This window comes from Passer domesticus, chromosome 8 (genome assembly GCF_036417665.1).
Source record: "Passer domesticus isolate bPasDom1 chromosome 8, bPasDom1.hap1, whole genome shotgun sequence".
Lineage (NCBI taxonomy): Eukaryota > Metazoa > Chordata > Aves > Passeriformes > Passeridae > Passer > Passer domesticus.
In genome coordinates, this window is record NC_087481.1 from 22,699,154 (window position 1) to 22,770,895 (window position 71,742).

Genomic DNA, 71,742 nt, shown 5'->3' on the forward strand with positions numbered 1-71,742 from the left:
GCTGGATTTCTCCAAAACTCAAGTGGCCAGAATCTAGGCCAATGCAAGTCCTTAGACACCCTAATGTTAGCTTTCATCTGATGCCCAGACCCTGGGCAAATGACTTCTTCTTCCCTGAAAAATGGCCTCTCTTGGCGGCCACTCACCCTGGCTGATCATGGTCATCCAAGCTAGAAATTTCCAAATTTTGCAGGATTTGTCCAAAACTCAAGTGGTCCAAAACTAGGCCAATGCAAGTCCTTTCAGCCCTAAATGCTAGCTTTTATCTCATGCCCAGACTCTGGGCAAATGTTTTCTTTGTCCCCGGTAAAATGGCCTCTCTTTGCGGCCACTCGCCCTGCCGTAACATGGTCACCCAAGCTAGAAATTTCCAAATTTAGCTGGATTTCTGCAAAACTCAAGTGGCCAGAAACCTGGCCAATGCAAGTCCTTACAGCCCCATACGCCACCTTTCATCTGATGCCCAGATTGTGGGCAAATGACTTCTTTCTCCCCTGAAAAATGGCCTCTCTTTGTGGCCACTCGCCCTGCCGAAACATGACCACCCAAGCTAGAAGTTTCCAAATTTTGCTGGATTTCTCACAAACTAGGCCAATGCAAGTCCTTAAAATGCGAAAGGCCAGCTTTTATCTCATGCCTAGACTCTGGGCAAATGTTCTCTTTGTCTCCGGTAAAATGGCCTCTCTTTGCGGCCACTCACCCTGCCCCAACATGGTCACCCAAGCTAGAAATTTCCAAATTTTGCTGGATTTCTCCAAAACTCAAGTGGTCCAAAACTAGGCCAAGGCAAGTCCTTACAGCCCCAAAGGCCAGCTTTCATCTGATGCCCAGACTCTGGGCAAATGACTTCTTCTTCCCCTGAAAAATGGCCTCTCTTTGCGGCCACTCGCCATGGCTGATCATGGTCACCCAAGCAAGAAATATCCAAATTTAGCTGGATTTCTCCAAAACTCAAGTGGTCACAAACTAGGCCAATGCAAGTCCTTACAGCCCCAAACGGCAGCTTTCATCTGATGCCCAGACTCTGGGCAAATGACTTATTTTTCCTTTCAAAATGGCCTCTCTTTTTCGCCCACTCGCCCTGGCCGATCATAGTCACCCATGCTAGAAATTTCCAAATTTTGCTGGATTTCTCCAAAACTCAAGTGGCCAGAATCTAGGCCAATGCAAGTCCTTAGACACCCTAATGTTAGCTTTCATCTGATGCCCAGACCCTGGGCAAATGACTTCTTCTTCCCTGAAAAATGGCCTCTCTTGGCGGCCACTCACCCTGGCTGATCATGGTCATCCAAGCTAGAAATTTCCAAATTTTGCAGGATTTGTCCAAAACTCAAGTGGTCCAAAACTAGGCCAATGCAAGTCCTTTCAGCCCTAAATGCTAGCTTTTATCTCATGCCCAGACTCTGGGCAAATGTTTTCTTTGTCCCCGGTAAAATGGCCTCTCTTTGCGGCCACTCGCCCTGCCGTAACATGGTCACCCAAGCTAGAAATTTCCAAATTTAGCTGGATTTCTGCAAAACTCAAGTGGCCAGAAACCTGGCCAATGCAAGTCCTTACAGCCCCATACGCCACCTTTCATCTGATGCCCAGATTGTGGGCAAATGACTTCTTTCTCCCCTGAAAAATGGCCTCTCTTTGTGGCCACTCGCCCTGCCGAAACATGACCACCCAAGCTAGAAGTTTCCAAATTTTGCTGGATTTCTCACAAACTAGGCCAATGCAAGTCCTTAAAATGCGAAAGGCCAGCTTTTATCTCATGCCTAGACTCTGGGCAAATGTTCTCTTTGTCTCCGGTAAAATGGCCTCTCTTTGCGGCCACTCACCCTGCCCCAACATGGTCACCCAAGCTAGAAATTTCCAAATTTTGCTGGATTTCTCCAAAACTCAAGTGGTCCAAAACTAGGCCAAGGCAAGTCCTTACAGCCCCAAAGGCCAGCTTTCATCTGATGCCCAGACTCTGGGCAAATGACTTCTTCTTCCCCTGAAAAATGGCCTCTCTTTGCGGCCACTCGCCATGGCTGATCATGGTCACCCAAGCAAGAAATATCCAAATTTAGCTGGATTTCTCCAAAACTCAAGTGGTCACAAACTAGGCCAATGCAAGTCCTTACAGCCCCAAACGCCAGCTTTCATCTGATGCCCAGACTCTGGGCAAATGACTTATTTTTCCTTTCAAAATGGCCTCTCTTTTTCGCCCACTCGCCCTGGCCGATCATAGTCACCCATGCTAGAAATTTCCAAATTTTGCTGGATTTCTCCAAAACTCAAGTGGCCAGAATCTAGGCCAATGCAAGTCCTTAGACACCCTAATGTTAGCTTTCATCTGATGCCCAGACCCTGGGCAAATGACTTCTTCTTCCCTGAAAAATGGCCTCTCTTGGCGGCCACTCACCCTGGCTGATCATGGTCATCCAAGCTAGAAATTTCCAAATTTTGCAGGATTTGTCCAAAACTGAAGTGGTCCAAAACTAGGCCAATGCAAGTCCTTTCAGCCCTAAATGCTAGCTTTTATCTCATGCCCAGACTCTGGGCAAATGTTTTCTTTGTCCCCGGTAAAATGGCCTCTCTTTGCGGCCACTCGCCCTGCCGTAACATGGTCACCCAAGCTAGAAATTTCCAAATTTAGCTGGATTTCTGCAAAACTCAAGTGGCCAGAAACCTGGCCAATGCAAGTCCTTACAGCCCCATATGCCACCTTTCATCTGATGCCCAGATTGTGGGCAAATGACTTCTTTCTCCCCTGAAAAATGGCCTCTCTTTGTGGCCACTCGCCCTGCCGAAACATGACCACCCAAGCTAGAAGTTTCCAAATTTTGCTGGATTTCTCACAAACTAGGCCAATGCAAGTCCTTAAAATGCGAAAGGCCAGCTTTTATCTCATGCCTAGACTCTGGGCAAATGTTCTATTTGTCTCCGGTAAAATGGCCTCTCTTTGCGGCCACTCACCCTGCCCCAACATGGTCACCCAAGCTAGAAATTTCCAAATTTCGCTGGATTTCTCCAAAACTCAAGTGGCCAGAATCTAGGCCATTGCAAGTCCGTAGACACCCTAATGTTAGCTTTCATCTGATGCCCAGACACTGACACAACCTGGACACTCAAGCTAGAAATATCCAAATTTTGCAGGATTTCTTCAGGGCAAATGACTTCTTTTTCCCCTGCAAAATGGCCTCTCTTTGCCGCCACTCGCCTTGGCCGATCCTGGACACCCATGCTAGAAATTTCCAAATTTTGCAGGATTTCTCCAAAACTCAAGTGGCCGGAAACTAGGCCAATGCAAGTCCTTACAGCCCCAAAGGCCAGCCTTCATCTGATGCCCAGACCCTGGGCAAATGACTTCTTCTTCCCCTGAAAAATGGCCTCTCTTTGCAGCCACTCGCCCTGACCCAACCTGGCCTCTCAAGCTAGAAATATCCAAATTTTGCAGGATTTCTCCAAAACTCAAGTGGTCCAAAACTAGGCCATTGCAAGTCCTTACAGCCCCTAATGTCAGCTTTCATCTGATGCCCAGACCCTGGGCAAATGACTTCTTTTTCCCCGGCAAAATGACCTCTCTTTGCGGCCACTCGCCCTGACCCACCCTGGCCAACCAAGCTAGAAATTTCCAAATTTTGCAGGATTTCTCCAAAACTCAAGTGGCCAGAAACTAGGCCAAGGCAAGTCCTTACAGCCCCATACGCCAGCTTTCATCTGATGCCCAGACCCTGGGCAAATGACTTCTTTGTCCCCTGAAAAATGGCCTCTCTTTGCAGCCATTCGCCTTGGCCAACCCTGGCCAACCAAGCTATAAATTTCCAAATTTTGCAGGATTTCTCCAAAACTCATGTGGTCCAAAACTAGGCCAAGGCAAGTCCTTACAGCCCCTAATGCCAGCCATCATCTGATGCCCAGACCCTGGGCAAATGACTTCTTCTTCCCCGGATAAATGGCCTCTCTTTGCAGCCACTCACCATGGCTGATCATGGTTACCCCAGCCAGAAATTTCCAAATTTAGCTGGATTTCTCCAAAACTCAAGTGGTCCAAAACTAGGCCAATGCAAGTCCTTACACCCCCAAACGCCAGCTTTCATCGGATGCCCAGACTCTGGGCAAATGACTTCTTTGTCCCCGGCAAAATGGCCTCTCTTGGCGGCCACTTGCCCTCCCCCACCCTGGCCACCCAAGCTAGAAATATCCAAATTTTGCTGGATTTCTCCAAAACTCAAGTGGTCCAAAACTAGGCCAATGCAAGTCCTTACAGCCCTAAATGCTAGCTTTTATCTGATGCCCAGACCCTGGGCAAATGTTTTCTTTGTCCCCGGTAAAATGGCCTCTTTTCCGGCCGCTCAAGCTGCCCCACCTGGGCCACCCAAGCTAGAAATTTCCAAATTTTGCTGGATTTCGCCAAAACTCAAGTGGTCCAGAACTGGGCCAAGGCAAGTCCTTACAGTCCCAAATGCCAGCTTTCATCTCATGCCCAGACTCTGGGCAAATGACTTCTTCTTCCCCGGAAAAATGGCCTCTCTTTGCGGGCACCCTGCCTGTCCCACCCTGGCCACTCAAGCTAGAAATTTCCAAATTTTGCAGGATTTCTCCAAAACTCAAGTGGCCAGAAACTAGGGCAATGCAAGTCCTTACAGCCCATAATGTCAGCTTTCATCTGATGCCCAGACCCTGGGCAAATGACTTCTTTCTCCCCTGCAAAATGGCCTCTCTTTGTGGCCACTCGCCCTGCCGAAACATGACCACCCAAGCTAGAAATTTCCAAATTTTGCAGGATTTCTCCAAAATTCAAGTGGCCAGAAACTTGGCCAATGCAAGTCCTTAGACACCCAAAGGCCAGTTTTCATCTAATGCCCAGACCCTGGGCAAATGACTTCTTTTTCCCCTGCAAAATGGCCTCTCTTTGCGGCCACTCGCCCTGACCCACCCTGGCCACTCAAGCTAGAAATTTCCAAATTTTGCAGGATTTCTCCAAAACTCAAGTGGTCCAAAACTAGGCCAATGCAAGTCCTTACAACACGAAAGGCCAGCTTTCATCTGATGCCCAGACCCTGGGCAAATGACTTCTTTTTCCCCTGCAAAATGGCCTCTCTTTGCGGCCACTCGCCCTGACCCACCCTGGCCACTCAAGCTAGAAATTTCCAAATTTTGCTGGATTTCTCCAAAACTCAAGTGGCCAGAATCTAGGCCAATGCATGTCCTTAGACACCCTAATGTTAGCTTTCATCTGATGCCCAGACCCTGGGCAAATGACTTCTTTTTCCCCTGCAAAATGGCGTCTCTTTGCGGCCACTCGCCTTGGCCGATCCTGGCCACCCAAGCTAGAAATTTCCAAATTTTGCAGGATTTCTCCAAAACTCAAGTGGTCACAAACTAGGCCAATGCAAGTCCTTACGGACCCAAACGCCAGCTTTCATCTGATGCCCAGACCCTGGGCAAATGACTTCTTCTTCCCCTGAAAAATGGCCTCTCTTTGCGGCCACTCGCCCTGACCCACCCTGGCCACCCAAGCTAGAAATTTCCAAATTTTGCAGGATTTCTCCAAAACTCAAGTGGTCACAAACTAGGTCAATGCAAGTCCTTAGAGCCCAAAAGGCCAGTTTTCATCTAATGCCCACACCCTGGGCAAATGACTTCGTTGTCCCCGGCAAAATGGCCTCTCTTTGCGGCCACTCGCCTCGGCCGATCATAGTCACCCAAGCTAGAAATTTCCAAATTTTGCAGGATTTCTCCAAAACTCAAGTGGCCAGAAACTAGGCCAATGCAAGTCCTTATAGCCCCTAATGTCAGCTTTCATCTGATGCCCAGACCCTGGGGAAAAGACTTCTTTTTCCCCTGCAAAATGACCTCTCTTTGCAGCCACTCGCCCTGACCCACCCTGGCCCTCCAAGGTAGAAATTTCCAAATTTTGCAGGATTTCTCCAAAACTCAAGTGGCCAGAAACTAGGCCAATGCAAGTCCTTACAGCCCATAATGTCAGCTTTCATCTGATGCCCAGACCCTGGCCAAATGACTTCTTTCTCCCCTGCAAAATGGCCTCTCTTTGTGGCCACTCGCCCTGCCGCACCATGACCACCCAAGCTAGAAATTTCCAAATTTTGCAGGATTTCTCCAAAACTCAAGTGGCCAGAATCTAGGCCAATGCAAGTCCTTACAGCCCCTAATGTCAGCTTTCATCTGATGGCCAGACCCTGGGCAAATGACTTCTTTTTCCCCTGCAAAATGGCCTCTCTTTGCGGCCATTCGCCCTGCTTGATCATGGTCACCCAAGCTAGAAATTTCCAAATTTTGCAGGATTTCTCCAAAACTCAAGTGGCTAGAAACTTGGCCAATGCAAGTCATTACAACACGAAAGGCCAGCTTTCATCTAATGCCCAGACCCTGGGCAAATGACTTCTTCTTCCCCTGCAAAATGGCCTCTCATTGTGGCCATTCGCCCTGCTTGATCATGGTCACCCAAGCTAGAAATTTCCAAATTTTGCAGGATTTCTCCAAAACTCAAGAGGCCAGAATCTAGGCCAAAGCATGTCCTTAGACACCCTAATGTTAGCTTTCATCTGATGCCCAGACCCTGGGGAAATAAATTCTTTTTCCCCTGCAAAATGGCCTCTCTTTGCGACCACTTGCCTTGGCCGGTCCTGGCCACCCATGCTAGAAATTTCCAAATTTTGCAGGATTTCTCCAAAACTCAAGTGGCCAGAAACTAGGCCAATGCATGTCCTTACAACACGAAAGGCCAGCTTTCATCTAATGCCCAGACCCTAAGCAAATGACTTCTTCTTCCCCTGAAATATGGCCTCTCTATGCAGCCACTCGCCTTGGCCGATCATAGTCACCCCAGCTAGAAATTTCCAAATTTTGCAGGATTTCTCCAAAACTCAAGTGGCCAGAAATTAGGCCAATGCAAGTCCTTACAGCCCCTAATGTCAGCTTTCATCTGATGCCCAGACCCTGGGCAAATGACTTCTTTTTCCCCTGAAAAATGACCTCTCTTTGTAACCACTCGCCCTGACCCACCCTGGCCCACCAAGTTAGTAATTTCCAAATTTTGCTGGATTTCTCCAAAACTCAAGTGGCCAGAAACTAGGCCAATGCAAGTCATTACAACACGAAAGGCCAGCTTTCATCTGATGCCGAGACCCTGGGCAAATGACTTCTTTCTCCCCTGCAAAATGGCCTCTCATTGTGGCCACTTGCCCTGCCGCACCATGACCACCCAAGCTAGAAATTTCCAAATTTTGCAGGATTTCTCCAAAACTCAAGTGGCCAGAATCTAGGCCAATGCAAGTCCTTACAGCCCCTAATGTCAGCTTTCATCTGATGCCCAGACCGTAGGCAAATGACTTCTTTTTCCCCTGCAAAATGGCCTCTCTTTGCGGCCACTCGCCTTGGCCGATCCTGGCCACCCATGCTAGAAATTTCCAAATTTTGCAGGATTTCTCCAAAACTCAAGTGGCCAGAAACTAGGCCAATGCAAGTCCTTACAGCCCCTAATGTCAGCTTTCATCTGATGGCCAGACCCTGGGCAAATGACTTCTTTCTCCCCTGCAAAATGGCCTCTCTTTGTGGCCACTCGCCCTGCCGAAGCATGACCACCCAAGCTAGAAATTTCCAAATTTTGCTGGATTTCTCCAAAATTCAAGTGGCCAGAAACTAGGCCAATTCAAGTCCTTACAGCCCCTAATGTCAGCTTTCATCTGATGCCCAGACCCTGGGCAAATGACTTCTTTGTCCCCTGCAAAATGACCTCTCTTTGCAGCCACTTGCCTTGGCCGATCATAGTCACCCCAGCTAGAAATTTCCAAATTTTGCAAGATTTCTCCAAAACTCAAGTGGCCAGAAACTAGGCCAATGCAAGTCCTTACAGCCCCTAATGTCAGCTTTCATCTGATGCCCAGACCCTGGGCAAATGACTTCTTTTTCCCCTGCAAAATGGCCTCTCTTTGTGGCCACTCGCCCTGCCGAAGCATGACCACCCAAGCTAGAAATTTCCAAATTTTGCTGGATTTCTCCAAAATTCAAGTGGCCAGAATCTAGGCCAATGCAAGTCCTTACAGCCCCTAATGTCAGCTTTCATCTGATGCCCAGACCCTGGGCAAATGACTTCTTTGTCCCCTGCAAAATGACCTCTCTTTGCAGCCACTTGCCTTGGCCGATCATAGTCACCCCAGCTAGAAATTTCCAAATTTTGCAAGATTTCTCCAAAACTCAAGTGGCCAGAAACTAGGCCAATGCAAGTCCTTACAGCCCCTAATGTCAGCTTTCATCTGATGCCCAGACCCTGGGCAAATGACTTCTTTTTCCCCTGCAAAATGGCCTCTCTTTGCAGCCACTCGCCTTGGCCGATCATAGTCACCCCAGCTAGAAATTTCCAAATTTTGCAGGATTTCTCCAAAACTCAAGTGGCCAGAAACTAGGCCAATGCAAGTCCTTACAGCCCCTAATGTCAGCCTTCATCTGATGCCCAGACCCTGGGCAAATGACTTCTTTTTCCCCTGCAAAATGGCCTCTCTTTGCAACCACTCGCCCTGACCCACCCTGGCCCACCAAGGTAGAAATTTCCAAATTTTGCTGGATTTCTCCAAAACTCAAGTGGCCAGAAACTTGGACAATGCAAGTCATTACAACACGAAAGGCCAGCTTTCATCTGATGCCCAGACCCTGGCCAAATGACTTCTTTCTCCCCTGCAAAATGGCCTCTCATTGTGGCCACTCGCCCTGCCGCACCATGACCACCCAAGCTAGAAATTTCCAAATTTTGCAGGATTTCTCCAAAACTCAAGTGGCCAGAATCTAGGCCAATGCAAGTCCTTACAGCCCCTAATGTCAGCTTTCATCTGATGCCCAGACCCTAGGCAAATGACTTCTTTTTCCCCTGCAAAATGGCCTCTCTTTGCGGCCACTCGCCTTGGCCGATCCTGGCCACCCATGCTAGAAATTTCCAAATTTTGCAGGATTTCTCCAAAATCCAAGTGGCCAGAAACTTTGACAATGCAAGTCATTACAATGCGAAAGGCCAGCTTTCATCTAATGCAAAGATCCTGGGCAAATGACTTCTTCTTCCCCTGAAAAATGGCCTCTCTTTGCGGCCACTCGCCTTGGCCGATCCTGGCCACCCATGCTAGAAATTTCCAAATTTTGCAGGATTTCTCCAAAACTCAAGTGGCCAGAAACTAGGCCAATGCAAGTCCTTAGACACCCTAATGTTAGCTTTCATCTGATGGCCAGACCCTGGGCAAATGACTTCTTTTTCCCCTGCAAAATGGCCTCTCTTTGCGGCCACTCGCCCTGACCCACCCTGGCCACCCATGCTAGAAATTTCCAAATTTTGCAGGATTTCTCCAAAACTCAAGTGGCCAGAATCTTGGCAAATGCAAGTCCTTACAGCCCCAAAGGCCAGCTTTCATGTAATGCCCAGACCCTGGGCAAATGACTTCTTTTTCCCCTGCAAAATGGCGTCTCTTTGCGGCCACTCGCCTTGGCTGATCCTGGCCACCCAAGCTAGAAATTTCCAAATTTTGCAGGATTTCTCCAAAACTGAAGTGGCCAGAAACTAGGCCAATGCAAGTCCTTAGACACCCTAATATTAGCTTTCATCTGATGCCCAGACCCTGGGCAAATGACTTCTTCTTCCCCTGAAAAATGACCTCTCTTTGCAACCACTCGCCCTGACCCACCCTGGCCCACCAAGGTAGAAATTTCCAAATTTTGCTGGATTTCTCCAAAACTCAAGTGGCCAGAAACTTGGCCAATGCAAGTCATTACAACACGAAAGGCCAGCTTTCATCTAATGCCCAGACCCTGGGCAAATGACTTCTTCTTCCCCTGCAAAATGGCCTCTCTTTGCGGCCATTCGCCCTGCTTGATCATGGTCACCCAAGCTAGAAATTTCCAAATTTTGCAGGATTTCTCCAAAACTCAAGAGGCCAGAATCTAGGCCAGTGCAAGTCCTTACAGCCCATAATGTCAGCTTTCATCTGATGCCCAGACCCTGGGCAAATAACTTCTTTTTCCCCTGCATAATGGCCTCTCTTTGCAGCCACTCGCCTTGGCCGATCCTGGCCAACCCAGCTAGAAATTTCCAAATTTTGCTGGATTTCTCCAAAACCCAAGTGGCCAGAATCTAGGCCAATACAAGTCCTTACAGCCCCTAATGTCAGCTTTCATCTGATGCCGAGACCCTGGGCAAATGACTTCTTTCTCCCCTGCAAAATGGCCTCTCTTTGTGGCCACTCGCCCTGCCGCACCATGACCACCCAAGCTAGAAATTTCCAAATTTTGCAGGATTTCTCCAAAACTCAAGTGGCCAGAATCTAGGCCAATGCAAGTCCTTACAGCCCATAATGTCAGCTTTCATCTGATGCCCAGACCCTAGGCAAATGACTTCTTTTTCCCCTGCAAAATGGCCTCTCTTTGCGGCCACTCGCCTTGGCCGATCCTGGCCACCCATGCTAGAAATTTCCAAATTTTGCAGGATTTCTCCAAAACTCAAGTGGCCAGAAACTAGGCCAATGCAAGTCCTTACAGCCCCTAATGTCAGCTTTCATCTGATGGCCAGACCCTGGGCAAATGACTTCTTTCTCCCCTGCAAAATGGCCTCTCTTTGTGGCCACTCGCCCTGCCGAAACATGACCACCCAAGCTAGAAATTTCCAAATTTTGCTGGATTTCTCCAAAATTCAAGTGGCCAGAAACTAGGCCAATTCAAGTCCTTACAGCCCCTAATGTCAGCTTTCATCTGATGCCCAGACCCTGGGCAAATGACTTCTTTGTCCCCTGCAAAATGACCTCTCTTTGCAGCCACTTGCCTTGGCCGATCATAGTCACCCCAGCTAGAAATTTCCAAATTTTGCAAGATTTCTCCAAAACTCAAGTGGCCAGAAACTAGGCCAATGCAAGTCCTTACAGCCCCTAATGTCAGCTTTCATCTGATGCCCAGACCCTGGGCAAATGACTTCTTTTTCCCCTGCAAAATGGCCTCTCTTTGCAGCCACTCGCCTTGGCCGATCATAGTCACCCCAGCTAGAAATTTCCAAATTTTGCAGGATTTCTCCAAAACTCAAGTGGCCAGAAACTAGGCCAATGCAAGTCCTTACAGCCCCTAATGTCAGCCTTCATCTGATGCCCAGACCCTGGGCAAATGACTTCTTTTTCCCCTGCAAAATGGCCTCTCTTTGCAACCACTCGCCCTGACCCACCCTGGCCCACCAAGGTAGAAATTTCCAAATTTTGCTGGATTTCTCCAAAACTCAAGTGGCCAGAAACTTGGACAATGCAAGTCATTACAACACGAAAGGCCAGCTTTCATCTGATGCCCAGACCCTGGCCAAATGACTTCTTTCTCCCCTGCAAAATGGCCTCTCATTGTGGCCACTCGCCCTGCCGCACCATGACCACCCAAGCTAGAAATTTCCAAATTTTGCAGGATTTCTCCAAAACTCAAGTGGCCAGAATCTAGGCCAATGCAAGTCCTTACAGCCCCTAATGTCAGCTTTCATCTGATGCCCAGACCCTAGGCAAATGACTTCTTTTTCCCCTGCAAAATGGCCTCTCTTTGCGGCCACTCGCCTTGGCCGATCCTGGCCACCCATGCTAGAAATTTCCAAATTTTGCAGGATTTCTCCAAAATCCAAGTGGCCAGAATCTAGGCCAATGCAAGTCATTACAATGCGAAAGGCCAGCTTTCATCTAATGCAAAGATCCTGGGCAAATGACTTCTTCTTCCCCTGAAAAATGGCCTCTCTTTGCGGCCACTCGCCTTGGCCGATCCTGGCCACCCATGCTAGAAATTTCCAAATTTTGCAGGATTTCTCCAAAACTCAAGTGGCCAGAAACTAGGCCAATGCAAGTCCTTAGACACCCTAATGTTAGCTTTCATCTGATGGCCAGACCCTGGGCAAATGACTTCTTTTTCCCCTGCAAAATGGCCTCTCTTTGCGGCCACTCGCCCTGACCCACCCTGGCCACCCATGCTAGAAATTTCCAAATTTTGCAGGATTTCTCCAAAACTCAAGTGGCCAGAATCTTGGCAAATGCAAGTCCTTACAGCCCCAAAGGCCAGCTTTCATGTAATGCCCAGACCCTGGGCAAATGACTTCTTTTTCCCCTGCAAAATGGCGTCTCTTTGCGGCCACTCGCCTTGGCTGATCCTGGCCACCCAAGCTAGAAATTTCCAAATTTTGCAGGATTTCTCCAAAACTGAAGTGGCCAGAAACTAGGCCAATGCAAGTCCTTAGACACCCTAATATTAGCTTTCATCTGATGCCCAGACCCTGGGCAAATGACTTCTTCTTCCCCTGAAAAATGACCTCTCTTTGCAACCACTCGCCCTGACCCACCCTGGCCCACCAAGGTAGAAATTTCCAAATTTTGCAGGATTTCTCCAAAACTCAAGTGGCCAGAAACTTGGCCAATGCAAGTCATTACAACACGAAAGGCCAGCTTTCATCTAATGCCCAGACCCTGGGCAAATGACTTCTTCTTCCCGTGCAAAATGGCCTCTCTTTGCGGCCATTCGCCCTGCTTGATCATGGTCACCCAAGCTAGAAATTTCCAAATTTTGCAGGATTTCTCCAAAACTCAAGAGGCCAGAATCTAGGCCAGTGCAAGTCCTTACAGCCCATAATGTCAGCTTTCATCTGATGCCCAGACCCTGGGCAAATAACTTCTTTTTCCCCTGCATAATGGCCTCTCTTTGCAGCCACTCGCCTTGGCCGATCCTGGCCAACCCAGCTAGAAATTTCCAAATTTTGCTGGATTTCTCCAAAACCCAAGTGGCCAGAATCTAGGCCAATACAAGTCCTTACAGCCCCTAATGTCAGCTTTCATCTGATGCCGAGACCCTGGGCAAATGACTTCTTTCTCCCCTGCAAAATGGCCTCTCTTTGTGGCCACTCGCCCTGCCGAAACATGACCACCCAAGCTAGAAATTTCCAAATTTTGCAGGATTTCTCCAAAACTCAAGTGGCCAGAATCTAGGCCAATGCAAGTCCTTACAGCCCCTAATGTCAGCTTTCATCTGATGCCCAGACCCTAGGCAAATGACTTCTTTTTCCCCTGCAAAATGGCCTCTCTTTGCGGCCACTCGCCTTGGCCGATCCTGGCCACCCATGCTAGAAATTTCCAAATTTTGCAGGATTTCTCCAAAACTCAAGTGGCCAGAAACTAGGCCAATGCAAGTCCTTACAGCCCCTAATGTCAGCTTTCATCTGATGGCCAGACCCTGGGCAAATGACTTCTTTCTCCCCTGCAAAATGGCCTCTCTTTGTGGCCACTCGCCCTGCCGAAACATGACCACCCAAGCTAGAAATTTCCAAATTTTGCTGGATTTCTCCAAAATTCAAGTGGCCAGAAACTAGGCCAATTCAAGTCCTTACAGCCCCTAATGTCAGCTTTCATCTGATGCCCAGACCCTGGGCAAATGACTTCTTTGTCCCCTGCAAAATGACCTCTCTTTGCAGCCACTTGCCTTGGCCGATCATAGTCACCCCAGCTAGAAATTTCCAAATTTTGCAAGATTTCTCCAAAACTCAAGTGGCCAGAAACTAGGCCAATGCAAGTCCTTACAGCCCCTAATGTCAGCTTTCATCTGATGCCCAGACCCTGGGCAAATGACTTCTTTTTCCCCTGCAAAATGGCCTCTCTTTGCAGCCACTCGCCTTGGCCGATCATAGTCACCCCAGCTAGAAATTTCCAAATTTTGCAGGATTTCTCCAAAACTCAAGTGGCCAGAAACTAGGCCAATGCAAGTCCTTACAGCCCCTAATGTCAGCCTTCATCTGATGCCCAGACCCTGGGCAAATGACTTCTTTTTCCCCTGCAAAATGGCCTCTCTTTGCAACCACTCGCCCTGACCCACCCTGGCCCACCAAGGTAGAAATTTCCAAATTTTGCTGGATTTCTCCAAAACTCAAGTGGCCAGAAACTTGGACAATGCAAGTCATTACAACACGAAAGGCCAGCTTTCATCTGATGCCCAGACCCTGGCCAAATGACTTCTTTCTCCCCTGCAAAATGGCCTCTCATTGTGGCCACTCGCCCTGCCGCACCATGACCACCCAAGCTAGAAATTTCCAAATTTTGCAGGATTTCTCCAAAACTCAAGTGGCCAGAATCTAGGCCAATGCAAGTCCTTACAGCCCCTAATGTCAGCTTTCATCTGATGCCCAGACCCTAGGCAAATGACTTCTTTTTCCCCTGCAAAATGGCCTCTCTTTGCGGCCACTCGCCTTGGCCGATCCTGGCCACCCATGCTAGAAATTTCCAAATTTTGCAGGATTTCTCCAAAATCCAAGTGGCCAGAAACTTTGACAATGCAAGTCATTACAATGCGAAAGGCCAGCTTTCATCTAATGCAAAGATCCTGGGCAAATGACTTCTTCTTCCCCTGAAAAATGGCCTCTCTTTGCGGCCACTCGCCTTGGCCGATCCTGGCCACCCATGCTAGAAATTTCCAAATTTTGCAGGATTTCTCCAAAACTCAAGTGGCCAGAAACTAGGCCAATGCAAGTCCTTAGACACCCTAATGTTAGCTTTCATCTGATGGCCAGACCCTGGGCAAATGACTTCTTTTTCCCCTGCAAAATGGCCTCTCTTTGCGGCCACTCGCCCTGACCCACCCTGGCCACCCATGCTAGAAATTTCCAAATTTTGCAGGATTTCTCCAAAACTCAAGTGGCCAGAATCTTGGCAAATGCAAGTCCTTACAGCCCCAAAGGCCAGCTTTCATGTAATGCCCAGACCCTGGGCAAATGACTTCTTTTTCCCCTGCAAAATGGCGTCTCTTTGCGGCCACTCGCCTTGGCTGATCCTGGCCACCCAAGCTAGAAATTTCCAAATTTTGCAGGATTTCTCCAAAACTGAAGTGGCCAGAAACTAGGCCAATGCAAGTCCTTAGACACCCTAATATTAGCTTTCATCTGATGCCCAGACCCTGGGCAAATGACTTCTTCTTCCCCTGAAAAATGACCTCTCTTTGCAACCACTCGCCCTGACCCACCCTGGCCCACCAAGGTAGAAATTTCCAAATTTTGCAGGATTTCTCCAAAACTCAAGTGGCCAGAAACTTGGCCAATGCAAGTCATTACAACACGAAAGGCCAGCTTTCATCTAATGCCCAGACCCTGGGCAAATGACTTCTTCTTCCCCTGCAAAATGGCCTCTCTTTGCGGCCATTCGCCCTGCTTGATCATGGTCACCCAAGCTAGAAATTTCCAAATTTTGCAGGATTTCTCCAAAACTCAAGAGGCCAGAATCTAGGCCAGTGCAAGTCCTTACAGCCCATAATGTCAGCTTTCATCTGATGCCCAGACCCTGGGCAAATAACTTCTTTTTCCCCTGCATAATGGCCTCTCTTTGCAGCCACTCGCCTTGGCCGATCCTGGCCAACCCAGCTAGAAATTTCCAAATTTTGCTGGATTTCTCCAAAACCCAAGTGGCCAGAATCTAGGCCAATACAAGTCCTTACAGCCCCTAATGTCAGCTTTCATCTGATGCCGAGACCCTGGGCAAATGACTTCTTTCTCCCCTGCAAAATGGCCTCTCTTTGTGGCCACTCGCCCTGCCGAAACATGACCACCCAAGCTAGAAATTTCCAAATTTTGCAGGATTTCTCCAAAACTCAAGTGGCCAGAATCTAGGCCAATGCAAGTCCTTACAGCCCCTAATGTCAGCTTTCATCTGATGCCCAGACCCTAGGCAAATGACTTCTTTTTCCCCTGCAAAATGGCCTCTCTTTGCGGCCACTCGCCTTGGCCGATCCTGGCCACCCATGCTAGAAATTTCCAAATTTTGCAGGATTTCTCCAAAACTCAAGTGGCCAGAAACTAGGCCAATGCAAGTCCTTACAGCCCCTAATGTCAGCTTTCATCTGATGGCCAGACCCTGGGCAAATGACTTCTTTCTCCCCTGCAAAATGGCCTCTCTTTGTGGCCACTCGCCCTGCCGAAACATGACCACCCAAGCTAGAAATTTCCAAATTTTGCTGGATTTCTCCAAAATTCAAGTGGCCAGAAACTAGGCCAATTCAAGTCCTTACAGCCCCTAATGTCAGCTTTCATCTGATGCCCAGACCCTGGGCAAATGACTTCTTTGTCCCCTGCAAAATGACCTCTCTTTGCAGCCACTTGCCTTGGCCGATCATAGTCACCCCAGCTAGAAATTTCCAAATTTTGCAAGATTTCTCCAAAACTCAAGTGGCCAGAAACTAGGCCAATGCAAGTCCTTACAGCCCCTAATGTCAGCTTTCATCTGATGCCCAGACCCTGGGCAAATGACTTCTTTTTCCCCTGCAAAATGGCCTCTCTTTGCAGCCACTCGCCTTGGCCGATCATAGTCACCCCAGCTAGAAATTTCCAAATTTTGCAGGATTTCTCCAAAACTCAAGTGGCCAGAAACTAGGCCAATGCAAGTCCTTACAGCCCCTAATGTCAGCCTTCATCTGATGCCCAGACCCTGGGCAAATGACTTCTTTTTCCCCTGCAAAATGGCCTCTCTTTGCAACCACTCGCCCTGACCCACCCTGGCCCACCAAGGTAGAAATTTCCAAATTTTGCTGGATTTCTCCAAAACTCAAGTGGCCAGAAACTTGGCCAATGCAAGTCATTACAACACGAAAGGCCAGCTTTCATCTGATGCCCAGACCCTAGGCAAATGACTTCTTTTTCCCCTGCAAAATGGCCTCTCTTTGCGGCCACTCGCCTTGGCCGATCCTGGCAACCCATGCTAGAAATTTCCAAATTTTGCAGGATTTCTCCAAAATCCAAGTGGCCAGAAACTTTGACAATGCAAGTCATTACAACGCGAAAGGCCAGCTTTCATCTAATGCCCAGATCCTGGGCAAATGACTTCTTCTTCCCCTGCAAAATGGCCTCTCTTTGCGGCCACTCGCCTTGGCCGATCCTGGCCACCCATGCTAGAAATTTCCAAATTTTGCAGGATTTCTCCAAAACTCAAGTGGCCAGAAACTAGGCCAATGCAAGTCCTTACAGCCCCTAATGTCAGCTTTCATCTGATGGCCAGACCCTGGGCAAATGACTTCTTTCTCCCCTGCAAAATGGCCTCTCTTTGTGGCCACTCGCCCTGCCGAAACATGACCACCCAAGCTAGAAATTTCCAAATTTTGCTGGATTTCTCCAAAATTCAAGTGGCCAGAAACTAGGCCAATTCAAGTCCTTACAGCCCCTAATGTCAGCTTTCATCTGATGCCCAGACCCTGGGCAAATGACTTCTTTGTCCCCTGCAAAATGACCTCTCTTTGCAGCCACTTGCCTTGGCCGATCATAGTCACCCCAGCTAGAAATTTCCAAATTTTGCAAGATTTCTCCAAAACTCAAGTGGCCAGAAACTAGGCCAATGCAAGTCCTTACAGCCCCTAATGTCAGCTTTCATCTGATGCCCAGACCCTGGGCAAATGACTTCTTTTTCCCCTGCAAAATGGCCTCTCTTTGCAGCCACTCGCCTTGGCCGATCATAGTCACCCCAGCTAGAAATTTCCAAATTTTGCAGGATTTCTCCAAAACTCAAGTGGCCAGAAACTAGGCCAATGCAAGTCCTTACAGCCCCTAATGTCAGCCTTCATCTGATGCCCAGACCCTGGGCAAATGACTTCTTTTTCCCCTGCAAAATGGCCTCTCTTTGCAACCACTCGCCCTGACCCACCCTGGCCCACCAAGGTAGAAATTTCCAAATTTTGCTGGATTTCTCCAAAACTCAAGTGGCCAGAAACTTGGACAATGCAAGTCATTACAACACGAAAGGCCAGCTTTCATCTGATGCCCAGACCCTGGCCAAATGACTTCTTTCTCCCCTGCAAAATGGCCTCTCATTGTGGCCACTCGCCCTGCCGCACCATGACCACCCAAGCTAGAAATTTCCAAATTTTGCAGGATTTCTCCAAAACTCAAGTGGCCAGAATCTAGGCCAATGCAAGTCCTTACAGCCCCTAATGTCAGCTTTCATCTGATGCCCAGACCCTAGGCAAATGACTTCTTTTTCCCCTGCAAAATGGCCTCTCTTTGCGGCCACTCGCCTTGGCCGATCCTGGCCACCCATGCTAGAAATTTCCAAATTTTGCAGGATTTCTCCAAAATCCAAGTGGCCAGAAACTTTGACAATGCAAGTCATTACAATGCGAAAGGCCAGCTTTCATCTAATGCAAAGATCCTGGGCAAATGACTTCTTCTTCCCCTGAAAAATGGCCTCTCTTTGCGGCCACTCGCCTTGGCCGATCCTGGCCACCCATGCTAGAAATTTCCAAATTTTGCAGGATTTCTCCAAAACTCAAGTGGCCAGAAACTAGGCCAATGCAAGTCCTTAGACACCCTAATGTTAGCTTTCATCTGATGGCCAGACCCTGGGCAAATGACTTCTTTTTCCCCTGCAAAATGGCCTCTCTTTGCGGCCACTCGCCCTGACCCACCCTGGCCACCCATGCTAGAAATTTCCAAATTTTGCAGGATTTCTCCAAAACTCAAGTGGCCAGAAACTTGGCCAATGCAAGTCCTTACAGCCCCAAAGGCCAGCTTTCATCTAATGCCCAGACCCTGGGCAAATGACTTCTTCTTCCCCTGCAAAATGGCCTCTCTTTGCGGCCATTCGCCCTGCTTGATCAGGGTCACCCAAGCTAGAAATTTCCAAATTTTGCAGGATTTCTCCAAAACTCAAGAGGCCAGAATCTAGGCCAGTGCAAGTCCTTACAGCCCATAATGTCAGCTTTCATCTGATGCCCAGACCCTGGGCAAATGACTTCTTTTTCCCCTGCATAATGGCCTCTCTTTGCAGCCACTCGCCTTGGCCGATCCTGGCCAACCCAGCTAGAAATTTCCAAATTTTGCTGGATTTCTCCAAAACCCAAGTGGCCAGAATCTAGGCCAATACAAGTCCTTACAGCCCCTAATGTCAGCTTTCATCTGATGCCGAGACCCTGGGCAAATGACTTCTTTCTCCCCTGCAAAATGGCCTCTCTTTGTGGCCACTCGCCCTGCCGAAACATGACCACCCAAGCTAGAAATTTCCAAATTTTGCAGGATTTCTCCAAAATTCAAGTGGCCAGAAACTAGGCCAATTCAAGTCCTTACAGCCCCTAATGTCAGCTTTCATCTGATGCCTAGACCCTGGGCAAATGACATCTTTGTCCCCTGCAAAATGACCTCTCTTTGCAGCCACTTGCCTTGGCCGATCATAGTCACCCCAGCTAGAAATTTCCAAATTTTGCAAGATTTCTCCAAAACTCAAGTGGCCAGAAACTAGGCCAATGCAAGTCCTTACAGCCCCTAATGTCAGCTTTCATCTGATGCCCAGACCCTGAGCAAATGACTTCTTTTTCCCCTGCAAAATGGCCTCTCTTTGCAACCACTCGCCCTGACCCACCCTGGCCCACCAAGGTAGAAATTTCCAAATTTTGCTGGATTTCTCCAAAACTCAAGTGGCCAGAAACTTGGCCAATGCAAGTCATTACAACACGAAAGGCCAGCTTTCATCTGATGCCCAGACCCTAGGCAAATGACTTCTTTTTCCCCTGCAAAATGGCCTCTCTTTGCGGCCACTCGCCTTGGCCGATCCTGGCAACCCATGCTAGAAATTTCCAAATTTTGCAGGATTTCTCCAAAATCCAAGTGGCCAGAAACTTTGACAATGCAAGTCATTACAACGCGAAAGGCCAGCTTTCATCTAATGCCCAGATCCTGGGCAAATGACTTCTTCTTCCCCTGCAAAATGGCCTCTCTTTGCGGCCACTCGCCTTGGCCGATCCTGGCCACCCATGCTAGAAATTTCCAAATTTTGCAGGATTTCTCCAAAACTCAAGTGGCCAGAAACTAGGCCAATGCAAGTCCTTACAGCCCCTAATGTCAGCTTTCATCTGATGGCCAGACCCTGGGCAAATGACTTCTTTCTCCCCTGCAAAATGGCCTCTCTTTGTGGCCACTCGCCCTGCCGAAACATGACCACCCAAGCTAGAAATTTCCAAATTTTGCTGGATTTCTCCAAAATTCAAGTGGCCAGAAACTAGGCCAATTCAAGTCCTTACAGCCCCTAATGTCAGCTTTCATCTGATGCCTAGACCCTGGGCAAATGACATCTTTGTCCCCTGCAAAATGACCTCTCTTTGCAGCCACTTGCCTTGGCCGATCATAGTCACCCCAGCTAGAAATTTCCAAATTTTGCAAGATTTCTCCAAAACTCAAGTGGCCAGAAACTAGGCCAATGCAAGTCCTTACAGCCCCTAATGTCAGCTTTCATCTGATGCCCAGACCCTGGGCAAATGACTTCTTTTTCCCCTGCAAAATGGCCTCTCTTTGCAGCCACTCGCCTTGGCCGATCATAGTCACCCCAGCTAGAAATTTCCAAATTTTGCAGGATTTCTCCAAAACTCAAGTGGCCAGAAACTAGGCCAATGCAAGTCCTTACAGCCCCTAATGTCAGCCTTCATCTGATGCCCAGACCCTGGGCAAATGACTTCTTTTTCCCCTGCAAAATGGCCTCTCTTTGCAACCACTCGCCCTGACCCACCCTGGCCCACCAAGGTAGAAATTTCCAAATTTTGCTGGATTTCTCCAAAACTCAAGTGGCCAGAAACTTGGACAATGCAAGTCATTACAACACGAAAGGCCAGCTTTCATCTGATGCCCAGACCCTGGCCAAATGACTTCTTTCTCCCCTGCAAAATGGCCTCTCATTGTGGCCACTCGCCCTGCCGCACCATGACCACCCAAGCTAGAAATTTCCAAATTTTGCAGGATTTCTCCAAAACTCAAGTGGCCAGAATCTAGGCCAATGCAAGTCCTTACAGCCCCTAATGTCAGCTTTCATCTGATGCCCAGACCCTAGGCAAATGACTTCTTTTTCCCCTGCAAAATGGCCTCTCTTTGCGGCCACTCGCCTTGGCCGATCCTGGCAACCCATGCTAGAAATTTCCAAATTTTGCAGGATTTCTCCAAAATCCAAGTGGCCAGAAACTTTGACAATGCAAGTCATTACAACGCGAAAGGCCAGCTTTCATCTAATGCCCAGATCCTGGGCAAATGACTTCTTCTTCCTCTGCAAAATGGCCTCTATTTGCGGCCACTCGCCTTGGCCGATCCTGGCCACCCATGCTAGAAATTTCCAAATTTTGCAGGATTTCTCCAAAACTCAAGTGGCCAGAAACTAGGCCAATGCAAGTCCTTAGACACCCTAATGTTAGCTTTCATCTGATGGCCAGACCCTGGGCAAATGACTTCTTTTTCCCCTGCAAAATGGCCTCTCTTTGTGGCCACTCGCCCTGACCCACCCTGGCCACCAATGCTAGAAATTTCCAAATTTTGCAGGATTTCTCCAAAACTCAAGTGGCCAGAATCTTGGCCAATGCAAGTCCTTACAGCCCCAAAGGCCAGCTTTCATCTGATGCCCAGACCCTGGGCAAATGACTTCTTTTTCCCCTGCAAAATGGCGTCTCTTTGCGGCCACTCGCCTTGGCTGATCCTGGCCACCCAAGCTAGAAATTTCCAAATTTTGCAGGATTTCTCCAAAACTGAAGTGGCCAGAAACTAGGCCAATGCAAGTCCTTAGACACCCTAATATTAGCTTTCATCTGATGCCCAGACCCTGGGCAAATGACTTCTTCTTCCCCTGAAAAATGACCTCTCTTTGCAGCCACTCGCCCTGACCCACCCTGGCCCACCAAGGTAGAAATTTCCAAATTTTGCTGAATTTCTCCAAAACTCAAGTGGCCAGAAACTTGGCCAATGCAAGTCATTACAACACGAAAGGCCAGCTTTCATCTAATGCCCAGACCCTGGGCAAATGACTTCTTCTTCCCCTGCAAAATGGCCTCTCTTTGCGGCCATTCGCCCTGCTTGATCATGGTCACCCAAGCTAGAAATTTCCAAATTTTGCAGGATTTCTCCAAAACTCAAGTGGCCAGAATCTAGGCCAATGCAAGTCCTTATAGCCCCTAATGTCAGCTTTCATCTGATGCCCAGACCCTGGGCAAATGACTTCTTTTTCCCCTGCAAAATGGCCTCTCTTTGCGGCCACTCGCCTTGGCCGGTCCTGGCCACCCATGCTAGAAATTTCCAAATTTTGCAGGATTTCTCCAAAACTCAAGTGGTCCGAAACTAGGCCAATGCAAGTCCTTACAGCCCCAAACGCTAGCCTTCATGTGATGCCCAGATCCTGGGCAAATGACTTCTTCTTCCCCTGAAAAATGGCCTCTCTTTGCGGCCACTCGCCCTGCTTGATCATGGTCACCCAAGCTAGAAATTTCCAAATTTTGCTGGATTTCTCCAAAACTCAAGTGGTGACAAACTAGGCCAATGCAAGTCCTTACAGCCCCAAAGGATTGTTTTCAGCTGATGCCCAGACCCTCGGCAAATGACTTCTTCTTCCCCTGAAAAATGGCCTCTCTTTGAGGCCACTCGCCTTAGCCGATCCTGGCCACCCAAGCTAGAAATTTCCAAATTTTGCAGGATTTCTCCAAAACTCAAGTGGTCCGAAACTAGGCCAATGCAAGTCCTTACAGCCCCAAACGCCAGCTTTCATCTGATGCCCAGAACCTCGGCAAATGACATTTTTGTCCCTGGCAAAATGGCCTCTCTTTGCAGCCATTCGCCCGGACCCAACCTGGCCACTCAAGCTAGAAATTTCCAAATTTTGCAGGATTTCTCCAAAACTCAAGTGGCCAGAAACTAGGCCAATGCAAGTCCTTAGACACCCTAATATTAGCTTTCATCTGATGCCCAGACCCTGGGCAAATGACTTCTTCTTCCCCTGAAAAATGGCCTCTCTTTGCAACCACTCGCCCTGACCCACCCTGGCCCACCAAGGTAGAAATTTCCAAATTTTTCTGGATTTCTCCAAAACTCAAGTGGCCAGAAAGTTGGACAATGCAAGTCATTACAACACGAAAGGCCAGCTTTCATCTGATGGCCAGATCCTTGCCAAATGACTTCTTTCTCCCCTGCAAAATGGCCTCTCTTTGTGGCCACTCGCCCTGCCGCACCATGACCACTCAAGCTAGAAATTTCCAAATTTTGCAGGATTTCTCCAAAACTCAAGTGGCCAGAATCTAGGCCAATGCAAGTCCTTACAGCCCCTAATGTCAGCTTTCATCTGATGCCCAGACCCTGGGCAAATGACTTCTTCTTCCCCTGCAAAATGGCCTCTCTTTGCGGCCACTCGCCGTGCCGAAACATGACCACCCAAGCTAGAAATTTCCAAATTTTGCAGGATTTCTCCAAAATTCAAGTGGCCAGAAACTTGGACAATGCAAGTCATTACAACGCGAAAGGCCAGCTTTCATCTAATGCCCAGAGCATGTGCAAATGACTTCTTCTTCCCCTGAAAAATGGCCTCTCTTTGCGGCCACTCGCCTTGGCCGATCCTGGCCACCCATGCTAGAAATTTCCAAATTTTGCAGGATTTCTCCAAAACTCAAGTGGCCAGAAACTAGGCCAATGCAAGTCCTTACAGCCCCTAATGTCAGCTTTCATCTGATGGCCAGACCCTGGGCAAATGACTTCTTTTTCCCCTGCAAAATGGCCTCTCTTTGTGGCCACTCGCCCTGCCGAAACATGACCACCCAAGCTAGAAATTTCCAAATTTTGCAGGATTTCTCCAAAATTCAAGTGGCCAGAAACTAGGCCAATTCAAGTCCTTACAGCCCCTAATGTCAGCTTTCATCTGATGCCCAGACCCTGGGCAAATGACTTCTTTGTCCCCTGCAAAATGACCTCTCTTTGCAGCCACTCGCCCTGGCCGATCATAGTCACCCCAGCTAGAAATTTCCAAATTTTGCAGGATTTCTCCAAAATTCAAGTGGACAGAATCTTGGCCAATGCAAGTCCTTACAGCCCCAAAGGCCAGCTTTCATGTAATGCCCAGACCCTGTGCAAATGACTTCTTTTTCCCCTGCAAAATGGCGTCTCTTTGCGGCCACTCGCCTTGGCTGATCCTGGCCACCCAAGCTAGAAATTTCCAAATTTTGCAGGATTTCTCCAAAACTGAAGTGGCCAGAAACTAGGCCAATGCAAGTCCTTAGACACCCTAATATTAGCTTTCATCTGATGCCCAGACCCTGGGCAAATGACTTCTTCTTCCCCTGAAAAATGACCTCTCTTTGCAACCACTCGCCCTGACCCACCCTGGCCCACCAAGGTAGAAATTTCCAAATTTTGCTGGATTTCTCCAAAACTCAAGTGGCCAGAAACTTGGCCAATGCAAGTCATTACAACACGAAAGGCCAGCTTTCATCTAATGCCCAGACCCTGGGCAAATGACTTCTTCTTCCCGTGCAAAATGGCCTCTCTTTGCGGCCATTCGCCCTGCTTGATCATGGTCACCCAAGCTAGAAATTTCCAAATTTTGCAGGATTTCTCCAAAACTCAAGTGGCCAGAATCTAGGCCAGTGCAAGTCCTTACAGCCCATAATGTCAGCTTTCGTCTGATGCCCAGACCCTGGGCAAATAACTTCTTTTTCCCCTGCAAAATGGCCTCTCTTTGCAGCCACTCGCCTTGGCCGATCCTGGCCACCCCAGCTAGAAATTTCCAAATTTTGCTGGATTTCTCCAAAACTCAAGTGGCCAGAATCTAGGCCAATACAAGTCCTTACAGCCCCTAATATCAGCTTTCATCTGATGCCCAGACCCTGGGCAAATGACTTCTTTCTCCCCTGCAAAATGGCCTCTCTTTGTGGCCACTCGCCCTGCCGAAACATGACCACCCAAGCTAGAAATTTCCAAATTTTGCAGGATTTCTCCAAAACCCAAGTGGCCAGAAACTAGGCCAATGCAAGTCCTTACAGCCCCTAATGTCAGCTTTCATCTGATGCCCAGACCCTGGGCAAATGACTTCTTTTTCCCCTGCAAAATGGCCTCTCTTTGCAGCCACTCGCCTTGGCCGATCATAGTCACCCCAGCTAGAAATTTCCAAATTTTGCAGGATTTCTCCAAAACTCAAGTGGCCAGAAACTAGGCCAATGCAAGTCCTTACAGCCCCTAATGTCAGCTTTCATCTGATGGCCAGACCCTGGGCAAATGACTTCTTTTTCCCCTGCAAAATGGCCTCTCTTTGCAACCACTCGCCCTGACCCACCCTGGCCCACCAAGGTAGAAATTTCCAAATTTTGCTGGATTTCTCCAAAACTCAAGTGGCCAGAAACTTGGCCAATGCAAGTCATTACAACACGAAAGGCCAGCTTTCATCTGATGCCCAGACCCTAGGCAAATGACTTCTTTTTCCCCTGCAAAATGGCCTCTCTTTGCGGCCACTCGCCTTGGCCGATCCTGGCAACCCATGCTAGAAATTTCCAAATTTTGCAGGATTTCTCCAAAATCCAAGTGGCCAGAAACTTTGACAATGCAAGTCATTACAACGCGAAAGGCCAGCTTTCATCTAATGCCCAGATCCTGGGCAAATGACTTCTTCTTCCCCTGCAAAATGGCCTCTCTTTGCGGCCACTCGCCTTGGCCGATCCTGGCCACCCATGCTAGAAATTTCCAAATTTTGCAGGATTTCTCCAAAACTCAAGTGGCCAGAAACTAGGCCAATGCAAGTCCTTACAGCCCCTAATGTCAGCTTTCATCTGATGGCCAGACCCTGGGCAAATGACTTCTTTCTCCCCTGCAAAATGGCCTCTCTTTGTGGCCACTCGCCCTGCCGAAACATGACCACCCAAGCTAGAAATTTCCAAATTTTGCTGGATTTCTCCAAAATTCAAGTGGCCAGAAACTAGGCCAATTCAAGTCCTTACAGCCCCTAATGTCAGCTTTCATCTGATGCCTAGACCCTGGGCAAATGACATCTTTGTCCCCTGCAAAATGACCTCTCTTTGCAGCCACTTGCCTTGGCCGATCATAGTCACCCCAGCTAGAAATTTCCAAATTTTGCAAGATTTCTCCAAAACTCAAGTGGCCAGAAACTAGGCCAATGCAAGTCCTTACAGCCCCTAATGTCAGCTTTCATCTAATGCCCAGACCCTGGGCAAATGACTTCTTTTTCCCCTGCAAAATGGCCTCTCTTTGCAGCCACTCGCCTTGGCCGATCATAGTCACCCCAGCTAGAAATTTCCAAATTTTGCAGGATTTCTCCAAAACTCAAGTGGCCAGAAACTAGGCCAATGCAAGTCCTTACAGCCCCTAATGTCAGCCTTCATCTGATGCCCAGACCCTGGGCAAATGACTTCTTTTTCCCCTGCAAAATGGCCTCTCTTTGCAACCACTCGCCCTGACCCACCCTGGCCCACCAAGGTAGAAATTTCCAAATTTTGCTGGATTTCTCCAAAACTCAAGTGGCCAGAAACTTGGACAATGCAAGTCATTACAACACGAAAGGCCAGCTTTCATCTGATGCCCAGACCCTGGCCAAATGACTTCTTTCTCCCCTGCAAAATGGCCTCTCATTGTGGCCACTCGCCCTGCCGCACCATGACCACCCAAGCTAGAAATTTCCAAATTTTGCAGGATTTCTCCAAAACTCAAGTGGCCAGAATCTAGGCCAATGCAAGTCCTTACAGCCCCTAATGTCAGCTTTCATCTGATGCCCAGACCCTAGGCAAATGACTTCTTTTTCCCCTGCAAAATGGCCTCTCTTTGCGGCCACTCGCCTTGGCCGATCCTGGCAACCCATGCTAGAAATTTCCAAATTTTGCAGGATTTCTCCAAAATCCAAGTGGCCAGAAACTTTGACAATGCAAGTCATTACAACGCGAAAGGCCAGCTTTCATCTAATGCCCAGATCCTGGGCAAATGACTTCTTCTTCCTCTGCAAAATGGCCTCTATTTGCGGCCACTCGCCTTGGCCGATCCTGGCCACCCATGCTAGAAATTTCCAAATTTTGCAGGATTTCTCCAAAACTCAAGTGGCCAGAAACTAGGCCAATGCAAGTCCTTAGACACCCTAATGTTAGCTTTCATCTGATGGCCAGACCCTGGGCAAATGACTTCTTTTTCCCCTGCAAAATGGCCTCTCTTTGTGGCCACTCGCCCTGACCCACCCTGGCCACCAATGCTAGAAATTTCCAAATTTTGCAGGATTTCTCCAAAACTCAAGTGGCCAGAATCTTGGCCAATGCAAGTCCTTACAGCCCCAAAGGCCAGCTTTCATCTGATGCCCAGACCCTGGGCAAATGACTTCTTTTTCCCCTGCAAAATGGCGTCTCTTTGCGGCCACTCGCCTTGGCTGATCCTGGCCACCCAAGCTAGAAATTTCCAAATTTTGCAGGATTTCTCCAAAACTGAAGTGGCCAGAAACTAGGCCAATGCAAGTCCTTAGACACCCTAATATTAGCTTTCATCTGATGCCCAGACCCTGGGCAAATGACTTCTTCTTCCCCTGAAAAATGACCTCTCTTTGCAGCCACTCGCCCTGACCCACCCTGGCCCACCAAGGTAGAAATTTCCAAATTTTGCTGAATTTCTCCAAAACTCAAGTGGCCAGAAACTTGGCCAATGCAAGTCATTACAACACGAAAGGCCAGCTTTCATCTAATGCCCAGACCCTGGGCAAATGACTTCTTCTTCCCCTGCAAAATGGCCTCTCTTTGCGGCCATTCGCCCTGCTTGATCATGGTCACCCAAGCTAGAAATTTCCAAATTTTGCAGGATTTCTCCAAAACTCAAGTGGCCAGAATCTAGGCCAGTGCAAGTCCTTACAGCCCATAATGTCAGCTTTCTTCTGATGCCCAGACCCTGGGCAAATAACTTCTTTTTCCCCTGCAAAATGGCCTCTCTTTGCAGCCACTCGCCTTGGCCGATCCTGGCCACCCCAGCTAGAAATTTCCAAATTTTGCTGGATTTCTCCAAAACTCAAGTGGCCAGAATCTAGGCCAATGCAAGTCCTTATAGCCCCTAATGTCAGCTTTCATCTGATGCCCAGACCCTGGGCAAATGACTTCTTTTTCCCCTGCAAAATGGCCTCTCTTTGCGGCCACTCGCCTTGGCCGGTCCTGGCCACCCATGCTAGAAATTTCCAAATTTTGCAGGATTTCTCCAAAACTCAAGTGGTCCGAAACTAGGCCAATGCAAGTCCTTACAGCCCCAAACGCTAGCCTTCATGTGATGCCCAGATCCTGGGCAAATGACTTCTTCTTCCCCTGAAAAATGGCCTCTCTTTGCGGCCACTCGCCCTGCTTGATCATGGTCACCCAAGCTAGAAATTTCCAAATTTTGCTGGATTTCTCCAAAACTCAAGTGGTGACAAACTAGGCCAATGCAAGTCCTTACAGCCCCAAAGGATTGTTTTCAGCTGATGCCCAGACCCTCGGCAAATGACTTCTTCTTCCCCTGAAAAATGGCCTCTCTTTGAGGCCACTCGCCTTAGCCGATCCTGGCCACCCAAGCTAGAAATTTCCAAATTTTGCAGGATTTCTCCAAAACTCAAGTGGTCCGAAACTAGGCCAATGCAAGTCCTTACAGCCCCAAACGCCAGCTTTCATCTGATGCCCAGAACCTCGGCAAATGACATTTTTGTCCCTGGCAAAATGGCCTCTCTTTGCAGCCATTCGCCCGGACCCAACCTGGCCACTCAAGCTAGAAATTTCCAAATTTTGCAGGATTTCTCCAAAACTCAAGTGGCCAGAAACTAGGCCAATGCAAGTCCTTAGACACCCTAATATTAGCTTTCATCTGATGCCCAGACCCTGGGCAAATGACTTCTTCTTCCCCTGAAAAATGGCCTCTCTTTGCAACCACTCGCCCTGACCCACCCTGGCCCACCAAGGTAGAAATTTCCAAATTTTTCTGGATTTCTCCAAAACTCAAGTGGCCAGAAAGTTGGCCAATGCAAGTCATTACAACACGAAAGGCCAGCTTTCATCTGATGGCCAGATCCTTGCCAAATGACTTCTTTCTCCCCTGCAAAATGGCCTCTCTTTGTGGCCACTCGCCCTGCCGCACCATGACCACTCAAGCTAGAAATTTCCAAATTTTGCAGGATTTCTCCAAAACTCAAGTGGCCAGAATCTAGGCCAATGCAAGTCCTTACAGCCCCTAATGTCAGCTTTCATCTGATGCCCAGACCCTGGGCAAATGACTCCTTCTTCCCCTGCAAAATGGCCTCTCTTTGCGGCCACTCGCCATGCCGAAACATGACCACCCAAGCTAGAAATTTCCAAATTTTGCAGGATTTCTCCAAAATTCAAGTGGCCAGAAACTTGGACAATGCAAGTCATTACAACGCGTAAGGCCAGCTTTCATCTAATGCCCAGAGCATGTGCAAATGACTTCTTCTTCCCCTGAAAAATGGCCTCTCTTTGCGGCCACTCGCCTTGGCCGATCCTGGCCACCCATGCTAGAAATTTCCAAATTTTGCAGGATTTCTCCAAAACTCAAGTGGCCAGAAACTAGGCCAATGCAAGTCCTTACAGCCCCTAATGTCAGCTTTCATCTGATGGCCAGACCCTGGGCAAATGACTTCTTTTTCCCCTGCAAAATGGCCTCTCTTTGTGGCCACTCGCCCTGCCGAAACATGACCACCCAAGCTAGAAATTTCCAAATTTTGCAGGATTTCTCCAAAATTCAAGTGGCCAGAAACTAGGCCAATTCAAGTCCTTACAGCCCCTAATGTCAGCTTTCATCTGATGCCCAGACCCTGGGCAAATGACTTCTTTGTCCCCTGCAAAATGACCTCTCTTTGCAGCCACTCGCCCTGGCCGATCATAGTCACCCCAGCTAGAAATTTCCAAATTTTGCAGGATTTCTCCAAAATTCAAGTGGACAGAATCTTGGCCAATGCAAGTCCTTACAGCCCCAAAGGCCAGCTTTCATGTAATGCCCAGACCCTGTGCAAATGACTTCTTTTTCCCCTGCAAAATGGCGTCTCTTTGCGGCCACTCGCCTTGGCTGATCCTGGCCACCCAAGCTAGAAATTTCCAAATTTTGCAGGATTTCTCCAAAACTGAAGTGGCCAGAAACTAGGCCAATGCAAGTCCTTAGACACCCTAATATTAGCTTTCATCTGATGCCCAGACCCTGGGCAAATGACTTCTTCTTCCCCTGAAAAATGACCTCTCTTTGCAACCACTCGCCCTGACCCACCCTGGCCCACCAAGGTAGAAATTTCCAAATTTTGCTGGATTTCTCCAAAACTCAAGTGGCCAGAAACTTGGCCAATGCAAGTCATTACAACACGAAAGGCCAGCTTTCATCTAATGCCCAGACCCTGGGCAAATGACTTCTTCTTCCCGTGCAAAATGGCCTCTCTTTGCGGCCATTCGCCCTGCTTGATCATGGTCACCCAAGCTAGAAATTTCCAAATTTTGCAGGATTTCTCCAAAACTCAAGTGGCCAGAATCTAGGCCAGTGCAAGTCCTTACAGCCCATAATGTCAGCTTTCGTCTGATGCCCAGACCCTGGGCAAATGACTTCTTTTTCCCCTGCAAAATGGCCTCTCTTTGCAGCCACTCGCCTTGGCCGATCCTGGCCACCCCAGCTAGAAATTTCCAAATTTTGCTGGATTTCTCCAAAACTCAAGTGGCCAGAATCTAGGCCAATACAAGTCCTTACAGCCCCTAATATCAGCTTTCATCTGATGCCCAGACCCTGGGCAAATGACTTCTTTCTCCCCTGCAAAATGACCTCTCTTTGCAGCCACTCGCCCTGGCCGATCATAGTCACCCCAGCTAGAAATTTCCAAATTTTGCAGGATTTCTCCAAAACTCAAGTGGCCAGAAACTAGGCCAATGCAAGTCCTTAGACACCCTAATATTAGCTTTCATCTGATGCCCAGACCCTGGGCAAATGACTTCTTCTTCCCCTGAAAAATGACCTCTCTTTGCAACCACTCGCCCTGACCCACCCTGGCCCACCAAGGTAGAAATTTCCAAATTTTGCTGGATTTCTCCAAAACTCCAGTGGCCAGAAACTTGGCCAATGCAAGTCATTACAATACGAAAGGCCAGCTTTCATCTAATGCCCAGACCCTGGGCAAATGACTTCTTCTTCCCCTGCAAAATGGCCTCTCTTTGCGGCCATTCGCCCTGCTTGATCATGGTCACCCAAGCTAGAAATTTCCAAATTTTGCAGGATTTCTCCAAAACTCAAGTGGCCAGAATCTAGGCCAGTGCAAGTCCTTACAGCCCATAATGTCAGCTTTCGTCTGATGCCCAGACCCTGGGCAAATAACTTCTTTTTCCCCTGCAAAATGGCCTCTCTTTGCAGCCACTCGCCTTGGCCGATCCTGGCCACCCCAGCTAGAAATTTCCAAATTTTGCTGGATTTCTCCAAAACTCAAGTGGCCAGAATCTAGGCCAATACAAGTCCTTACAGCCCCTAATGTCAGCTTTCATCTGATGCCCAGACCCTGGGCAAATGACTTCTTTCTCCCCTGCAAAATGGCCTCTCTTTGTGGCCACTCGCCCTGCCGAAACATGACCACCCAAGCTAGAAATTTCCAAATTTTGCAGGATTTCTCCAAAATTCAAGTGGCCAGAAACTTGGACAATGCAAGTCATTACAACGCGAAAGGCCAGCTTTCATCTAATGCCCAGACCCTGGGCAAATGACTTCTTTCTCCCCTGCAAAATGGCCTCTCTTTGTGGCCACTCGCCCTGCCGAAACATGACCACCCAAGCTAGAAATTTCCAAATTTTGCAGGATTTCTCCAAAATTCAAGTGGCCAGAAACTAGGCCAATTCAAGTCCTTACAGCCCCTAATGTCAGCTTTCATCTGATGCCCACACCCTGGGCAAATGACTTCTTTGTCCCCTGCAAAATGACCTCTCTTTGCAGCCACTCGCCCTGGCCGATCATAGTCACCCCAGCTAGAAATTTCCAAATTTTGCAGGATTTCTCCAAAACTCAAGTGGCCAGAAACTAGGCCAATGCAAGTCCTTACAGCCCCTAATGTCAGCTTTCATCTGATGGCCAGACCCTGGGCAAATGACTTCTTCTTCCCCTGCAAAATGGCCTCTCTTTGCGGCCACTCGCCTGGGCCGATCCTGGCCACCCATGCTAGAAATTTCCAAATTTTGCAGGATTTCTCCAAAACTCAAGTGGTCCGAAACTAGGCCAATGCAAGTCCTTACAGCCCCAAACGCCAGCTTTCATCTGATGCCCAGATCCTGGGCAAATGACTTCTTCTTCCCCTGAAAAATGGCCTCTATTTGCGGCCACTCGCCCTGACCCACCCTCGCCACTCAAGCTAGAAATTTCCAAATTTTGCAGGATTTCTCCAAAACTCAAGTGGTCACAAACTAGGTCAATGCAAGTCCTTAGAGCCCAAAAGGCCAGTTTTCATCTAATGCCCACACCCTGGGCAAATGACTTCTTTGTCCCCGGCAAAATGGCCTCTCTTTGCGGCCACTCGCCTTGGCCGATCATAGTCACCCCAGCTAGAAATTTCCAAATTTTGCAGGATTTCTCCAAAACTCAAGTGGCCAGAAACTAGGCCAATGCAAGTCCTTATAGCCCCTTATGTCAGCTTTCATCTGATGCCCAGACCCTGGGGAAAAGACTTCTTTTTCCCCTGCAAAATGACCTCTCTTTGCAGCCACTCGCCCTGACCCACCCTGGCCCTCCAAGGTAGAAATTTCCAAATTTAGCTGGATTTCCCCAAAACTCAAGTGGCCAGAATCTAGGCCAATGCAAGTCCTTACAGCCCATAATGTCAGCTTTCATCTGATGGCCAGACCCTGGGCAAATGACTTCTTTCTCCCCTGAAAAATGGCCTCTCATTGTGGCCACTCGCCCTGCCGAAACATGACAACCCAAGCTAGAAATTTAGAAATTTTGCTGGATTTCTCCAAAACTCAAGTGGCAAGAATCTAGGCCAATACAAGTCCTTACAGCCCATAATGTCAGCTTTCATCTGATGGCCAGACCCTGGCCAAATGACTTCTTTTTCCCCTGCAAAATGGCCTCTCTTTGCGGCCACTCGCCTTGGCCGGTCCTGGCCACCCAAGCTAGAAATTTCCAAATTTTGCAGGATTTCTCCAAAACTCAAGTGGCCAGAAACTAGGCCAATGCAAGTCCTTACAGCCCCTAATGTCAGCTTTCATCTGATGCCCAGACCCTGGGCAAATGACTTCTTTTTCCCCTGCAAAATGGCCTCTCTTTGCGGCCAGTCGCCTTGGCCGGTCCTGGCCACCCATGCTAGAAATTTCCAAATTTTGCAGGATTTCTCCAAAACTCAAGTGGTCCGAAACTAGGCCAATGCAAGTCCTTACAGCCCCAATTGCCAGCCTTCATGTGATGCCCAGACCCTGGGCAAATGACTTCTTCTTCCCCTGAAAAATGGCCTCTCTTTGCGGCCACTCGCCCTGCTTGATCATGGTCACCCAAGCTAGAAATTTCCAAATTTTGCTGGATTTCTCCAAAACTCAAGTGGTGACAAACTAGGCCAATGCAAGTCCTTACAGCCCCAAAGGATTGTTTTCAGCTGATGCCCAGACCCTGGGCAAATGACTTCTTCTTCCCCTGAAAAATGGCCTCTCTTTGAGGCCACTCGCCTTAGCCGATCCTGGCCACCCAAGCTAGAAATTTCCAAATTTTGCAGGATTTCTCCAAAACTCAAGTGGTCCGAAACTAGGCCAATGCAAGTCCTTACAGCCCCAAACGCCAGCTTTCATCTGATGCCCAGAACCTCGGCAAATGACATTTTTGTCCCTGGCAAAATGGCCTCTCTTTGCAGCCATTCGCCCGGACCCAACCTGGCCACTCAAGCTAGAAATTTCCAAATTTTGCAGGATTTCTCCAAAACTGAAGTGGCCAGAATCTAGGCCAATGCAAGTCCTTAGACACCCTAATATTAGCTTTCATCTGATGCCCAGACCCTGGGCAAATGACTTCTTCTTCCCCTGAAAAATGACCTCTCTTTGCAACCACTCGCCCTGACCCACCCTGGCCCACCAAGGTAGAAATTTCCAAATTTTGCTGGATTTCTCCAAAACTCAAGTGGCCAGAAAGTTGGACAATGCAAGTCATTACAACACGAAAGGCCAGCTTTCATCTGATGGCCAGACCCTTGCCAAATGACTTCTTTGTCCCCTGCAAAATGGCCTCTCTTTGTGGCCACTCGCCCTGCCGCACCATGAACTCTCAAGCTAGAAATTTCCAAATTTTGCAGGATTTCTCCAAAACTGAAGTGGCCAGAATCTAGGCCAATGCAAGTCCTTACAGCCCCTAATGTCAGCTTTCATCTGATGCCCAGACCCTGGGCAAATGACTTCTTCTTCCCCTGCAAAATGGCCTCTCTTTGCGGCCACTCGCCGTGCCGAAACATGACCACCCAAGCTAGAAATTTCCAAATTTTGCAGGATTTCTCCAAAATTCAAGTGGCCAGAAACTTGGACAATGCAAGTCATTACAACGCGAAAGGCCAGCTTTCATCTAATGCCCAGAGCATGTGCAAATGACTTCTTCTTCCCCTGAAAAATGGCCTCTCTCTGCGGCCACTCGCCTTGGCCGATCCTGGCCACCCATGCTAGAAATTTCCAAATTTTGCAGGATTTCTCCAAAACTCAAGTGGCCAGAAACTAGGCCAATGCAAGTCCTTACAGCCCCTAATGTCAGCTTTCATCTGATGGCCAGACCCTGGGCAAATGACTTCTTTTTCCCCTGCAAAATGGCCTCTCTTTGTGGCCACTCGCCCTGCCGAAACATGACCACCCAAGCTAGAAATTTCCAAATTTTGCAGGATTTCTCCAAAATTCAAGTGGCCAGAAACTAGGCCAATTCAAGTCCTTACAGCCCCTAATGTCAGCTTTCATCTGATGCCCAGACCCTGGCCAAATGACTTCTTTGTCCCCTGCAAAATGACCTCTCTTTGCAGCCACTCGCCCTGGCCGATCATAGTCACCCCAGCTAGAAATTTCCAAATTTTGCTGGATTTCTCCAAAACTCAAGTGGCCAGAAACTAGGCCAATGCAAGTCCTTACAGCCCCTAATGTCAGCTTTCATTTGATGCCCAGACCCTGGGCAAATGACTTCTTTTTCCCCTGCAAAATGGCGTCTCTTTGCGGCCACTCGCCTTGGCCGATCCTGGCCACCCATGCTAGAAATTTCCAAATTTTGCAGGATTTCTCCAAAACTCAAGTGGTCACAAACTAGGCCAATGCAAGCCCTTACAGCCCCAAACGCCAGCTTTCATCTGATGCCCAGATCCTGGGCAAATGACTTCTTCTTCCCCTGAAAAATGGCTTCTATTTGCGGCCACTCGCCCTGACCCACCCTCGCCACTCAAGCTAGAAATTTCCAAATTTTAGCAGGATTTCTCCAAAACTCAAGTGGTCACAAACTAGGTCAATGCAAGTCCTTAGAGCCCAAAAGGCCAGTTTTCATCTAATGCCCACACCCTGGGAAAATGACTTCTTTGTCCCCGGCAAAATGGCCTCTCTTTGCGGCCACTCGCCATGGCCGATCATAGTCACCCCAGCTAGAAATTTCCAAATTTTGCAGGATTTCTCCAAAACTCAAGTGGCCAGAAACTAGGCCAATGCAAGTCCTTATAGCCCCTTATGTCAGCTTTCATCTGATGCCCAGACCCTGGGGAAAAGACTTCTTTTTCCCCTGCAAAATGACCTCTCTTTGCAGCCACTCGCCCTGACCCACCCTGGCACTCCAAGGTAGAAATTTCCAAATTTAGCAGGATTTCCCCAAAACTCAAGTGGCCAGAATCTAGGCCAATGCAAGTCCTTACAGCCCCTAATGTCAGCTTTCATCTGATGCCCAGACCCTGGGCAAATGACTTCTTTCTCCCCTGCAAAATGGCCTCTCATAGTGGCCACTCGCCCTGCCGAAACATGACCACCCAAGCTAGAAATTTCCAAATTTTGCTGGATTTCTCCAAAACTCAAGTGGCAAGAATCTAGGCCAATACAAGTCCTTACAGCCCCTAATGTCAGCTTTCATCTGATGGCCAGACCCTGGGCAAATGACTTCTTTTTCCCCTGCAAAATGGCCTCTCTTTGCGGCCACTCGCCTTGGCCGGTCCTGGCCACCCATGCTAGAAATTTCCAAATTTTGCAGGATTTCTCCAAAACTCAAGTGGCCAGAATCTAGGCCAATTCAAGTCCTTACAGCCCCTAATGTCAGCTTTCATCTGATGCCCAGACCCTGGGCAAATGACTTCTTTTTCCCCTGCAAAATGGCCTCTCTTTGCGGCCACTCGCCCTGCTTGATCATGGTCACCCAAGCTAGAAATTTCCAAATTTTGCTGGATTTCTCCAAAACTCAAGTGGTCAGAAACTAGGCCAATGCAAGTCCTTACAGCCCTAAAGGACTGTTTTCAGCTGATGCCCAGACCCTGGGGAAATGACTTCTTCTTCCCCTGAAAAATGGCCTCTCTTTGAGGCCACTCGCCTTAGCCGATCCTGGCCACCCAAGCTAGAAATTTCCAAATTTTGCAGGATTTCTCCAAAACTCAAGTGGTCCGAAACTAGGCCAATGCAAGTCCTTACAGCCCCAAACGCCAGCTTTCATCTGATGCCCAGAACCTCGGCAAATGACATTTTTGTCCCTGGCAAAATGGCCTCTCTTTGCAGCCATTCGCCCGGACCCAACCTGGCCACTCAAGCTAGAAATTTCCAAATTTTGCAGGATTTCTCCAAAACTCAAGTGGCCAGAATCTAGGCCAATGCAAGTCCTTACAGCCCCTAATGTCAGCTTTCATCTGATGCCCAGACCCTGGGCAAATGACTTCTTTCTCCCCTGCAAAATGGCCTCTCTTTGTGGCCACTCGCCCTGCCGAAACATGACCACCCAAGCTAGAAATTTCCAAATTTTGCAGGATTTCTCCAAAATTCAAGTGGCCAGAAACTTGGCCATTGCAAGTTCTTACAGCCCCTAATGTCAGCTTTCATCTGATGCCCAGACCCTGGGCAAATGAATTCTTTCTCCCCTGCAAAAAGGCCTCTCTTTGCAGCCACTCGCCCTGGCCGATCATAGTCACCCCAGCTAGAAATTTCCAAATTTTGCAGGATTTCTCCAAAACTCAAGTGGCCAGAAACTAGGCCAATGCAAGTCTTTACAGCCCCAAAGGCCAGCTTTCATCTGATGCCCAGACCCTGGGCAAATGACTTCTTTTTCCCCTGCAAAATGGCCTCTCTTTGTGGCCACTCGCCCTGCCGAAACATGACCACCCAAGCTAGAAATTTCCAAATTTTGCAGGATTTCTCCAAAACTCAAGTGGTGACAAACTTGGCCAATGCAAGTCCTTACAGCCCCTAATGTCAGCTTTCATCTGATGCCCAGACCCTGGCCAAATGACTTCTTCTTCCCCTGCAAAATGGCCTCTCTTTGCAGCCACTCGCCCTGGGTGATCATGGTCAACCAAGCTTGAAATTTCCAAATTTTGCTGAATTTCTCCAAAACTCAAGTGGTCACAAACTAGGCCAATGCAAGTCCTTACAGCCCCAAAGGCCAGCTTTCATCTAATGCCCACACCCTGGGCAAATGTTTCCTTTGTCCCCTGCAAAATGGCCTCTCTTTGCGGGCACCCTGCCTGACCCACCCTGGCCACTCAAGCTACAAATTTCCAAATTTTGCAGGATTTCTCCAAAACTCAAGTGGCCAGAAACTAGGCCAATGCAAGTCCTTACAGCCCCTAATGTCAGCTTTCATCTGATGGCCAGACCCTGGGCAAATGACTTCTTTCTCCCCTGCAAAATGGCCTCTCTTTGTGGCCACTCGCCCTGCCGAAACATGACCACCCAAGCTAGAAATTTCCAAATTTTGCAGGATTTCTCCAAAATTCAAGTGGCCAGAAACTTGGCCAATGCAAGTCCTTAGACACCCTAATGTTAGCTTTCATCTGATGGCCAGACCCTAGGCAAATGACTTCTTTCTCCCCTGCAAAATGGCCTCTTTTGCGGCCACTCGCCCTGACCCACCCTGGCCACTCAAGCTAGAAATTTCCAAATTTTGCAGGATTTCTCCAAAACTCAAGTGGCCAGAATCTTGGCCAATGCAAGTCCTTAGAGCCCCAAAGGCCAGCTTTCATGTAATGCCCACACCCTGGGCAGATATTTTCTTTGTCCCCTGAAAAATGGCGTCTCTTTGCGGCCACTCGCCTTGGCCGATCCTGGCCACCCAAGCTAGAAATTTCCAAATTTTGCAGGATTTCTCCAAAACTCAAGTGGCAAGAATCTAGGCCAATACAAGTCCTTACAGCCCATAATGTCAGCTTTCATCTGATGGCCAGACCCTGGGCAAATGACTTCTTTTTCCCCTGCAAAATGGCCTCTCTTTGCGGCCACTCGCCCTGCTTGATCATGGTCACCCAAGCTAGAAATTTCCAAATTTTGCTGGATTTCTCCAAAACTCAAGTGGTCACAAACTAGGCCAATGCAAGTCCTTACAGCCCTAAAGGACTGTTTTCAGCTGATGCCCAGACCCTGGGGAAATGACTTCTTCTTCCCCTGAAAAATGGCCTCTCTTTGAGGCCACTCGCCTTAGCCGATCCTGGCCACCCAAGCTAGAAATTTCCAAATTTTGCAGGATTTCTCCAAAACTCAAGTGGTCCGAAACTAGGCCAATGCAAGTCCTTACAGCCCCAAACGCCAGCTTTCATCTGATGCCCAGAACCTCGGCAAATGACATTTTTGTCCCTGGCAAAATGGCCTCTCTTTGCAGCCATTCGCCCTGCCGAAACATGACCACCCAAGCTAGAAATTTCCAAATTTTGCAGGATTTCTCCAAAATTCAAGTGGCCAGAAACTAGGCCATTGCAAGTCCTTACAGCCCCTAATGTCAGCTTTCATCTGATGCCCAGACCCTGGCCAAATGACTTCTTTGTCCCCTGCAAAATGGCCTCTCTTTGCAGCCACTCGCCCTGGCCGATCATAGTCACCCCAGCTAGAAATTTCCAAATTTTGCAGGATTTCTCCAAAACTCAAGTGGCCAGAAACTAGGCCAATGCAAGTCCTTACAGCCCCTAATGTCAGCTTTCATCTGATGCCCAGACCCTGGGCAAATGACTTCTTTTTCCCTTGCAAAATGGCCTCTCTTTGTGGCCACTCGCCCTGCCGAAACATGACCACCCAAGCTAGAAATTTCCAAATTTTGCAGGATTTCTCCAAAACTCAAGTGGCCAGAAACTAGGCCAATGCAAGTCCTTAGAGCCCCTAATGTCAGCTTTCATCTGATGGCCAGACCCTGGGCAAATGACTTCTTTCTCCCCTGCAAAATGGCCTCTCTTTGTGGCCACTCGCCCTGCCGAAACATGACCACCCAAGCTAGAAATTTCCAAATTTTGCAGGATTTCTCCAAAATTCAAGTGGCCAGAAACTTGGCCAATGCAAGTCCTTAGACACCCTAATGTTAGCTTTCATCTGATGGCCAGACCCTAGGCAAATGACTTCTTTCTCCCCTGCAAAATGGCCTCTTTTGCGGCCACTCGCCCTGACCCACCCTGGCCACTCAAGCTAGAAATTTCCAAATTTTGCAGGATTTCTCCAAAACTCAAGTGGCCAGAATCTTGGCCAATGCAAGTCCTTAGAGCCCCAAAGGCCAGCTTTCATGTAATGCCCACACCCTGGGCAGATATTTTCTTTGTCCCCTGAAAAATGGCGTCTCTTTGCGGCCACTCGCCTTGGCCGATCCTGGCCACCCAAGCTAGAAATTTCCAAATTTTGCAGGATTTCTCCAAAACTCAAGTGGCAAGAATCTAGGCCAATGCAAGTCCTTACAGCCCATAATGTCAGCTTTCATCTGATGGCCAGACCCTGGGCAAATGACTTCTTTTTCCCCTGCAAAATGGCCTCTCTTTGCGGCCACTCGCCCTGCTTGATCATGGTCACCCAAGCTAGAAATTTCCAAATTTTGCTGGATTTCTCCAAAACTCAAGTGGTCACAAACTAGGCCAATGCAAGTCCTTACAGCCCTAAAGGACTGTTTTCAGCTGATGCCCAGACCCTGGGGAAATGACTTCTTCTTCCCCTGAAAAATGGCCTCTCTTTGAGGCCACTCGCCTTGGCCGATCCCGGCCACCCAAGCTAGAAATTTCCAAATTTTGCAGGATTTCTCCAAAACTCAAGTGGTCCGAAACTAGGCCAATGCAAGTCCTTACAGCCCCAAACGCCAGCTTTCATCTGATGCCCAGAACCTCGGCAAATGACATTTTTGTCCCTGGCAAAATGGCCTCTCTTTGTGGCCACTCGCCCTGCCAAAACATGACCACCCAAGCTAGAAATTTCCAAATTTTGCAGGATTTCTCCAAAATTCAAGTGGCCAGAAACTAGGCCATTGCAAGTCCTTACAGCCCCTAATGTCAGCTTTCATCTGATGCCCAGACCCTGGCCAAATGACTTCTTTGTCCCCTGCAAAATGGCCTCTCTTTGCAGCCACTCGCCCTGGCCGATCATAGTCACCCCAGCTAGAAATTTCCAAATTTTGCAGGATTTCTCCAAAACTCAAGTGGCCAGAAACTAGGCCAATGCAAGTCCTTACAGCCCCTAATGTCAGCTTTCATCTGATGCCCAGACCCTGGGCAAATGACTTCTTTTTCCCCTGCAAAATGGCCTCTCTTTGCGGCCACTCGCCCTGCCGAAACATGACCACCCAAGCTAGAAATTTCCAAATTTTGCAGGATTTCTCCAAAACTCAAGTGGCCAGAAACTTGGCCAATGCAAGTCCTTACAGCCCCTAATGTCAGCTTTCGTCTGATGCCCAGACCCTGGGCAAATGACTTCTTCTTCCCCTGCAAAATGGCCTCTCTTTGCAGCCACTCGCCCTGGGTGATCATGGTCAACCAAGCTTGAAATTTCCAAATTTTGCTGGATTTCTCCAAAACTCAAGTGGTCACAAACTAGGCCAATGCAAGTCCTTACAGCCCCTAATGTCAGCTTTCATCTGATGCCCAGAACCTGGGCAAATGACTTTTTTGTCCCTGGCAAAATGGCCTCTCTATGCAGCCACTCGCCCTGACCCAACCTGGACACCCAAGCTAGGAATTTCCAAATTTTGCAGGATTTCTCCAAAACTCAAGTGGTCCGAAACTAGGCCAATGCAAGTCCTTACAGCCCCTAATGTCAGCTTTCATCTGATGCCCAGACCCTGGCCAAATGACTTCTTTCTCCCCTGCAAAATGGCCTCTCTTTGTGGCCACTCGCCCTGCCGCACCATGACCACCCAAGCTAGAAATTTCCAAATTTTGCAGGATTTCTCCAAAATTCAAGTGGCCAGAAACTTGGCCAATGCAAGTCATTACAACGCGAAAGGCCAGCTTTCATCTAATGCCAAGACCCTAGGCAAATAACTTCTTCTTCCCCTGAAAAATGGCCTCTCTTTGCGGCCACTCGCCGTGACCCTCCCTGGCCACTCAAGCTAGAAATTTCCAAATTTTGCAGGATTTCTCCAAAACTCAAGTAGCCAGAAACTTGGCCAATGCAAGTCCTTATAACCCAAAAGGCCAGCTTTCATCTAATGCCCACACCCTGGGCAAATGTTTCCTTTGTCCCCTGCAAAATGGCCTCTCTTTGCGGGCACCCTGCCTGACCCACCCTGGCCACTCAAGCTACAAATTTCCAAATTTTGCAGGATTTCTCCAAAACTCAAGTGGCCGGAAACTAGGGCAATGCAAGTCCTTAGAGCCCCTAATGTCAGCTTTCATCTGATGGCCAGACCCTGGGCAAATGTCTTCTTTCTCCCCTGCAAAATGGCCTCTCTTTGTGGCCACTCGCCCTGCCGAAACATGACCACCCAAGCTAGAAATTTCCAAATTTTGCAGGATTTCTCCAAAATTCAAGTGGCCAGAAACTTGGCCAATGCAAGTCCTTAGACACCCTAATGTTAGCTTTCATCTGATGGCCAGACCCTGGGCAAATGACTTCTTTCTCCCCTGCAAAATGGCCTCTTTTGCGGCCACTCGCCCTGACCCACCCTGGCCACCCAAGCTAGAAATTTCCAAATTTTGCAGGATTTCTCCAAAACTCAAGTGGCCAGAATCTTGGCCAATGCAAGTCCTTAGAGCCCCAAAGGCCAGCTTTCATGTAATGCCCACACCCTGGGCAGATATTTTCTTTGTCCCCTGCAAAATGGCCTCTCTTTGCGGCCACTCGCCTTGGCCGATCCTGGCCACACAAGCTAGAAATTTCCAAATTTTGCAGGATTTCTCCAAAACTCAAGTGGTCCGAAACTAGGCCAATGCAAGTCCTTACAGCCCCAAACGCCAGCTTTCATCTGATGCCCAGAACCTCGGCAAATGACTTTTTTGTCCCTGGCAAAATGGCCTCTCTATGCAGCCACTCGCCCTGACCCAACCTGGCCACCCAAGCTAGAAATTTCCAAATTTTGCAGGATTTCTCCAAAACTGAAGTGGCCAGAAACTAGGCCAATGCAAGTCCTTACAGCCCCTAATGTCAGCTTTCATCTGATGCCCAGACCCTGGGCAAATGACTTCTTTTTCCCCTGCAAAATGGCCTCTCTTTGTGGCCACTCGCCCTGCCGCACCATGACCACCCAAGCTAGAAATTTCCAAATTTTGCAGGATTTCTCCAAAATTCAAGTGGCCAGAAACTTGGCCAATGCAAGTCATTACAACGCGAAAGGCCAGCTTTCATCTAATGCCAAGACCCTGGGCAAATAACTTCTTCTTCCCCTGAAAAATGGCCTCTCTTTGCGGCCACTCGCCGTGACCCTCCCTGGCCACCCAAGCTAGAAATTTCCAAATTTTGCAGGATTTCTCCAAAATTCAAGTGGCCAGAAACTAGGCCATTGCAAGTCCTTACAGCCCCTAATGTCAGCTTTCATCTGATGCCCAGACCCTGGGCAAATGAATTCTTTCTCCCCTGCAAAATGGCCTCTCTTTGCCGCCACTCACCCTGGCCGATCATAGTCACCCCAGCTAGAAATTTCCAAATTTTGCAGGATTTCTCCCAAATTCAAGTGGCCAGAAACTTGGACAATGCAAGTCATTACAACGCGAAAGGCCAGCTTTCATCTAATGCCCAGAGAATGTGCAAATGACTTCTTCTTCCCCTGAAAAATGGCCTCTCTCTGCGGCCACTCGCCTTGGCCGATCCTGGCCACCCATGCTAGAAATTTCCAAATTTTGCAGGATTTCTCCAAAACTCAAGTGGTCCGAAACTAGGCCAATGCAAGTCCTTACAGCCCCTAATGTCAGCTTTCATCTGATGGCCAGACCCTGGGCAAATGACTTCTTTTTCCCCTGCAAAATGGCCTCTCTTTGTGGCCACTCGCCCTGCCGAAACATGACCACCCAAGCTAGAAATTTCCAAATTTTGCAGGATTTCTCCAAAATTCAAGTGGCCAGAAACTAGGCCAATTCAAGTCCTTACAGCCCCTAATGTCAGCTTTCATTTGATGCCCAGACCCTGGCCAAATGACTTCTTTGTCCCCTGCAAAATGGCCTCTCTTTGCAGCCACTCGCCCTGGCCGATCATAGTCACCCCAGCTAGAAATTTCCAAATTTTGCTGGATTTCTCCAAAACTCAAGTGGCCAGAAACTAGGCCAATGCAAGTCCTTACAGCCCCAAAGGCCAGCTTTCATCTGATGCCCAGACCCTGGGCAAATGACTTCTTTTTCCCCTGCAAAATGGCGTCTATTTGCGGCCACTCGCCTTGGCCGATCCTGGCCACCCATGCTAGAAATTTCCAAATTTTGCAGGATTTCTCCAAAACTCAAGTGGTCACAAACTAGGCCAATGCAAGCCCTTACAGCCCCAAACGCCAGCTTTCATCTGATGCCCAGATCCTGGGCAAATGACTTCTTCTTCCCCTGAAAAATGGCCTCTATTTGCGGTCACTCGCCCAGACCCAACCTGGCCACTCAAGCTAGAAATTTCCAAATTTTGCAGGATTTCTCCAAAACTCAAGTGGTCACAAACTAGGTCAATGCAAGTCCTTAGAGCCCAAAAGGCCAGTTTTCATCTAATGCCCACACCCTGGGCAAATGACTTCTTTGTCCCCGGCAAAATGGCCTCTCTTTGCGGCCACTCGCCATGGCCGACCATAGTCACCCCAGCTAGAAATTTCCAAATTTTGCAGGATTTCTCCAAAACTCAAGTGGCCAGAAACTAGGCCAATGCAAGTCCTTATAGCCCCTTATGTCAGCTTTCATCTGATGCCCAGACCCTGGGGAAAAGACTTCTTTTTCCCCTGCAAAATGACCTCTCTTTGCAGCCACTCGCCCTGACCCACCCTGTCACTCCAAGGTAGAAATTTCCAAATTTAGCAGGATTTCCCCAAAACTCAAGTGGCCAGAATCTAGGCCAATGCAAGTCCTTACAGCCCATAATGTCAGCTTTCATCTGATGCCCAGACCCTGGGCAAATGACTTCTTTCTCCCCTGCAAAATGGCCTCTCTTTGTGGCCACTCGCCCTGCCGCACCATGACCACCCAAGCTAGAAATTTCCAAATTTTGCTGGATTTCTCCAAAACTCAAGTGGCCAGAAACTTGGCCAATGCAAGTCCTTACAGCCCCTAATGTCAGCTTTCATCTGATGCCCAGACCCTGGGCAAATGACTTCTTCTTCCCCTGCAAAATGGCCTCTCTTTGCAGCCACTCGCCCTGGGTGATCATGGTCAACCAAGCTTGAAATTTCCAAATTTTGCAGGATTTCTCCAAAACTCAAGTGGTCACAAACTAGGCCAATGCAAGTCCTTACAGCCCCTAATGTCAGCTTTCATCTGATGCCCAGAACCTGGGCAAATGACTTTTTTGTCCCTGGCAAAATGGCCTCTCTATGCAGCCACTCGCCCTGACCCAACCTGGCCACCCAAGCTAGGAATTTCCAAATTTTGCAGGATTTCTCCAAAACTCAAGTGGCCAGAAACTAGGCCAATGCAAGTCCTTACAGCCCCTAATGTCAGCTTTCATCTGATGCCCAGACCCTGGCCAAATGACTTCTTTCTCCCCTGCAAAATGGCCTCTCTTTGTGGCCACTCGCCCTGCCGCACCATGACCACCCAAGCTAGAAATTTCCAAATTTTGCAGGATTTCTCCAAAATTCAAATGGCCAGAATCTAGGCCAATGCAAGTCATTACAACGCGAACGGCCAGCTTTCATCTAATGCCAAGACCCTGGGCATATAACTTCTTCTTCCCCTGAAAAATGGCCTCTCTTTGCGGCCACTCGCCGTGACCCTCCCTGGCCACTCAAGCTAGAAATTTCCAAATTTTGCAGGATTTCTCCAAAACTCAAGTGGCCAGAAACTAGGCCAATGCAAGTCCTTAGAGCCCCAAAGGCCAGCTTTCATCTAATGCCCACACCCTGGGCAAATGTTTCCTTTGTCCCCTGCAAAATGGCCTCTCTTTGCGGGCACCCTGCCTGACCCACCCTGGCCACTCAAGCTACAAATTTCCAAATTTTGCAGGATTTCTCCAAAACTCAAGTGGCCAGAAACTAGGCCAATGCAAGTCCTTACAGCCCCTAATGTCAGCTTTCATCTGATGGCCAGACCCTGGGCAAATGACTTCTTTCTCCCCTGCAAAATGGCCTCTCTTTGTGGCCACTCGCCCTGCCGAAACATGACCACCCAAGCTAGAAATTTCCAAATTTTGCAGGATTTCTCCAAAATTCAAGTGGCCAGAAACTTGGCCAATGCAAGTCCTTAGACACCCTAATGTTAGCTTTCATCTGATGGCCAGACCCTGGGCAAATGACTTCTTTCTCCCCTGCAAAATGGCCTCTTTTTGCGGCCACTCGCCCTGACCCACCCTGGCCACTCAAGCTAGAAATTTCCAAATTTTGCAGGATTTCCCCAAAACTCAAGTGGCCAGAATCTTGGCCAATGCAAGTCCTTAGAGCCCCAAAGGCCAGCTTTCATGTAATGCCCACACCCTGGGCAGATATTTTCTTTGTCCCCTGAAAAATGGCGTCTCTTTGCGGCCACTCGCCTTGGCCGATCCTGGCCACCCAAGCTAGAAATTTCCAAATTTTGCAGGATTTCTCCAAATCTCAAGTGGCAAGAATCTAGGCCAATACAAGTCCTTACAGCCCATAATGTCAGCTTTCATCTGATGGCCAGACCCTGGGCAAATGACTACTTCTTCCCCTGCAAAATGGCCTCTCTTTGCGGCCACTCGCCCTGCTTGATCATGGTCACCCAAGCTAGAAATTTCCAAATTTTGCTGGATTTCTCCAAAACTCAAGTGGTCACAAACTAGGCCAATGCAAGTCCTTACAGCCCTAAAGGACTGTTTTCAGCTGATGCCCAGACCCTGGGGAAATGACTTCTTCTTCCCCTGAAAAATGGCCTCTCTTTGAGGCCACTCGCCTTAGCCGATCCTGGCCACCCAAGCTAGAAATTTCCAAATTTTGCAGGATTTCTCCAAAACTCAAGTGGTCCGAAACTAGGCCAATGCAAGTCCTTACAGCCCCAAACGCCAGCTTTCATCTGATGCCCAGAACCTCGGCAAATGACATTTTTGTCCCTGGCAAAATGGCCTCTCTTTGCAGCCATTCGCCCGGACCCAACCTGGCCACTCAAGCTAGAAATTTCCAAATTTTGCAGGATTTCTCCAAAACTCAAGTGGCCAGAATCTAGGCCAATGCAAGTCCTTACAGCCCCTAATGTCAGCTTTCATCTGATGCCCAGACCCTGGGCAAATGACTTCTTTGTCCCCTGCAAAATGGCCTCTCTTTGTGGCCACTCGCCCTGCCGAAACATGACCACCCAAGCTAGAAATTTCCAAATTTTGCAGGATTTCTCCAAAATTCAAGTGGCCAGAAACTAGGCCATTGCAAGTCCTTACAGCCCCTAATGTCAGCTTTCATCTGATGCCCAGACCCTGGCCAAATGACTTCTTTGTCCCCTGCAAAATGGCCTCTCTTTGCAGCCACTCGCCCTGGCCGATCATAATCACCCCAGCTAGAAATTTCCAAATTTTGCAGGATTTCTCCAAAACTCAAGTGGCCAGAAACTAGGCCAATGCAAGTCCTTAGAGCCCCAAAGGCCAGCTTTCATCTGATGCCCAGACCCTGGGCAATTGACTTCTTTTTCCCCTGCAAAATGGCCTCTCTTTGTGGCCACTCGCCCTGCCGAAACATGACCACCCAAGCTAGAAATTTCCAAATTTTGCAGGATTTCTCCAAAACTCAAGTGGCCAGAAACTTGGCCAATGCAAGTCCTTACAGCCCCTAATGTCAGCTTTCGTCTGATGCCCAGACCCTGGGCAAATGACTTCTTCTTCCCCTGCAAAATGGCCTCTCTTTGCAGCCACTCGCCCTGGGTGATCATGGTCAACCAAGCTTGAAATTTCCAAATTTTGCTGGATTTCTCCAAAACTCAAGTGGTCACAAACTAGGCCAATGCAAGTCCTTACAGCCCCTAATGTCAGCTTTCATCTGATGCCCAGAACCTGGGCAAATGACTTTTTTGTCCCTGGCAAAATGGCCTCTCTATGCAGCCACTCGCCCTGACCCAACCTGGCCACCCAAGCTAGGAATTTCCAAATTTTGCAGGATTTCTCCAAAACTCAAGTGGTCCGAAACTAGGCCAATGCAAGTCCTTACAGCCCCTAATGTCAGCTTTCATCTGATGCCCAGACCCTGGCCAAATGACTTCTTTCTCCCCTGCAAAATGGCCTCTCTTTGTGGCCACTCGCCCTGCCGCACCATGACCACCCAAGCTAGAAATTTCCAAATTTTGCAGGATTTCTCCAAAATTTAAGTGGCCAGAAACTTGGCCAATGCAAGTAATTACAACGCGAAAGGCCAGCTTTCATCTAATGCCAAGACCCTGGGCAAATAACTTCTTCTTCCCCTGAAAAATGGCCTCTCTTTGCGGCCACTCGCCGTGACCCTCCCTGGCCACTCAAGCTAGAAATTTCCAAATTTTGCAGGATTTCTCCAAAACTCAAGTAGCCAGAAACTTGGCCAATGCAAGTCCTTATAACCCAAAAGGCCAGCTTTCATCTAATGCCCACACCCTGGGCAAATGTTTCCTTTGTCCCCTGCAAAATTGCCTCTCTTTGCGGGCACCCTGCCTGACCCACCCTGGCCACTCAAGCTACAAATTTCCAAATTTTGCAGGATTTCTCCAAAACTCAAGTGGCCGGAAACTAGGGCAATGCAAGTCCTTAGAGCCCCTAATGTCAGCTTTCATCTGATGGCCAGACCCTGGGCAAATGTCTTCTTTCTCCCCTGCAAAATGGCCTCTCTTTGTGGCCACTCGCCCTGCCGAAACATGACCACCCAAGCTAGAAATTTCCAAATTTTGCAGGATTTCTCCAAAATTCAAGTGGCCAGAAACTTGGCCAATGCAAGTCCTTAGACACCCTAATGTTAGCTTTCATCTGATGGCCAGACCCTGGGCAAATGACTTCTTTCTCCCCTGCAAAATGGCCTCTTTTGCGGCCACTCGCCCTGACCCACCCTGGACACTCAAGCTAGAAATTTCCAAATTTTGCAGGATTTCTCCAAAACTCAAGTGGCCAGAATCTTGGCCAAAGCAAGTCCTTAGAGCCCCAAAGGCCAGCTTTCATGTAATGCCCACACCCTGGGCAGATATTTTCTTTGTCCCCTGCAAAATGGCCTCTCTTTGCGGCCACTCGCCTTGGCCGATCCTGGCCACACAAGCTAGAAATTTCCAAATTTTGCAGGATTTCTCCAAAACTCAAGTGGTCCGAAACTAGGCCAATGCAAGTCCTTACAGCCCCAAACGCCAGCTTTCATCTGATGCCCAGAACCTCGGCAAATGACTTTTTTGTCCCTGGCAAAATGGCCTCTCTATGCAGCCACTCGCCCTGACCCAACCTGGCCACCCAAGCTAGAAATTTCCAAATTTTGCAGGATTTCTCCAAAACTGAAGTGGCCAGAAACTAGGCCAATGCAAGTCCTTACAGCCCCTAATGTCAGCTTTCATCTGATGCCCAGACCCTGGCCAAATGACTTCTTTCTCCCCTGCAAAATGGCCTCTCTTTGTGGCCACTCGCCCTGCCGCACCATGACCACCCAAGCTAGAAATTTCCAAATTTTGCAGGATTTCTCCAAAATTCAAGTGGCCAGAAACTTGGCCAATGCAAGTCATTACAACGCGAAAGGCCAGCTTTCATCTAATGCCAAGACCCTGGGCAAATAACTTCTTCTTCCCCTGAAAAATGGCCTCTCTTTGCGGCCACTCGCCGTGACCCTCCCTGGCCACTCAAGCTAGAAATTTCCAAATTTTGCAGGATTTCTCCAAAACTCAAGTGGCCAGAAACTAGGCCAATGCAAGTCCTTAGAGCCCCAAAGGCCAGCTTTCATCTAAGGCCCACACCCTGGGCAAATGTTTCCTTTGTCCCCTGCAAAATGGCCTCTCTTTGCGGGCACCCTGCCTGACCCACCCTGGCCACTCAAGCTACAAATTTCCAAATTTTGCAGGATTTCTCCAAAACTCAAGTGGCCAGAAACTAGGCCAATGCAAGTCCTTACAGCCCCTAATGTCAGCTTTCATCTGATGGCCAGACCCTGGGCAAATGACTTCTTTCTCCCCTGCAAAATGGCCTCTCTTTGTGGCCACTCGCCCTGCCGAAACATGACCACCCAAGCTAGAAATTTCCAAATTTTGCAGGATTTCTCCAAAACTCAAGTGGCCAGAAACTTGGCCAATGCAAGTCCTTAGACACCCTAATGTTAGCTTTCATCTGATGCCCAGACCCTGGGCAAATGACTTCTTTCTCCCCTGCAAAATGGCCTCTTTTGCGGCCACTCGCCCTGACCCACCCTGGCCACTCAAGCTAGAAATTTCCAAATTTTGCAGGATTTCTCCAAAACTCAAGTGGCCAGAATCTTGGCCAATGCAAGTCCTTAGAGCCCCAAAGGCCAGCTTTCATGTAATGCCCACACCCTGGGCAGATATTTTCTTTGTCCCCTGCAAAATGGCCTCTCTTTGCGGCCACTCGCCTTGGCCGATCCTGGCCACCCAAGCTAGAAATTTCCAAATTTTGCAGGATTTCTCCAAAACTCAAGTGGCAAGAATCTAGGCCAATACAAGTCCTTACAGCCCATAATGTCAGCTTTCATCTGATGGCCAGACCCTGGGCAAATGACTTCTTTTTCCCCTGCAAAATGGCCTCTCTTTGCGGCCACTCGCCCTGCTTGATCATGGTCACCCAAGCTAGAAATTTCCAAATTTTGCAGGATTTCTCCAAAACTCAAGTGGTCCGAAACTAGGCCAATGCAAGTCCTTACAGCCCCAAACGCCAGCTTTCATCTGATGCCCAGAACCTCGGCAAATGACATTTTTGTCCCTGGCAAAATGGCCTCTCTTTGCCGCCATTCGCCCGGACCCAACCTGGCCACTCAAGCTAGAAATTTCCAAATTTTGCAGGATTTCTCCAAAACTCAAGTGGCCAGAATCTAGGCCAATGCAAGTCCTTACAGCCCCTAATGTCAGCTTTCATCTGATGCCCAGACCCTGGGCAAATGACTTCTTTCTCCCCTGCAAAATGGCCTCTCTTTGTGGCCACTCGCCCTGCCGAAACATGACCACCCAAGCTAGAAATTTCCAAATTTTGCAGGATTTCTCCAAAATTCAAGTGGCCAGAAACTTGGCCAATGCAAGTCATTACAACGCGAAAGGCCAGCTTTCATCTAATGCCAAGACCCTGGGCAAATAACTTCTTCTTCCCCTGAAAAATGGCCTCTCTTTGCGGCCACTCGCCGTGACCCTCCCTGGCCACCCAAGCTAGAAATTTCCAAATTTTGCAGGATTTCTCCAAAATTCAAGTGGCCAGAAACTAGGCCATTGCAAGTCCTTACAGCCCCTAATGTCAGCTTTCATCTGATGCCCAGACCCTGGGCAAATGAATTCTTTCTCCCCTGCAAAATGGCCTCTCTTTGCAGCCACTCGCCCCGGCCGATCATAGTCACCCCAGCTAGAAATTTCCAAATTTTGCAGGATTTCTCCAAAACTCAAGTGGCCAGAAACTAGGCCAATGCAAGTCCTTACAGCCCCAAAGGCCAGCTTTCATCTGATGCCCAGACCCTGGGCAAATGACTTCTTTTTCCCCTGCAAAATGGCCTCTCTTTGTGGCCACTCGCCCTGCCGAAACATGACCACCCAAGCTAGAAATTTCCAAATTTTGCAGGATTTCTCCAAAACTCAAGTGGCCAGAAACTTGGCCAATGTAAGTCCTTACAGCCCCTAATGTCAGCTTTCATCTGATGCCCAGACCCTGGGCAAATGACTTCTTCTTCCCCTGCAAAATGGCCTCTCTTTGCAGCCACTCGCCCTGGGTGATCATGGTCAACCAAGCTTGAAATTTCCAAATTTTGCTGAATTTCTCCAAAACTCAAGTGGTCACAAACTAGGCCAATGCAAGTCCTTACAGCCCCTAATGTCAGCTTTCATCTGATGCCCAGACCCTGGGCAAATGACTTCTTTCTCCCCTGCAAAATGGCCTCTCTTTGTGGCCACTCGCCCTGCCGAAACATGACCACCCAAGCTAGAAATTTCCAAATTTTGCAGGATTTCTCCAAAATTCAAGTGGCCAGAAACTAGGCCATTGCAAGTCCTTACAGCCCCTAATGTCAGCTTTCATCTGATGCCCAGACCCTGGCCAAATGACTTCTTTGTCCCCTGCAAAATGGCCTCTCTTTGCAGCCACTCGCCCTGGCCGATCATAGTCACCCCAGCTAGAAATTTCCAAATTTTGCAGGATTTCTCCAAAACTCAAGTGGCCAGAAACTTGGCCAATGCAAGTCATTACAACGCGAAAGGCCAGCTTTCATCTAATGCCAAGACCCTGGGCAAATAACTTCTTCTTCCCCTGAAAAATGGCCTCTCTTTGCGGCCACTCGCCGTGACCCTCCCTGGCCACTCAAGCTAGATATTTCCAAATTTTGCAGGATTTCTCCAAAACTCAAGTAGCCAGAAACTTGGCCAATGCAAGTCCTTATAACCCAAAAGGCCAGCTTTCATCTAATGCCCACACCCTGGGCAAATGTTTCCTTTGTCCCCCGCAAAATGGCCTCTCTTTGCGGGCACCCTGCCTGACCCACCCTGGCCACTCAAGCTACAAATTTCCAAATTTTGCAGGATTTCTCCAAAACTCAAGTGGCCGGAAACTAGGGCAATGCAAGTCCTTAGAGCCCCTAATGTCAGCTTTCATCTGATGCCCAGACCCTGGGCAAATGACTTCTTTCTCCCCTGCAAAATGGCCTCTCTTTGTGGCCACTCGCCCTGCCGAAACATGACCACCCAAGCTAGAAATTTCCAAATTTTGCAGGATTTCTCCAAAATTCAAGTGGCCAGAAACTTGGCCAATGCAAGTCCATAGACACCCTAATGTTAGCTTTCATCTGATGGCCAGACCTGGGCAAATGACTTCTTTCTCCCCTGCAAAATGGCCTCTTTTGCGGCCACTCGCCCTGACCCACCCTGGCCACTCAAGCTAGAAATTTCCAAATTTTGCAGGATTTCTCCAAAACTCAAGTGGCCAGAATCTTCGCCAATGCAAGTCCTTAGAGCCCCAAAGGCCAGCTTTCATGTAATGCCCACACCCTGGGCAGATATTTTCTTTTTCCCCTGCAAAATGGCCTCTCTTTGCGGCCACTCGCCTTGGCCGATCCTGGCCACACAAGCTAGAAATTTCCAAATTTTGCAGGATTTCTCCAAAACTCAAGTGGTCCGAAACTAGGCCAATGCAAGTCCTTACAGCCCCAAACGCCAGCTTTCATCTGATGCCCAGAACCTCGGCAAATGACTTTTTTGTCCCTGGCAAAATGGCCTCTCTATGCAGCCACTCGCCCTGACCCAACCTGGCCACCCAAGCTAGAAATTTCCAAATTTTGCAGGATTTCTCCAAAACTCAAGTGGCCAGAAACTAGGCCAATGCAAGTCCTTACAGCCCCTAATGTCAGCTTTCATCTGATGCCCAGACCCTGGCCAAATGACTTCTTTCTCCCCTGCAAAATGGCCTCTCTTTGCGGCCACTCGCCCTGCCGCACCATGACCACCCAAGCTAGAAATTTCCAAATTTTGCAGGATTTCTCCAAAATTCAAGTGGCCAGAAACTTGGCCAATGCAAGTCATTACAACGCGAAAGGCCAGCTTTCATCTAATGCCAAGACCCTGGGCAAATAACTTCTTCTTCCCCTGAAAAATGGCCTCTCTTTGCGGCCACTCGCCGTGCCCCTCCCTGGCCACTCAAGCTAGAAATTTCCAAATTTTGCAGGATTTCGCCAAAACTCAAGTGGCCAGAAACTAGGCCAATGCAAGTCCTTAGAGCCCCAAAGGCCAGCTTTCATCTAATGCCCACACCCTGGGCAAATGTTTTCTTTGTCCTCTGCAAAATGGCCTCTCTTTGCGGGCACCCTGCCTGACCCACCCTGGCCACTCATGCTACTAATTTCCAAATTTTGCAGGATTTCTCCAAAACTCAAGTGGCCGGAAACTAGGGCAATGCAAGTCCTTAGAGCCCCTAATGTCAGCTTTCATCTGATGGCCAGACCCTGGGCAAATGACTTCTTTCTCCCCTGCAAAATGGCCTCTCTTTGTGGCCACTCGCCCTGCCGAAACATGACCACCCAAGCTAGAAATTTCCAAATTTTGCAGGATTTCTCCAAAATTCAAGTGGCCAGAAACTTGGCCAATGCAAGTCCTTAGACACCCTAATGTTAGCTTTCATCTGATGGCCAGACCCTGGGCAAATGACTTCTTTCTCCCCTGCAAAATGGCCTCTTTTGCGGCCACTCGCCCTGACCCACCCTGGACACTCAAGCTAGAAATTTCCAAATTTTGCAGGATTTCTCCAAAACTCAAGTGGCCAGAATCTTGGCCAATGCAAGTCCTTAGAGCCCCAAAGGCCAGCTTTCATGTAATGCCCACACCCTGGGCAGATATTTTCTTTGTCCCCTGAAAAATGGCGTCTCTTTGCGGCCACTCGCCTTGGCCGATCCTGGCCACCCATGCTAGAAATTTCCAAATTTTGCAGGATTTCTCCAAAACTCAAGTGGCCAGAAACTAGGCCAATGCAAGTCCTTAGACACCCTAATATTAGCTTTCATCTGATGCCCAGACCCTGGGCAAATGACTTCTTCTTCCCCTGAAAAATGACCTCTCTTGGCGGCCACTCACCCTGGCTGATCATGGTCATCCAAGCTAGAAATTTCCAAATTTTGCAGGATTTCTCCAAAACTCAAGTGGTCACAAACTAGGCCAATGCAAGTCCTTAGAGCCCTAAATGCTAGCTTTTATCTCATGCCCAGAGCCTGGGTAAATGTTTTTTTGTCCCCGGTAAAATGGCCTCTCTTTGCGGCCACTCACCCTGGACACCATTACCACCCAAGCTAGAAATTTCCAAATTTTGCAGGATTTCTCCAAAACTCAAGTGGCCAGAATCTAGGCCAATGCAAGTCCTTACAACACGAAAGGCCAGCTTTCATCTGATGCCCAGACCCTGGCCAAATGACTTCTTTCTCCCCTGCAAAATGGCCTCTCATTGTGGCCACTCGCCCTGCCGAAACATGACCACCCAAGCTAGAAATTTCCAAATTTTGCAGGATTTCTCCAAAACTCAAGTGGCCAGAATCTAGGCCAATGCAAGTCCTTACAGCCCCTAATGTCAGCTTTCATCTGATGCCCAGACCCTGGGCAAATGACTTCTTTTTCCCCTGCAAAATGGCCTCTCTTTGTGGCCACTCGCCCTGCCGAAACATGACCACCCAAGCTAGAAATTTCCAAATTTTGCAGGATTTCTCCAAAACTCAAGTGGCCAGAAACTAGGCCAATGCAAGTCCTTACAGCCCCTAATGTCAGCTTTCATCTGATGGCCAGACCCTGGGCAAATGACTTCTTTCTCCCCTGCAAAATGGCCTCTCATTGTGGCCACTCGCCCTGCCGAAACATGACCACCCAAGCTAGAAATTTCCAAATTTTGCAGGATTTCTCCAAAATTCAAGTGGCCAGAAACTAGGCCATTGCAAGTCCTTACAGCCCCTAATGTCAGCTTTCATCTGATGCCCACACCCTGGGCAAATGACTTCTTTGTCCCCTGCAAAATGACCTCTCTTTGCAGCCACTCGCCCTGGCCGATCATAGTCACCCCAGCTAGAAATTTCCAAATTTTGCTGGATTTCTCCAAAACTCAAGTGGCCAGAAACTAGGCCAATGCAAGTCCTTACAGCCCCTAATGTCAGCTTTCATCTGATGGCCAGACCCTGGGCAAATGACTTCTTTTTCCCCTGCAAAATGGCCTCTTTTTGCGGCCACTCGCCCTGCCGAAACATGACCACCCAAGCTAGAAATTTCCAAATTTTGCAGGATTTCTCCAAAACTCAAGTGGCCAGAAACTTGGCCAATGCAAGTCATTACAACACGAAAGGCCAGCTTTCATCTAATGCCCAGACCCTGGGCAAATGACTTCTTCTTCCCCTGAAAAATGGCCTCTCTTTGCGGCCATTCGCCCTGCTTGATCATGGTCACCCAAGCTAGAAATATCCAAATTTTGCAGGATTTCTCCAAAACTCAAGTGGCCAGAATCTAGGCCAATGCATGTCCTTAGACACCCTAATGTTAGCTTTCATCTGATGCCCAGACCCTGGGCAAATGACTTCTTCTTCCCCTGAAAAAGGGCCTCTCTTTGCGGCCATTTGCCCTGCTTGATCATGGTCACCCAAGCTAGGAATTTCCAAATTTTGCAGGATTTCTCCAAAACTCAAGTGGTCCGAAACTAGGCCAATGCAAGTCCTTACAGCCCCTAATGTCAGCTTTCATCTGATGCCCAGACCCTGGCCAAATGACTTCTTTCTCCCCTGCAAAATGGCCTCTCTTTGTGGCCACTCGCCCTGCCGCACCATGACCACCCAAGCTAGAAATTTCCAAATTTTGCAGGATTTCTCCAAAATTCAAGTGGCCAGAAACTTGGCCAATGCAAGTCATTACAACGCGAAAGGCCAGCTTTCATCTAATGCCAAGACCCTGGGCAAATAACTTCTTCTTCCCCTGAAAAATGGCCTCTCTTTGCGGCCACTCGCCGTGACCCTCCCTGGCCACTCAAGCTGGAAATTTCCAAATTTTGCAGGATTTCTCCAAAACTCAAGTAGCCAGAAACTTGGCCAATGCAAGTCCTTATAACCCAAAAGGCCAGCTTTCATCTAATGCCCACACCCTGGGCAAATGTTTCCTTTGTCCCCTGCAAAATGGCCTCTCTTTGCGGGCACCCTGCCTGACCCACCCTGGCCACTCAAGCTACAAATTTCCAAATTTTGCAGGATTTCTCCAAAACTCAAGTGGCCGGAAACTAGGGCAATGCAAGTCCTTAGAGCCCCTAATGTCAGCTTTCATCTGATGGCCAGACCCTGGGCAAATGACTTCTTTCTCCCCTGCAAAATGGCCTCTCTTTGTGGCCACTCGCCCTGCCGAAACATGACCACCCAAGCTAGAAATTTCCAAATTTTGCAGGATTTCTCCAAAATTCAAGTGGCCAGAAACTTGGCCAATGCAAGTCCTTAGACACCCTAATGTTAGCTTTCATCTGATGGCCAGACCTGGGCAAATGACTTCTTTCTCCCCTGCAAAATGGCCTCTCTTTGCGGCCACTCGCCCTGACCCACCCTGGCCACTCAAGCTAGAAATTTCCAAATTTTGCAGGATTTCTCCAAAACTCAAGTGGCCAGAATCTTGGCCAATGCAAGTCCTTAGAGCCCCAAAGGCCAGCTTTCATGTAATGCCCACACCCTGGGCAGATATTTTCTTTTTCCCCTGCAAAATGGCCTCTCTTTGCGGCCACTCGCCTTGGCCGATCCTGGCCACACAAGCTAGAAATTTCCAAATTTTGCAGGATTTCTCCAAAACTCAAGTGGTCCGAAACTAGGCCAATGCAAGTCCTTACAGCCCCTAATGTCAGCTTTCATCTGATGCCCAGAACCTCGGCAAATGACTTTTTTGTCCCTGGCAAAATGGCCTCTCTATGCAGCCACTCGCCCTGACCCAACCTGGCCACCCAAGCTAGAAATTTCCAAATTTTGCAGGATTTCTCCAAAACTCAAGTGGCCAGAAACTAGGCCAATGCAAGTCCTTACAGCCCCTAATGTCAGCTTTCATCTGATGCCCAGACCCTGGCCAAATGACTTCTTTCTCCCCTGCAAAATGGCCTCTCTTTGTGGCCACTCGCCCTGCCGCACCATGACCACCCAAGCTAGAAATTTCCAAATTTTGCAGGATTTCTCCAAAATTCAAGTGGCCAGAAACTTGGCCAATGCAAGTCATTACAACGCGAAAGGCCAGCTTTCATCTAATGCCAAGACCCTGGGCAAATAACTTCTTCTTCCCCTGAAAAATGGCCTCTCTTTGCGGCCACTCGCCGTGACCCTCCCTGGCCACTCAAGCTAGAAATTTCCAAATTTTGCAGGATTTCTCCAAAACTCAAGTGGCCAGAAACTAGGCCAATGCAAGTCCTTAGAGCCCCAAAGGCCAGCTTTCATCTAATGCCCACACCCTGGGCAAATGTTTTCTTTGTCCCCTGCAAAATGGCCTCTCTTTGCGGGCACCCTGCCTGACCCACCCTGGCCACTCATGCTACTAATTTCCAAATTTTGCAGGATTTCTCCAAAACTCAAGTGGCCGGAAACTAGGGCAATGCAAGTCCTTAGAGCCCCTAATGTCAGCTTTCATCTGATGGCCAGACCCTGGGCAAATGACTTCTTTCTCCCCTGCAAAATGGCCTCTCTTTGTGGCCACTCGCCCTGCCGAAACATGACCACCCAAGCTAGAAATTTCCAAATTTTGCAGGATTTCTCCAAAACTCAAGTGGCCAGAAACTTGGCCAATGCAAGTCATTACAACACGAAAGGCCAGCTTTCATCTAATGCCCAGACCCTGGCCAAATGACTTCTTCTTCCCCTGAAAAATGGCCTCTCTTTGCGGCCATTCGCCCTGCTTGATCATGGTCACCCAAGCTAGAAATATCCAAATTTTGCAGGATTTCTCCAAAACTCAAGTGGCCAGAATCTAGGCCAATGCATGTCCTTAGACACCCTAATGTTAGCTTTCATCTGATGCCCAGACCCTGGCCAAATGACTTCTTCTTCCCCTGAAAAATGGCCTCTCTTTGCGGCCATTCGCCCTGCTTGATCATGGTCACCCAAGCTAGGAATTTCCAAATTTTGCAGGATTTCTCCAAAACTCAAGTGGTCCGAAACTAGGCCAATGCAAGTCCTTACAGCCCCTAATGTCAGCTTTCATCTGATGCCCAGACCCTGGGCAAATGACTTCTTTCTCCCCTGCAAAATGGCCTCTCTTTGTGGCCACTCGCCCTGCCGAAACATGACCACCCAAGCTAGAAATTTCCAAATTTTGCAGGATTTCTCCAAAATTCAAGTGGCCAGAAACTTGGCCAATGCAAGTCCTTAGACACCCTAATGTTAGCTTTCATCTGATGGCCAGACCCTGGGCAAATGACTTCTTTCTCCCCTGCAAAATGGCCTCTTTTGCGGCCACTCGCCCTGACCCACCCTGGCCACTCAAGCTAGAAATTTCCAAATTTTGCAGGATTTCTCCAAAACTCAAGTGGCCAGAATCTTGGCCAATGCAAGTCCATAGAGCCCCAAAGGCCAGCTTTCATGTAATGCCCACACCCTGGGCAGATATTTTCTTTGTCCCCTGAAAAATGGCGTCTCTTTGCGGCCACTCGCCTTGGCCGATCCTGGCCACCCATGCTAGAAATTTCCAAATTTTGCAGGATTTCTCCAAAACTCAAGTGGCCAGAAACTAGGCCAATGCAAGTCCTTAGACACCCTAATATTAGCTTTCATCTGATGCCCAGACCCTGGGCAAATGACTTCTTCTTCCCCTGAAAAATGACCTCTCTTGGCGGCCACTCACCCTGGCTGATCATGGTCATCCAAGCTAGAAATTTCCAAATTTTGCAGGATTTCTCCAAAACTCAAGTGGTCACAAACTAGGCCAATGCAAGTCCTTAGAGCCCTAAATGCTAGCTTTTATCTCATGCCCAGAGCCTGGGTAAATGTTTTTTTGTCCCCGGTAAAATGGCCTCTCTTTGCGGCCACTCACCCTGCCGCACCATGACCACCCAAGCTAGAAATTTCCAAATTTTGCAGGATTTCTCCAAAACTCAAGTGGCCAGAATCTAGGCCAATGCAAGTCCTTACAACACGAAAGGCCAGCTTTCATCTGATGCCCAGACCCTGGCCAAATGACTTCTTTCTCCCCTGCAAAATGGCCTCTCATTGTGGCCACTCGCCCTGCCGCACCATGACCACCCAAGCTAGAAATTTCCAAATTTTGCAGGATTTCTCCAAAACTCAAGTGGCCAGAATCTAGGCCAATTCAAGTCCTTACAGCCCCTAATGTCAGCTTTCATCTGATGCCCAGACCCTGGGCAAATGACTTCTTTTTCCCCTGCAAAATGGCCTCTCTTTGTGGCCACTCGCCCTGCCGAAACATGACCACCCAAGCTAGAAATTTCCAAATTTTGCAGGATTTCTCCAAAACTCAAGTGGCCAGAAACTAGGCCAATGCAAGTCCTTACAGCCCCTAATGTCAGCTTTCATCTGATGGCCAGACCCTGGGCAAATGACTTCTTTCTCCCCTGCAAAATGGCCTCTCATTGTGGCCACTCGCCCTGCCGAAACATGACCACCCAAGCTAGAAATTTCCAAATTTTGCAGGATTTCTCCAAAATTCAAGTGGCCAGAAACTAGGCCATTGCAAGTCCTTACAGCCCCTAATGTCAGCTTTCATCTGATGGCCAGACCCTGGGCAAATGACTTCTTTTTCCCCTGCAAAATGGCCTCTTTTTGCGGCCACTCGCCCTGCCGAAACATGACCACCCAAGCTAGAAATTTCCAAATTTTGCAGGATTTCTCCAAAACTCAAGTGGCCAGAAACTTGGCCAATGCAAGTCATTACAACACGAAAGGCCAGCTTTCATCTAATGCCCAGACCCTGGGCAAATGACTTCTTCTTCCCCTGAAAAATGGCCTCTCTTTGCGGCCATACGCCCTGCTTGATCATGGTCACCCAAGCTAGAAATATCCAAATTTTGCAGGATTTCTCCAAAACTCAAGTGGCCAGAATCTAGGCCAATGCATGTCCTTAGACAACCTAATGTTAGCTTTCATCTAATGCCCAGACCCTGGCCAAATGACTTCTTCTTCCCCTGAAAAATGGCCTCTCTTTGCGGCCATTCGCCCTGCTTGATCATGGTCACCCAAGCTAGAAATATCCAAATTTTGCAGGATTTCTCCAAAACTCAAGTGGTCACAAACTAGGCCAATGCAAGTCCTTAGAGCCCTAAATGCTAGCTTTTATCTCATGCCCAGAGCCTGGGTAAATGTTTTTTTGTCCCCGGTAAAATGGCCTCTCTTTGCGGCCACTCACCCTGCCGCACCATGACCACCCAAGCTAGAAATTTCCAAATTTTGCAGGATTTCTCCAAAACTCAAGTGGCCAGAATCTAGGCCAATGCAAGTCCTTACAGCCCCTAATGTCAGCTTTCATCTGATGCCCAGACCCTGGGCAAATGACTTCTTTTTCCCCTGCAAAATGGCCTCTCTTTGTGGCCACTCGCCCTGCCGAAACATGACCACCCAAGCTAGAAATTTCCAAATTTTGCAGGATTTCTCCAAAACTCAAGTGGCCAGAAACTAGGCCAATGCAAGTCCTTACAGCCCCTAATGTCAGCTTTCATCTGATGGCCAGACCCTGGGCAAATGACTTCTTTCTCCCCTGCAAAATGGCCTCTCATTGTGGCCACTCGCCCTGCCGAAACATGACCACCCAAGCTAGAAATTTCCAAATTTTGCAGGATTTCTCCAAAATTCAAGTGGCCAGAAACTAGGCCAATGCAAGTCCTTACAGCCCCTAATGTCAGCTTTCATCTGATGCCCACACCCTGGGCAAATGACTTCTTTGTCCCCTGCAAAATGACCTCTCTTTGCAGCCACTCGCCCTGGCCGATCATAGTCACCCCAGCTAGAAATTTCCAAATTTTGCAGGATTTCTCCAAAACTCAAGTGGCCAGAAACTAGGCCAATGCAAGTCCTTACAGCCCCTAATGTCAGCTTTCATCTGATGGCCAGACCCTGGGCAAATGACTTCTTTTTCCCCTGCAAAATGGCCTCTTTTTGCGGCCACTCGCCCTGCCGAAACATGACCACCCAAGCTAGAAATTTCCAAATTTTGCAGGATTTCTCCAAAACTCAAGTGGCCAGAAACTTGGCCAATGCAAGTCATTACAACACGAAAGGCCAGCTTTCATCTAATGCCCAGACCCTGGGCAAATGACTTCTTCTTCCCCTGAAAAATGGCCTCTCTTTGCGGCCATTCGCCCTGCTTGATCATGGTCACCCAAGCTAGAAATATCCAAATTTTGCAGGATTTCTCCAAAACTCAAGTGGCCAGAATCTAGGCCAATGCATGTCCTTAGACACCCTAATGTTAGCTTTCATCTGATGCCCAGACCCTGGCCAAATGACTTCTTCTTCCCCTGAAAAATGGCCTCTCTTTGCGGCCATTCGCCCTGCTTGATCATGGTCACCCAAGCTAGAAATATCCAAATTTTGCAGGATTTCTCCAAAACTCAAGTGGCCAGAATCTAGGCCAATGCATGTCCTTAGACACCCTAATGTTAGCTTTCATCTGATGCCCAGACCCTGGGCAAATGACTTCTTTTTCCCCTGCGAAATTGCGTCTCTTTGCGGCCACTCGCCTTGGCCGATCCTGGCCACCCATGCTAGAAATTTCCAAATTTTGCAGGATTTCTCCAAAACTCAAGTGGTCACAAACTAGGCCAATGCAAGTCCTTACAGCCCCAAACGCCAGCTTTCATCTGATGCCCAGATCCTGGGCAAATGACTTCTTCTTCCCCTGAAAAATGACCTCTCTTTGCGGCCACTCGCCCTGACCCACCCTGGCCACACAAGCTAGAAATTTCCAAATTTTGCAGGATTTCTCCAAAACTCAAGTGGTCACAAACTAGGTCAATGCAAGTCCTTAGATCCCAAAAGGCCAGTTTTCATCTTATGCCCAGACCCTGGGCAAATGACTTCTTTTTCCCCTGCAAAATGGCCTCTCTTTGCGGCCACTCGCCCTGCCGAAACATGACCACCCAAGCTAGAAATTTCCAAATTTTGCAGGATTTCTCCAAAACTCAAGTGGCCAGAAACTAGGCCAATGCAAGTCCTTACAGCCCCTAATGTCAGCTTTCATCTGATGGCCAGACCCTGGGCAAATGACTTCTTTCTCCCCTGCAAAATGGCCTCTCATTGTGGCCACTCGCCCTGCCGAAACATGACCACCCAAGCTAGAAATTTCCAAATTTTGCAGGATTTCTCCAAAATTCAAGTGGCCAGAAACTAGGCCATTGCAAGTCCTTACAGCCCCTAATGTCAGCTTTCATCTGATGCCCACACCCTGGGCAAATGACTTCTTTCTCCCCTGCAAAATGACCTCTCTTTGCAGCCACTCGCCCTGGCCGATCATAGTCACCCCAGCTAGAAATTTCCAAATTTTGCAGGATTTCTCCAAAACTCAAGTGGCCAGAAACTAGGCCAATGCAAGTCCTTACAGCCCCTAATGTCAGCTTTCATCTGATGGCCAGACCCTGGGCAAATGACTTCTTTTTCCCCTGCAAAATGGCCTCTTTTTGCGGCCACTCGCCCTGCCGCACCATGACCACCCAAGCTAGAAATTTCCAAATTTTGCAGGATTTCTCCAAAACTCAAGTGGCCAGAAACTTGGCCAATGCAAGTCATTACAACACGAAAGGCCAGCTTTCATCTAATGCCCAGACCCTGGGCAAATGACTTCTTCTTCCCCTGAAAAATGGCCTCTCTTTGCGGCCATTCGCCCTGCTTGATCATGGTCACCCAAGCTAGAAATATCCAAATTTTGCAGGATTTCTCCAAAACTCAAGTGGCCAGAATCTAGGCCAATGCATGTCCTTAGACAACCTAATGTTAGCTTTCATCTAATGCCCAGACCCTGGCCAAATGACTTCTTCTTCCCCTGAAAAATGGCCTCTCTTTGCGGCCATTCGCCCTGCTTGATCATGGTCACCCAAGCTAGAAATATCCAAATTTTGCAGGATTTCTCCAAAACTCAAGTGGTCACAAACTAGGCCAATGCAAGTCCTTAGAGCCCTAAATGCTAGCTTTTATCTCATGCCCAGAGCCTGGGTAAATGTTTTTTTGTCCCCGATAAAATGGCCTCTCTTTGCGGCCACTCACCCTGCCGCACCATGACCACCCAAGCTAGAAATTTCCAAATTTTGCAGGATTTCTCCAAAACTCAAGTGGCCAGAATCTAGGCCAATGCAAGTCCTTACAGCCCCTAATGTCAGCTTTCATCTGATGCCCAGACCCTGGGCAAATGACTTCTTTTTCCCCTGCAAAATGGCCTCTCTTTGTGGCCACTCGCCCTGCCGAAACATGACCACCCAAGCTAGAAATTTCCAAATTTTGCAGGATTTCTCCAAAACTCAAGTGGCCAGAAACTAGGCCAATGCAAGTCCTTACAGCCCCTAATGTCAGCTTTCATCTGATGGCCAGACCCTGGGCAAATGACTTCTTTCTCCCCTGCAAAATGGCCTCTCATTGTGGCCACTCGCCCTGCCGAAACATGACCACCCAAGCTAGAAATTTCCAAATTTTGCAGGATTTCTCCAAAATTCAAGTGGCCAGAAACTAGGCCATTGCAAGTCCTTACAGCCCCTAATGTCAGCTTTCATCTGATGCCCAGACCCTGGGCAAATGACTTCTTTGTCCCCTGCAAAATGACCTCTCTTTGCAGCCACTCGCCCTGGCCGATCATAGTCACCCCAGCTAGAAATTTCCAAATTTTGCAGGATTTCTCCAAAACTCAAGTGGCCGGAAACTAGGGCAATGCAAGTCCTTAGAGCCCCTAATGTCAGCTTTCATCTGATGGCCAGACCCTGGGCAAATGACTTCTTTTTCCCCTGCAAAATGGCCTCTTTTTGCGGCCACTCGCCCTGCCGAAACATGACCACCCAAGCTAGAAATTTCCAAATTTTGCAGGATTTCTCCAAAACTCAAGTGGCCAGAAACTTGGCCAATGCAAGTCATTACAACACGAAAGGCCAGCTTTCATCTAATGCCCAGACCCTGGGCAAATGACTTCTTCTTCCCCTGAAAAATGGCCTCTCTTTGCGGCCATTCGCCCTGCTTGATCATGGTCACCCAAGCTAGAAATATCCAAATTTTGCAGGATTTCTCCAAAACTCAAGTGGCCAGAATCTAGGCCAATGCATGTCCTTAGACACCCTAATGTTAGCTTTCATCTGATGCCCAGACCCTGGCCAAATGACTTCTTCTTCCCCTGAAAAATGGCCTCTCTTTGCGGCCATTCGCCCTGCTTGATCATGGTCACCCAAGCTAGAAATATCCAAATTTTGCAGGATTTCTCCAAAACTCAAGTGGCCAGAATCTAGGCCAATGCATGTCCTTAGACACCCTAATGTTAGCTTTCATCTGATGCCCAGACCCTGGGCAAATGACTTCTTTTTCCCCTGCGAAATTGCGTCTCTTTGCGGCCACTCGCCTTGGCCGATCCTGGCCACCCATGCTAGAAATTTCCAAATTTTGCAGGATTTCTCCAAAACTCAAGTGGTCACAAACTAGGCCAATGCAAGTCCTTACAGCCCCAAACGCCAGCTTTCATCTGATGCCCAGATCCTGGGCAAATGACTTCTTCTTCCCCTGAAAAATGGCCTCTCTTTGCGGCCACTCGCCCTGACCCACCCTGGCCACTCAAGCTAGAAATTTCCAAATTTTGCAGGATTTCTCCAAAACTCAAGTGGTCACAAACTAGGTCAATGCAAGTCCTTAGATCCCAAAAGGCCAGTTTTCATCTAATGCCCAGACCCTGGGCAAATGACTTCTTTTTCCCCTGCAAAATGGCCTCTCTTTGCGGCCACTCGCCTTGGCCGATCCTGGCCACCCATGCTAGAAATTTCCAAATTTTGCAGGATTTCTCCAAAACTCAAGTGGCCAGAAACTAGGCCAATGCAAGTCCTTACAACACGAAAGGCCAGCTTTCATCTGATGCCCAGACCCTTGCCAAATGACTTCTTCTTCCCCTGAAAAATGGCCTCTTTTTGCGGCCGCTCACCCTGCTTGATCATGGTCACCCAAGCTAGAAATATCCAAATTTTGCAGGATTTCTCCAAAACTCAAGTGGCCAGAAACTTGGCCAATGCAAGTCCTTATAGCCCCAAAGGCCAGCTTTCATCTAATGCCCACACCCTGGGCAAATGTTTCCTTTGTCCACTGCAAAATGGCCTCTCTTCGCGGGCACCCTGCCTGACCCACCCTGGCCACTCAAGCTACAAATTTCCAAATTTTGCAGGATTTCTCCAAAACTCAAGTGGCCGGAAACTAGGGCAATGCAAGTCCTTAGAGCCCCTAATGTCAGCTTTCATCTGATGGCCAGACCCTGGGCAAATGACTTCTTTTTCCCCTGCAAAATGGCCTCTTTTTGCGGCCACTCGCCCTGCCGAAACATGACCACCCAAGCTAGAAATTTCCAAATTTTGCAGGATTTCTCCAAAACTCAAGTGGCCAGAAACTTGGCCAATGCAAGTCATTACAACACGAAAGGCCAGCTTTCATCTAATGCCCAGACCCTGGGCAAATGACTTCTTCTTCCCCTGAAAAATGGCCTCTCTTTGCGGCCATTCGCCCTGCTTGATCATGGTCACCCAAGCTAGAAATATCCAAATTTTGCAGGATTTCTCCAAAACTCAAGTGGCCAGAATCTAGGCCAATGCATGTCCTTAGACACCCTAATGTTAGCTTTCATCTGATGCCCAGACCCTGGCCAAATGACTTCTTCTTCCCCTGAAAAATGGCCTCTCTTTGCGGCCATTCGCCCTGCTTGATCATGGTCACCCAAGCTAGAAATATCCAAATTTTGCAGGATTTCTCCAAAACTCAAGTGGCCAGAATCTAGGCCAATGCATGTCCTTAGACACCCTAATGTTAGCTTTCATCTGATGCCCAGACCCTGGGCAAATGACTTCTTTTTCCCCTGCGAAATTGCGTCTCTTTGCGGCCACTCGCCTTGGCCGATCCTGGCCACCCATGCTAGAAATTTCCAAATTTTGCAGGATTTCTCCAAAACTCAAGTGGTCACAAACTAGGCCAATGCAAGTCCTTACAGCCCCAAACGCCAGCTTTCATCTGATGCCCAGATCCTGGGCAAATGACTTCTTCTTCCCCTGAAAAATGGCCTCTCTTTGCGGCCACTCGCCCTGACCCACCCTGGCCACTCAAGCTAGAAATTTCCAAATTTTGCAGGATTTCTCCAAAACTCAAGTGGTCACAAACTAGGTCAATGCAAGTCCTTAGATCCCAAAAGGCCAGTTTTCATCTAATGCCCAGACCCTGGGCAAATGACTTCTTTTTCCCCTGAAAAATGGCCTCTCTTTGCGGCCACTCGCCTTGGCCGATCCTGGCCACCCATGCTAGAAATTTCCAAATTTTGCAGGATTTCTCCAAAACTCAAGTGGCCAGAAACTAGACCAATGCAAGTCCTTACAACACGAAAGGCCAGCTTTCATCTGATGCCCAGACCCTTGCCAAATGACTTCTTCTTCCCCTGAAAAATGGCCTCTTTTTGCGGCCGCTCACCCTGCTTGATCATGGTCACCCAAGCTAGAAATATCCAAATTTTGCAGGATTTCTCCAAAACTCAAGTGGCCAGAAACTTGGCCAATGCAAGTCCTTATAGCCCCAAAGGCCAGCTTTCATCTAATGCCCACACCCTGGGCAAATGTTTCCTTTGTCCCCTGCAAAATGGCCTCTATTCGCGGGCACCCTGCCTGACCCACCCTGGCCACTCAAGCTACAAATTTCCAAATTTTGCAGGATTTCTCCAAAACTCAAGTGGCCGGAAACTAGGGCAATGCAAGTCCTTAGAGCCCCTAATGTCAGCTTTCATCTGATGGCCAGACCCTGGGCAAATGACTTCTTTCTCCCCTGCAAAATGGCCTCTTTTGCGGCCACTCGCCCTGACCCACCCTGGCCACTCAAGCTAGAAATTTCCAAATTTTGCAGGATTTCTCCAAAATTCAAGTGGCCAGAATCTTGGCCAATGCAAGTCCTTAGAGCCCCAAAGGCCAGCTTTCATGTAATGCCCACACCCTGGGCAGATATTTTCTTTGTCCCCTGAAAAATGGCGTCTCTTTGCGGCCACTCGCCTTGGCCGATCCTGGCCACCCATGCTAGAAATTTCCAAATTTTGCAGGATTTCTCCAAAACTCAAGTGGCCAGAAACTAGGCCAATGCAAGTCCTTAGACACCCTAATATTAGCTTTCATCTGATGCCCAGACCCTGGGCAAATGACTTCTTCTTCCCCTGAAAAATGACCTCTCTTGGCGGCCACTCACCCTGGCTGATCATGGTCATCCAAGCTAGAAATTTCCAAATTTTGCAGGATTTCTCCAAAACTCAAGTGGTCACAAACTAGGCCAATGCAAGTCCTTACAACACGAAAGGCCAGCTTTCATCTGATGCCCAGACCCTGGCCAAATGACTTCTTTCTCCCCTGCAAAATGGCCTCTCATTGTGGCCACTCGCCCTGCCGCACCATGACCACCCAAGCTAGAAATTTCCAAATTTTGCAGGATTTCTCCAAAACTCAAGTGGCCAGAATCTAGGCCAATGCAAGTCCTTACAGCCCCTAATGTCAGCTTTCATCTGATGGCCAGACCCTGGGCAAATGACTTCTTTTTCCCCTGCAAAATGGCCTCTCTTTGCGGCCACTCGCCCTGCCGAAACATGACCACCCAAGCTAGAAATTTCCAAATTTTGCAGGATTTCTCCAAAACTCAAGTGGCCAGAAACTAGGGCAATGCAAGTCCTTAGAGCCCCTAATGTCAGCTTTCATCTGATGGCCAGACCCTGGGCAAATGACTTCTTTCTCCCCTGCAAAATGGCCTCTCATTGTGGCCACTCGCCCTGCCGAAACATGACCACCCAAGCTAGAAATTTCCAAATTTTGCAGGATTTCTCCAAAATTCAAGTGGCCAGAAACTAGGCCAATGCAAGTCCTTACAGCCCCTAATGTCAGCTTTCATCTGATGCCCACACCCTGGGCAAATGACTTCTTTGTCCCCTGCAAAATGACCTCTCTTTGCAGCCACTCGCCCTGGCCGATCATAGTCACCCCAGCTAGAAATTTCCAAATTTTGCAGGATTTCTCCAAAACTCAAGTGGCCAGAAACTAGGCCAATGCAAGTCCTTACTGCCCATAATGTCAGCTTTCATCTGATGGCCAGACCCTGGGCAAATGACTTCTTTCTCCCCTGCAAAATGGCCTCTTTTTGCGGCCACTCGCCCTGCCGAAACATGACCACCCAAGCTAGAAATTTCCAAATTTTGCAGGATTTCTCCAAAACTCAAGTGGCCAGAAACTTGGCCAATGCAAGTCATTACAACACGAAAGGCCAGCTTTCATCTAATGCCCAGACCCTGGGCAAATGACTTCTTCTTCCCCTGAAAAATGGCCTCTCTTTGCGGCCATTCGCCCTGCTTGATCATGGTCACCCAAGCTAGAAATATCCAAATTTTGCAGGATTTCTCCAAAACTCAAGTGGCCAGAATCTAGGCCAATGCATGTCCTTAGACACCCTAATGTTAGCTTTCATCTGATGCCCAGACCCTGGCCAAATGACTTCTTCTTCCCCTGAAAAATGGCCTCTCTTTGCGGCCATTCGCCCTGCTTGATCATGGTCACCCAAGCTAGAAATATCCAAATTTTGCAGGATTTCTCCAAAACTCAAGTGGCCAGAATCTAGGCCAATGCATGTCCTTAGACACCCTAATGTTAGCTTTCATCTGATGCCCAGACCCTGGGCAAATGACTTCTTTTTCCCCTGCAAAATGGCCTATTTTGCGGCCACTCGCCCTGACCCACCCTGGCCACTCAAGCTAGAAATTTCCAAATTTTGCAGGATTTCTCCAAAACTCAAGTGGCCAGAATCTTGGCCAATGCAAGTCCTTAGAGCCCCAAAGGCCAGCTTTCATGTAATGCCCACACCCTGGGCAGATATTTTCTTTGTCCCCTGCAAAATGGCCTCTCTTTGCGGCCACTCGCCTTGGCCGATCCTGGCCACCCATGCTAGAAATTTCCAAATTTTGCAGGATTTCTCCAAAACTCAAGTGGTCCGAAACTAGGCCAATGCAAGTCCTTACAGCCCCAAACGCCAGCTTTCATCTGATGCCCAGAACCTCGGCAAATGACTTTTTTGTCCCTGGCAAAATGGCCTCTCTATGCAGCCACTCGCCCTGACCCAACCTGGCCACCCAAGCTAGAAATTTCCAAATTTTGCAGGATTTCTCCAAAACTCAAGTGGCCAGAAACTAGGCCAATGCAAGTCCTTACCGCCCCTAATGTCAGCTTTCATCTGATGCCCAGACCCTGGCCAAATGACTTCTTTCTCCCCTGCAAAATGGCCTCTCTTTGTGGCCACTCGCCCTGCCGCACCATGACCCACCCAAGCTAGAAATTTCCAAATTTTGCAGGATTTCTCCAAAATTCAAGTGGCCAGAAACTTGGACAATGCAAGTCATTACAACCCGAAAGGCCAGCTTTCATCTAATGCCAAGACCCTGGGCAAATAACTTCTTCTTCCCCTGAAAAATGGCCTCTCTTTGCGGCCACTCGCCGTGACCCTCCCTGGCCACTCAAGCTAGAAATTTCCAAATTTTGCAGGATTTCTCCAAAACTCAAGTGGCCAGAAACTAGGCCAATGCAAGTCCTTAGAGCCCCAAAGGCCAGCTTTCATCTAATGCCCACACCCTGGGCAAATGTTTTCTTTGTCCCCTGCAAAATGGCCTCTCTTTGCGGGCACCCTGCCTGACCCACCCTGGCCACTCATGCTACAAATTTCCAAATTTTGCAGGATTTCTCCAAAACTCAAGTGGCCAGAATCTAGGCCAATGCAAGTCCTTAGACACCCTAATGTTAGCTTTCATCTGATGGCCAGACCCTGGGCAAATGACTTCTTTTTCCCCTGCAAAATGGCCTCTCTTTGCGGCCACTCGCCCTGACCCACCCTGGCCACTCAAGCTAGAAATTTCCAAATTTTGCAGGATTTCTCCAAAACTCAAGTGGCCAGAATCTAGGCCAATGCAAGTCCTTAGAGCCCCAAAGGCCAGCTTTCATGTAATGCCCACACCCTGGGCAGATATTTTCTTTGTCCCCTGCAAAATGGCCTCTCTTTGCGGCCACTCGCCTTGGCCGATCCTGGCCACCCAAGCTAGAAATTTCCAAATTTTGCAGGATTTCTCCAAAACTCAAGTGGTCCGAAACTAGGCCAATGCAAGTCCTTACAGCCCCAAACGCCAGCTTTCATCTGATGCCCAGACCCTGGGCAAATGACTTCTTTCTCCCCTGCAAAATGGCCTCTCTTTGCGGGCACCCTGCCTGACCCACCCTGGCCCCTCATGCTACAAATTTCCAAATTTTGCAGGATTTCTCCAAAACTCAAGTGGCCGGAAACTAGGGCAATGCAAGTCCTTAGAGCCCCTAATGTCAGCTTTCATCTGATGGCCAGACCCTGGGCAAATGACTTCTTTCTCCCCTGCAAAATGGCCTCTCTTTGTGGCCACTCGCCCTGCCGAAACATGACCACCCAAGCTAGAAATTTCCAAATTTTGCAGGATTTCTCCAAAATTCAAGTGGCCAGAAACTTGGCCAATGCAAGTCCTTAGACACCCTAATGTTAGCTTTCATCTGATGGCCAGACCCTGGGCAAATGACTTCTTTCTCCCCTGCAAAATGGCCTCTTTTGCGGCCACTCGCCCTGACCCACCCTGGCCACTCAAGCTAGAAATTTCCAAATTTTGCAGGATTTCTCCAAAACTCAAGTGGCCAGAATCTTGGCCAATGCAAGTCCTTAGAGCCCCAAAGGCCAGCTTTCATGTAATGCCCACACCCTGGGCAGATATTTTCTTTGTCCCCTGAAAAATGGCGTCTCTTTGCGGCCACTCGCCTTGGCCGATCCTGGCCACCCATGCTAGAAATTTCCAAATTTTGCAGGATTTCTCCAAAACTCAAGTGGCCAGAAACTAGGCCAATGCAAGTCCTTAGACACCCTAATATTAGCTTTCATCTGATGGCCAGACCCTGGGCAAATGACTTCTTCTTCCCCTGAAAAATGACCTCTCTTGGCGGCCACTCACCCTGGCTGATCATGGTCATCCAAGCTAGAAATTTCCAAATTTTGCAGGATTTCTCCAAAACTCAAGTGGTCACAAACTAGGCCAATGCAAGTCCTTAGAGCCCTAAATGCTAGCTTTTATCTCATGCCCAGAGCCTGGGTAAATGTTTTTTTGTCCCCGGTAAAATGGCCTCTCTTTGCGGCCACTCACCCTGCCGCACCATGACCACCCAAGCTAGAAATTTCCAAATTTTGCAGGATTTCTCCAAAACTGAAGTGGCCAGAAACTAGGCCAATGCAAGTCCTTACAACACGAAAGGCCAGCTTTCATCTGATGGCCAGACCCTGGGCAAATGACTTCTTTCTCCCCTGCAAAATGGCCTCTCTTTGTGGCCACTCGCCCTGCCGAAACATGACCACCCAAGCTAGAAATTTCCAAATTTTGCAGGATTTCTCCAAAACTCAAGTGGCCAGAATCTAGGCCAATGCAAGTCCTTACAGCCCCTAATGTCAGCTTTCATCTGATGCCCAGACCCTGGGCAAATGACTTCTTTTTCCCCTGCAAAATGGCCTCTCTTTGTGGCCACTCGCCCTGCCGAAACATGACCACCCAAGCTAGAAATTTCCAAATTTTGCAGGATTTCTCCAAAACTCAAGTGGCCAGAAACTAGGCCAATGCAAGTCCTTACAGCCCCTAATGTCAGCTTTCATCTGATGGCCAGACCCTGGGCAAATGACTTCTTTCTCCCCTGAAAAATGGC